Raw genomic sequence first — 72,089 nt, forward strand, 5'->3', positions numbered from 1 at the left:
GTTCGTAAGACTTAAAACTAACTGATCTACTGCAATAAGCAGCTGGAATGACCAGTTGGATCAAGGTGAATGATTCAGCAAATTTCCAAGAATTGTGCAGCTTTACAACAGAGGACAGAGACTGAGAGAAAATCGAGGACATTTAACACTAACACCCCTCCTCCAGCCGTGTGTGAGTCAGTGTTTAAGCGCTGAGCCACACTGCCCATCCCATGAGGAGGAGTCCATGCAAACTCAGAGGGCTTCCTGCTTCATTTATCTCACTGCACTGAAGGAGACACAGTGAATGTGCAGACTGCCTAGACTGAAGTATCATTACTGCAACTTCAACCTCAAACAATGGCCAGTCTAACTGCAATTATTATAGCGGCCACATGTTTAACAGGTGAGTATTGTCAGCAGTGACTGAATCACTGTGAGAGATTGGACTGTGCTTGAGATTGTGAGTGTTGAACTTGTTTTCTTCCCACAGGTGTTCAGTCCCAGATCGTGCTGACTGGGTCTGAGGCAGCAGTTAAGAAGCCTGGAGAATCCCACACATTTTCCTGTACAGCCTCAGGATTCACTTTCAGCAGCTATGCAATGTACTGGGTTAGACAGGCTCCTGGGAAGGGGCTGGAATGGGTGGCTTACATTTACACTGATGGCAGTAACCAGTATTATGCCCAGTCAGTTCAAGGCAGATTCACCATCTCCAGAGACAACTCCAAAAGCACACTGTATTTACAAATGAACAGCCTGAAGACTGAAGACAGTGCTGTGTATTACTGTGCCAGAGCCACACACAGTGAGAGAAGTGAAGACTGAGCCCTGACAAAAACCCACAACTATAAAAAAAAACTCAGAGCCCAAGAGAAATCTGTCATCTGCATGTTGGCCTTTCACTGCATGAAAATTCCCTTCTATACTGATAGGTCTAAAATACACAAAATAAATCAACAGAATACAATTTTATTTAAAAGAATAACCTTGACCACTTGATAGTAATTTTTGTAGTCTCCTTGCCCCAAGGAAAAAAAAACACAATGCAGCTGTTGGAGGAATAAAGAGGGAGCTCCTCTCCTTTAACTGTCAAACTGTCATTGCAAGAAACTGTCCCTGAGCTGCTTCTCTAGACACACATGGGGAGACTTCAGCCCTGATTAGACAATGAAATGACAGAATATGGCCTGATGCATTGCCTATTGAGTTAGAAGTTTAGGAAAATGACAGATGAGACATAAAGTTATTGCTATCAGAACCATTACTCATGTAACTTTCCTGCCTGATTACACCTCAACATCAGCCAAGTCGATCTTTAAATCTCAGCCAAAAAGAGTATCTTGATTCTTGATCTTGAGAAGTAGCTTGATTCATAACCAACACCAAGCCTTGAAGCTACACCACATCTGCAACCCAATACATTTTATTGTATGTTTTAGAAACACACCAATAACCCAATAAACACATGTAAGATTCCTGGGAAGTGTAGCCATAACCCTAGCCAGCCCCTTAGTTTAACCCTAGACTGGACCGTGGTTAACACCAACAGGATGGTCAGATGGCAAGAGCAAGTCTATTACAGGTTTCCAATAAAGGAAGTTTCCATGAGTTTAATAAAAGGTTAGCCTACATCTAGAGCTCCATTCAATACACAATGACAGCAATTCCTGAAGATTCATGGACCATCCTGGAGAGCTGAAAACCCTCAGCAATGACTCCATATTAAATATGGAGACTAAATACTAAATACTAAAATAATGATAATGATCACAATTTAAAATGTTTCAGATATTAAAAATATTACTTAAGTACATATGTTTTTACTCATATAATGTGTGTGTGTTGAAGTTGTCTACTGATGTTTTTCCATCCATCCATTTTCAAAATTGCTTATCCTGGTGAGGGTTGTTGGGATCCCAGCAGACATAGGGCAAAACGCAGGAATACACCCAGGACAGGATGCCAGGCCAATGGGCAACACACACACACACGGCAATGAACCTAACCTGCATGTCTTTGGATGGTGGGAGGAAACCATAGTGTCTGGAGGAATCCCACACAGATATAGGGAGAACATGGAAACTCCACACAGACAGGCACCCTGAGCCAAGACTTGAACCAAGGACCCCAGGAGCTGTGATTAATCAGTGCTAACCACCACACCACCATGGTACCCTACTGATGCTCTTAAGAATTAAAATGAACTGATCTACTGCAATAAGAAGCTGTAATGACCATCTGGATCAATGTGAATGTTTCAGCAAATATCCAATAATTGTGCAGCTGTTGTCAATATTCTGCTGGACTGACCAATTGGATCAAAGCTGAATAATTTAGCATACGGATGAAAAAATATTTCCTATAATTCTGCAACTTTACATCTGAGGACAGAGACTGAGAACAAACTAAGGACATTTAACACTAACACCCCTCCTCCAACCATGTGTGAATCAGTATTTAAGCACTGAGCCACACTGCCCATCCCATGAGGAGGAGTCCATGCAAACTCAGAGGGCTTCTTGCTTCATTTATCTCACTGCACTGAAGGAGACACAGTGAATGTGCAGACTGCCTAGACTGAAGTCTCATTACTGCAACCTCAACCTCAAACAATGGCCAGTCTAACTGCAATTATTATAGCGGCCACATGTTTAACAGGTGAGTATTGTCAGCAGTGACTGATTCACTGTGAGAGATTGGACTGTGCTTGAGATTGTGAGTGTTGAACTTGTTTTCTTCCCACAGGTGTTCAGTCCCAGATCGTGCTGACTGAGTCTGAGGCAGCAGTTAAAAAGCCCGGAGAATCCCACACACTGTCCTGTACAGCCTCAGGATTTACATTCAGCAGCTACTGGATGGGCTGGGTTAGACAGGCTCCTGGGAAGGGGCTGGAATGGGTGGCTTCTACTGATTTTGGTGGTAGTACCAAACGTTATGCTCAGTCATTTCAAGGCAGATTCATTATCTCCAGAGACAACTCAAAAAGCAAACTGTATTTACAAATTAACAGCCTGAAGACTGAAGACAGCGCTGTGTATTACTGTGCAAAGGACTCACAGTGAGAGAAGTGAAGGCTGAGCCCTGACAAAAACCCACAAAAAAACCTCAGAACCCAAGAGAAATCTGTCATCTGAATGTTGACGTTTCACTGCATGTAATTTAACTTCTATACTGACAGGTCTAAAATGCACTAAATAAAGCAACAGAATACAATTTTATTGAGAAGAATAACCTTGACCAATGATAATATTTTTCATAGTCTCCATGCACTCTGACTGTTTCCCTCTAAAAGTCATATTTACATATTATGTAGCAGCTGTCCTGAAACACTGTGAAAACTAAAGACATCCAGGCCTGGTCAGGGAATTTGATAAGAAAGTGGATGGACATTATGATTTAATCAGGGCCCAGTCAATTTTGATATGCTTTTGTTTACGGTCACATCTGTCTTTCAGGGAATAATAAGCCGTATAATGATTGTTATAAATTATTTTAGATTCAGAGTTGTTCCATTTCTAAGGTAAATTTCAAAGCAACATCTCTCTAGAATCACAGTAGGAAAATATAAAGATAAAATCAACCTGTATCAGATATTTCCCCGGCACATAATGGCTAGAACATCTCTATTACCTTTGGAAGCCCAAAATCCATAAATATGCTGCTTTGGGCTCCAGGAGGGGGCAGTCATTGAATTAAAGATGGTAGGAGGCCAGGAGCCCCAAGGAAAAAAATGCAGCTCTGGGAAGAATAAAGAGGGAGCTCCTCTCCTTTAACTGTCAAACTGCCATTGCAAGAAACTGTCCCTGAGCTGCTTCTCTAGACACACATGCAGAGACTTCAGCCCTGATTAGACAATGAAATGACAGAATATGGCCTGATGCATTGCCTATTGAGTTAGAAGTTTAGGAAAATGACAGATGAGACATAAAGTTATTGCTATCAGAACCATTACTCATGTAACTTTCCTGCCTGATTACACCTCAACATCAGCCAAGTTGATCATTAAATCTCAGCCAAAAATTAATCTCTTGATCTTGAGAAGTAGGTTGATTCATAAGCAACACCAAGCCTTGAAGCTACACCACATCTGCAACCCAATATATTTTATGTTATGTATTAGAAACACACCAATAACCCAATAAACACATGTAAGATTCCTGGGAAGTGTAGCCATAACCCTAGCCAGCCCCTTAGTTTAACCCTAGACTGGACCGTGGTTAACACCAACAGGATGGTCAGATGGCAAGAACAAGTCTATTACAGGTTTCCAATAAAGGAAGTTTCCATGAGTTTAATAAAAGGTTAGCCTACATCTAGAGCTCCATTCAATACACAATGACAGCAATTCCTGAAGATTCATGGACCATCCTGGAGAGCTGGAAACCCTCAGCAATGACTCCATATTAAATATGGAGACTAAGTACTAAATACTAAAATAATGATAATGATCACAATTTAAAATGTTTCAGATACTAAAAATATTACTTAAGTACATATGTTTTTACTCATATAATGTGTGTGTCTACTGATGTTCTTCCATCCATCCATTTTCAAATTTGCTTATCCTGGTGAGGGTTGTTGGGATCCCAGCAGACATAGGGCACAAGGCAGGAATACACCCAGGACAGGATGCCAGGCCAATGGGCAACACACACACTTACAGGCCAATTTAGCATGGCCAATTAACCTAATCTGCATTTCTTTGGATGGTGGGAGGAAACCAGAGTGCCTGGAGGAAACACACAGACATAGGGAGAATATGCAAACTCCACACAGAAAGGTACTGTGAGCTGAGACTTGAACATGGGACCCCTAGATTTGTGATCAACCAGTGCTAAGCACCACACCACCATGCCAACCTACAGATGTTCTTATGACTTAATAATAACTGATCTACTGCAATAAGCAGCTGGAATGACCAGTTAGATCAAGGTGAATGATTCAGCAAATGTATAATAACTGTGCAGCTTTACAACAGAGGACATTGACTAAGAGAACATTTAGGACATTTAACACTAACACCCCTCCTCCTCCAGTGAAGCCTGAACCCTGACAGAAACCCACAAGCATATGAAACACAACAAGCCTCACTCACAATCTCAAGAGGATTCTGTCATCTGCTAATTCACTATGTACAGTTGCATTTTATAAGAACATAAGAAAGTTTATAAATGACAGGCCATTCACCCCATCGTGCTCGTTTGCTGTTCATTAATAACTTAGTGATCCAAGGATCCTATCCAGTCTATTTTTAAATGTTCCCAAACTTTCAGCTTCTATCACATTGCTGAGGAGTTTGTTCCAGATTGTGACTACTCTCTGTGTATAATAAGGTCAATTTAAATCTTTTACAAAGCCTCAACCGATGACAAAGAACACATTCATTGAGAATGAGAATAATGCCATTAGTTCTAGATTTTAAAGTGCATTACTTTTAATTATCACTATATAACCATTAATACATGTTGTTGTTGATATTACTGAAGCCATTTATACAAAGTCTTATCAGGGAACAAATGCAAATATGGAGCAGTTATTATACAAGCAAGTCACCACTGTCATAATGTATTATCTCTTTCTTTTCCTATTAATAGATGAACAATTCATTTTTATTTCACTATTGCTGTAGGCAGTGCATTTCAAACCAGTGCTGAAATGATCCTCCATTGGATGAATTCATATAGACATGGCTTGGTGAGGTCACCAAAGTGCATTGACCTCATTGGCATGAAGTCAGTAGGAAGAGTCCAAACAAGTCAAACAATGAAGGTGTGATATGTACAGATATTAATCAAGCATAAAGTGAAGCAGTGACCAGAAAATTGGAAATTAAAGATGTTAGGTCAATCTGTAAATCTCAGGCAAAAGAGTATGCTTAACATCGAACCTTCACCACATCTGCAACTTAATCAATTTTAGTCAACAGGTCTATTACTGCTCAAATGTTCAGGAATTGGGGAATTAGACTTTCAGATGAGCTATTTCAGATGTCTTTGGAGACACATTTTGGTAGTACCCTCTTGGGGAAAATTTCAACCGTTAATAGAAATAATACTGATATATGTACAAAAAATATATATACAATTGAGCCTCTGGGGCTCTGGAGCATCTGTGTAAAATTTTTGACTGTTTGACAAGCAAACAGAGGCACAAAACACAATGGACTAAAGGGAAATTGAGCTTGGATATGGCTTTGTACATTACTATTATTATTATTATTATTATTATTATTATTATTATTATTATTAGTAGTAGTAGTAGTAGTAGTAGTAGTAGTAGTAGTAGTAGTATTGCTATATGCAGTAGTAACCCTATAAAACAATGTAAGATCCCTGGGAAATGTACTCAGAGCCATTGCCAAACTCTTAGTCTAAACATCAACTGTATCCAGTTGATCAGCAACAGGATGGTTTGAGAAAAATTATACTGTCTGTGAAGACTGACCAGTAACAGTCAGCTGGGCTTCATATAAAACATGTAATGGTTTTCATTGTATGCAAATAGGAATGAAGTGCTTCCTGTATATAACTGGCAGCGTCTTCACTCTCCATCAGTCAAGCTGAGGCTTCTCCAGAAGAGACAACATGAATCCCCTTGATGTTGTGCTTCTTCTTCTGCTGGGACTTGCAGGTAAAATGCCCTCAGTCCACTAACACTACTGGGATGACATTAATGTATTGTTCTGAGCTGACTGGGATGTGATTGTCTTTGTGTTCTTTCCACAGTTGTTCCAGTGCAGTCCAGCATCACACTGACCCAGCCTGATACAGCAGATATTAAGAAGCCAGGAGAGTCTCTGAAACTGTCCTGCAAGGTTACAGGGTTCACAATAGGCGACTATTACAAAGGCTGGATCCGAAAGGCTCCTGGAAAGGTGTTAGAATGGCTGGCACTGTATTGGAAGGAAGGCCAAACAAATTATTATGCATCCACAATCCAAGAACATTTTACTGCCTCCATGGACACCTCCTCCAGCACCTTTATCTTACAACTGAACAACCTGAGAGCTGAAGACACGGCTGTGTATTACTGTGCGAGAGACACAATGAGAGGACTGAACCTCACAGCCTTACAAAAATCTCTTCTCAACTCTGAGCCTCTCTCACAAGGCAATGTGGACATGCAGCATGAACATGCAACTGCAGCTGTAGATCAGGTGAAAGCATATGATATGATATACTTAGATTTCCAAAAAGCTTTTGATAAGGTTCCACACCAAAGACTGATCCTCAAATTGGAAGCTGTAGGCATTCAGGGTAATGTAAGTAGATGGATTATGAACTGGTTGCTGTATAGGAAGCAGAGGGTGTCGATTAGAGGAGTTGCTTCTAACTGGAGTGAGGTTGTTAGTGGAGTTCCACAGGGATCAGTACTAGGGCCTTTGCTTTTTCTAATCTATATTAATGATCTGGACTCTGGGATAGTTAGCAAACTTGTCAAATTTGCAGATGATACTAAAATAGGTGGCTCAACAGATACAATCTCGGCAGCACAGGCTATTCAAAGGGACTTAGATAATATTCAGTTGTGGGCCGACACCTGGCAGATGAAATTCAATGTGGACAAGTGCAAGGTAATGCATGCAGGTAACAAAAATGTCCACTATAATTACACTATGTGAGGAATAGAACTAGATGAACTAAAGCAATAAAAAAGGCACACAGGATGTTAGGGTATATTGTCAAAAGTGTAGAATTGAGTACAAGGGCAGTGCTGTTCAGACTGTACAATGCACTAGTTAGAGCTCATCTGGATACTGTGTGCAGTTCTGGGCTCCACACTTCAAGAAAGATATCGCTGCTCTAGAGGCAGTTCAGAGGAGAATAACCAGACTTATTCCAGGTCTGAAGGGAGAGTCCTACTCAGAGAGACTGAGGGAACTGAACCTTTTCACCCTGGAACAGAGGAGACTACATGGGGACTTGATCCAAGTCTTCAAAATCATGAAGGCATCGACCACATCAAACCAGAGGGGCTTTTCCAGATCAGCAGGGACACATGCACCCGGGGACACAAATGGAAATTGGGCTTCAAGACATTCAAGATGGAAAACAGGAGACACTTCTTCACACAGAGAGGTGTCACAATCTGGAAAAAACTCCCCAGTGATGTGGTTGAAGCTGAAAGTTTGGGAACTATTACAAATAGACTGGATAGAAAGCCTTGGATCACTAAGTTATTAATAAACACCAAACAAGCATGATGGGTCGAATGGCCTCCTCTCATTTGTAAACTTTCTTATGTTCTTATGTTCTTAACTGTATGTGTTTTATATATATCACTATTATTTCTTTTATCGTTTGAAACCCCAATGCCAGCTAAAACTTTCCCCAAGAGGGTACTGACAAAATGTGTATCCAAAGACATCTGAAACATCCCATCTGAAAGTGTAATTCCCCAATTCCTAAACATTTGAGAAAAACAGATCATTTGTTTGCCATTTTTTCAGCTGTCTTGTAGAGCATTAACAGGAAATGCAGTGGAAAACTGTGTTCAGCACATTCTTAGGGAGACACTATATAATATTTGGATGGGAACTACAAATTAGTCCTATGATTTATCTGTAATTAAATGTGTGATATATTGTAACAATTGTGTACTTAATGTTTCGAATGTGTTTATTAGTAGTATTAGAGAGTAAATAAACAATTATGTAATTAATAGACCATTAATAGGCTAGTAATAACTGATATCTACTACTATTATTTTTTTTTTTTTTATTTCTTGGCAGACACCCTTATCCAGGGTGACTTACAACATAAGTGCAAAAATACAGAGAAATACAAGGTATCAATCATAACAAATTCAACTTAGCTAAAATACAGCAATTCAAAAAACATTTTACAAATTCCAATTACACTTTACGCAAATACAGTAAAAGATTTCCTACATCCTGGACGGTGAAAGCTAAGTGCTGTCAATATGTAGGGTTAGAGACAAGGGCTATGGGAAAGGGAGCAAGAGGAGAACAATCAAGAACGCGAGGAGGATAATAAGCTGAAGTGCAATCTAGCAGGGATAGAGGACTAATATTACAAGTGCTGTCGGAAGACATGTTTTGACTTCAGTGGGCAGGTCGTTCCACCACTTAGGGTCCAGGGATGAGAAGGAGTGGGCTCTGGAGGAAGGAGAGTGGAGAGGAGGCAGAGTTAGCCTTCTGGCACTGGAGGAGCGCAGTGGTCTGGAGGGGATGTATGGAGAGACGAGTGTCTGAAGGTAGCTTGGTGCAGTGTGGTGAGACAGCGGTAGGTGAGGGTCAAAGTCTTGAATTGGATGCGTGCCGCTATCGGGAGCCAGTGGAGGGAGCGGAGCAGTGGAGTAGCGTGTGAATCGGGGCAGAGAGACACCAGACGAGCCGCAGAGTCCTGATGAGCTGGAGTGGCGGGTAGTGGACGCGGGCAGGCCGGCCAGGAGGGAGTTGCAGTATCCAGGCGGGAGAGGACCAGTGACTGGACGAGTAGCTGAGTTGAGTAGTCAGTGAGGAAGGGACGGATCCAGTGTATGTTGCTCAGGAAGAATCTACACGTGCATGTCAGTGTAGTGATGTGCTGGGTGTAGGAGAGCGCAGGATCGAGGGTGACTCCTAGGTTTTTAGTGGAAGAAGAAGGAGAGAGTGTGGTGGATACCAGGGGGATCGAGATGGGGAGGTCAGCAGAAGGTGAGGAAGAGGTGGGGAAAAAGAGATCTGATTTGGAGAGGTTGAGCTTGAGGTGGTGCGAGTGCATCCAGGCAGAAATGGCAGACAAGCAGGAAGAGATTTGTGAGGGGATGAGAGGGTCGGAAGAGGGAAAAGACAGCAAGATCTGAGCATCATCAGCATAGAAGTGCTAGGAGAAGCCGTGGGAAGCGATGAGGGGGCCCAGGGAGCGAGTGTAGAGAGAGAACAGGAGGGGTCCCAGGACAGAGCCTTGGGGAACACCTGTGAGGAGAGGTTGGGGGGTGGATGAGGAGCCACGCCATGTCACTTGGTAGGACTGTTTGCTGAGGTAGGAGGAGAACCAGGTGAGAGAACTAATGACTGAATGTATGTTATTACCAAATGTACACAGAGGAGCAGGGGGACCTTGCGGACGCAAATCAATTTATAACTTTTTTGAAATGCGTTTTTCAGGATTTTTTTGTTGTTATTCTGTCTCTCACTGTTAAAATACACCTACCATTAAAATTATAGACTAATAATTTCTTTGTCAGTGGGCAAACGTATAAAATCAGCAGGGGATCAAATACTTTTTTCCCTCACTGTAGATGCTGCATTAAACTACAGTGCAAAAATAAAAGCACCTCAAATTGCACCTGGGGTCATGCAGGCTGGGACTTCAACCTTTTTGGTCCTCTTTAATTTACAATGAAGATTCTACCTCACCATCAGCCTCATCCCTCCTTACAGCTCAGTCCTTTCAATATCCCTCACTTCATTTACAATAATAATCATCATCATCATCATAATTATACTCATAATACCAATAATATATTGATTTTCATTGCATTTTGAAACACATAATTTAAAATGTTGAATTGACTGTTTACAATGGAAAAAAGGGAAGTAGTTTTTGTATTGCTCCTCTATCAGTCTGTGCCACTGTGACTGTCGTGCACAGTAATACACAGCCATGTCTTCCAGCTTCAAGCTCTTGATGTCCAAGATCACAGTGCTGGACGAGTCAGTTTTTCTAATGGTCATCTGCCCTTTGACAGAATCTGCATATGTTGGATCATAGCCATGGTAATAAAATCCCAGCCATTGCAGCCCTTTCCCAGGGGCCTGACGAATCCAATGTGTATCATAGCTGGTGTCAGTCAGCGAATACCCAGACACTACACAGGAGATTGACAATGACTGTCCTGGCTTTCCAAGCACAGAGGTTGGCTGGGTCAGTTCAACACTGCAGTGAACACCTGTTATTAAGACAAACATATCACAATTACAATGAATTAGAAATAAAGAAGTAATAAGCGCTACGACAAGTAATAATAACGATAATGTATATAACAATAATATTAATACTTACACAGCAAGCCTGAGAGCAGCAGAAGCAGATCTGTGAGGAATGTCATTGTCGCTACAGGAGACAGTCTGTGGTGCGTCTCTTTAGGCTCCTTCTCCACTGACGGACACACTGGGGGACGCTGGGCTTTTAACCCCAGATGGGAGTGTCACACACTTTGCATGAATGAGCCTCCAATCAGAGGGCCCTGCCTAATGCATGGCAGTCTTGCCCCAGATGTCACTGCTGTTTAGTTCAGTTAATGCAAATCCACCTGTTGCTCCTCTTATATAACCCCCTCTCTCAGCACAGAGGGACAGTGAGACAGTGACCATCTATCTCCTTCTTCATGGCTGCTGTTCAAACATCACAAAACTGGTGATAGTTTTGGTGTTATTTTCTATTTGAAATATAAACAAACATTGTGGAAACTTGGGCAAAAAGGCAGAAGTGTTTATTTTACTACAGGAATGCCTTCTGATATCGCCCGAGAGGCATGGTGAGAGGACTGAAACACACAGACTTACAGAAACCTCTAAACTTCCCAACATGATCTTACAGTGGGAGAAAAAAGTATTTGATCCCCTGCTGATTTTGTAAGTTTGCCCACTGACAAATAAATTATCAGTTTATAATTTGAATGGTAGGTGTAGTTTAACAGTGAGAGACAGAAAAACAAAACAAAAATCCTGAAAAATGCATTTAAAAAAACTTATACATTGATTTGCATGTTAATGAGTGAAATAAGTATTTGACCCCTTCGACTTAGTACTTGGTGGCAAAACCCTTGTTGGCAATCACAGAGGTCAGACGTTTGTTGTAGTTGGCCACCAGGTTTGCACACATCTCAGGAGGGATTTTGTCCCACTCCTCTTTGCAGATCCTATCCAAGTCATTAAGGTTTCAAGGCTGACGTTTGGCAACTCGAACCTTCAGCTCCCTCCACAGATTTTCTATGGGATTAAGGTCTGGAGACTGGCTAGGCCACTCCAGGACCTTAATGTGCTTCTTCTGGAGCCACTCCTTTGTTGCCTTGGCTGTGTGTTTTGGGTCATTGTCATGCTGGAATACCCATCCACGACCCATTTTCAATGCCCTGGCTGAGGGAAGGAGGTTCTCACCCTAGATTTGATGGTACATGGCCCCGTCCATCGTCCCTTTGATGCGGTGCAGTTGTCTGTCCCCTTAGCAGAAAAACACCCCCAAAGCATAAAGTTTCCACCTCCATGTTTGATGGTGGGGATGGTGTTCTTGGGGTCATTCCTCCTCCTCCAAACACGGCGAGTTGAGTTGATGCCAAAGAGCTTGATTTTTCACCCTTTCACCCAGTTCTCCTCTGAATCATTCAGATGTTCATTAGCAAACTTCAGATGGGTCTGTACATGTACTTTCTTGAGCAGGGGGACCTTGCGGACGCAAATCAATTTATAACTTTTTTGAAATGCGTTTTTCAGGATTTTTTTGTTGTTATTCTGTCTCTCACTGTTAAAATACACCTACCATTAAAATTATAGACTAATAATTTCTTTGTCAGTGGGCAAACGTATAAAATCAGCAGGGGATCAAATACTTTTTTCCCTCACTGTAGATGCTGCATTAAACTACAGTGCAAAAATAAAAGCACCTCAAATTGCACCTGGGGTCATGCAGGCTGGAACTTCAACCTTTTTGGTCCTCTTTAATTTACAATGAAGATTCTACCTCACCATCAGCCTCATCCCTCCTTACAGCTCAGTCCTTTCAATATCCCTCACTTCATTTATAACAAGCTGCAAAATTTAAGGCTGCTCTAAATCTGCAGCTCAAGCCATTTCAGTCAATAGAAATGTGAAAATGAAATACAAGGTGAAATAATACAGAAAGACAGATTTAGACAGGGAGAAACAGAGTAGTAATATTAGTGTTCTGTTCTCATTTAATATACTCCCAGTGAGTGTGTATCAAATTTAACAGTCAGCTAAACTCTCCTCTACCTCAAAGTCCTCCAAGGAACAGGCAGGTGTTGTCTTTTAGCAGGATTGAATGTAGAAAAGTGTGAAACTGTAAAGTAATAATAAACTGTATGACTATACTGCAAATAACCAATAACATTTACAAATACAAAAGCTTTCCTTTACAACAACAAGGTAGATATGTAGGGTAGCTGTACACAAGAATCAACAGAAATTAAACAACAGGATTTTAATGGTCATTCATTCAACTTTATGCAGATATTTAATGTAATACAGCAAAACGCAAATAACGTTGCATATGATTACATTTCTCTAAAATATCAATATATAACAAAAGATATAATGTTTACTAAATGCTTTACTTACTGATAATGCCGCGATAAGGGTTATAAACAAAGGATGTGTGTTGATTCAACTGGCCTGAAAGCATGTACAAACTATGCATGGATGTAAATAACTAAACAGTATTTCCAGGTAAACTGAACTATGACGTATCACAGGAAGTTACTCTAATACTGGATACTAACATCCACCTCTAGATGGAGACAAATCCTTGAGCATAAAAGCAGGCCAACTCAAGTAGTGTATTGGAATAAGGCATTCAGAAGCATGGTCTTACAATTACAGAGACACACAGATTGGAATACAGCAAGTCTAAACTCTAACTATAGCATTCATTATAACTACACTCACCTAAAGGATTATTAGGAACACCATACTAATACTGTGTTTGACCCCCTTTCGCCTTCAGAACTGCCTTAATTGTACGTGGCATTGATTCAACAAGGTGCTGAAAGCATTCTTTAGAAATGTTGGCCCATATTGATAGGATAGCATCTTGCAGTTGATGGAGATTCGTGGGATGCACATCCAGGGCACGAAGCTCCTGTTCCACCACATCCCAAAGATGCTCTATTGGGTTGAGATCTGGTGACTGTGGGGGCCAGTTTAGTACAGTTTAGAACTCATTGTCATGTTCAAGAAACCAATTTGAAATGATTCGACCTTTGTGACATGGTGCATTATCCTGCTGGAAGTAGCCATCAGAGGATGGGTACATGGTGGTCATAAAGGGATGGATATGGTCAGAAACAATGCTCAGGTAGGCCGTGGCATTTAAACGATGCCCAATTGGCACTAAGGGGCCTAAAGCGTGCCAAGAAAACATCCCCCACACCATTACACCACCACCACCAGCCTGCACAGTGGTAACAAGGCATGATGGATCCATGTTCTCATTCTGTTTACGCCAAATTTTGACTCTACCATCTGAATGTCTCAACAGAAATCGAGACTCATCAGACCAGGCAACATTTTTCCAGTCTTCAACTGTCCAATTTTGGTGAGCTTGTGCAAATTGTAGCCTCTTTTTCCTATTTGTAGTGGAGATGAGTGGTACCCGAAGCAACTGCCATGTGATTGGTTGGTTAGTTAATTGCATTAATGAGAAATTGAACAGGTGTTCCTAATAATCCTTTAGGTGAGTGTATATACACCGGTCAACCATAACATTATGACCACCCTGACCCGTCAAGGCATGGACTCCACTAGACCTCTGAAGGTGTGCTGTGGTATCTGGCACCAAGACGTTAGCAGCAGATCCTTTATGTCCTGTAAGTTGAGAGGTGGGGCCTCCATGGATCGGACTTGTTTGTCCAGCACATCCCACAGATGCGCGATTGGACTGAGATCTGGGGAATTTGGAGGCCAAGTCAACACCTTGAACTCGTGATCCATCAGACCAGGCCACCTTCTTCCATTGCTCCGTGGTCCAATTCTGATGCTCACATGCCCATTGTAGGCACTTTCAGCAGTGGACATGGGTCAGCATGGGCACCCTGACTGGTCTGCGGCTACGCAACCCGAGTTCTGACACCTTTCTATAAGAACCAGCATTCACTTTTTCAGCAATTTGAGCTACAGTAGCTAGTCTGTTGGATCGGACCACACGGGCCAGCCTTCGCTCCCCACATGCATCAATGAGCCTTGGCTGCCCATGACCCAGTCGCCGGTTCACCGCTTTTCCTTCCTTGGACCACTTTTGATAGGTACTGACCACTGCAGACCGGGAACACCCCACAAGAGCTGCAGTTTTGTAGATGCTCTGACCCAGTCATCTAGCCATCACAATTTGGCCCTTGTCAAAGTCGCTCAGATCCTTATGCTTCCCCATTTGTCCTGCTTCTAACACATCAACTCTGAGGACAAAATGTTCACTTGCTATTAATATATCCCACCCACTGACATCTGCCATGATAACAAGATTATCAGTGTTATTCACTTCACCTGTCAGTGGTCATAATGTTATGGCTGATTGCTGTATATTTGCATAGCCACAGCAACAAGTGTAACTTTAACTATAATATGGGGGTTATATGCAGTGCATTATTGAGAACTTGTCATCAATACAGAGATTGTGGAAGAAGCAACTGGACTGACCTATCCGATCAAAGTGAGTGATTGTTTCATTTTCAATAATGATGGAATTTTACAAATGAGGACAGAGACAGAAAAAAAAACATATATTTAACACTAACACCTCTCCTCCAGCCGTGTGTGAATCAGTATTTAAGCGCTGAGCCACACTGCCCATCCCATGAGGAGGAGTCCATGCAAACTCAGAGGGCTTCCTGCTTCATTTATCTCACTGCACTGAAGGAGACACAGTGAATGTTCAGACTGCCTAGACTGAAGTCTCATTACTGCAACCTCAACCTCAAACAATGGCCAGTCTAACTGCAATTATTATAGCGGCCACATGTTTAACAGGTGAGTATTGTCAGCAGTGACTGATTCACTGTGAGAGATTGGACTGTGCTTGAGATTGTGAGTGTTGAACTTGTTTTCTTCCCACAGGTGTTCAGTCCCAGATCGTGCTGACTGAGTCTGAGGCAGCAGTTAAAAAGCCTGGAGAATCCCACACACTGTCCTGTACAGCCTCAGGATTCACTTTCAGCAGCAACTGGATGGGCTGGGTTAGACAGGCTCCTGGGAAGGGAATGGAATGGGTTGGTCTTATTAATCCTGATAGCAGTAGCAAGTATTATGCCCAGTCAGTTCAAGGCAGATTCACCATCTCCAGAGACAACTCCAAAAGCACAGTGTATTTACACATGAGCAGCCTGAAGACTGAAGACAGCGCTGTGTATTACTGTGCAAAGGACTCACAGTGAGAGAAGTGAAGGCTGAGCCCTGACAAAAACCCACCATCATATGAAACACAGCAAGCCTCACTCACAACCTAATGAGGATTCTGTCATCTGCTAATTCACCATGTACAGTTGCACTTAATAATAAGGTCATAATCTAAATCCTTTCTAAAGCCTTAACTGATGACAATGAACACATTAATAGAGAATGAGCATAACGTCATTAGTTCTAGTTTTTAAAGTGCATTACTTAGGCTTTAATTATCACTTGATAACCATTAATACATGTTGCTGTCGATATTACTGAAGGCATTTATACAAAGTCTCATGAGGGAACAAATGCAAAGATGGAGCTGCTATTATACAAGCACGTCAGCACTGTCATAATTAACACTCTGTAAATGTAAGCTAAACATAATGTATTAAGTCTTTATTTTCCTATTAAGAGATGATTGATCAAATCATTTTTATTTCACTATTGCTATAGGCAGTGTATATCAAACCAGTGCTGAAATCATCCTCCATCGGATAAATTCATATAGACATGGCTTGGTGAGGTCACCGAAGTGCATTGACCTCATTGGTATGAAGTCAATAGGAAGAGTCCAAACAGGGACATAAACACAAACAATGGAGGTGTGATATGTATTGTTCAAGTTGTCAACATGCAACAGATATTAATCAAGCATAAAGTGAAGCAGTGACCAGGAACACTCTAAAACTGAAGAGGGAAATTGTGCACATCAATTGGAAAAACAACCAAAACAGCAAAGCCACTACATAAAGAGATGCTACTTCTTTGACTCATCAATATCAAAGAAAATTAAGTGCAATGAAAGATTGAACTCATAACAGTTAAACACTAGTTCTTGTTCTATAGCATCCCCACCCTTGAATGACTGAAGCAGAGTCTTTCATACCCAGAGACTAGGGCTTAAGGAAAAAACATCTCATTATACAAGCTAGTGCTCGGGCCTAAAGCAACAGGGCCTGAGGCCTGAGGCCTGAAAATGCTCCTTGAAAAAGAAAGTAGGAAGAATATTGAAGCTCATTTAGTTCAATTACATAAAGAAGAGAGATATTCCCCTGTCACACGGTGGCTACAAAATCACTATTCTGGGCTCCAGAAGGGGGCAGTCATTGAATCAAAGATGGTAGGAGGGCAGGAGCTTCAAGAAAAGCAACAACGCAGCCGTGGAAGGAATAAGGAAGGAACTCCATTAACTGTCAAACTGTCATTGCAAGAAACTGTCCCTGAGCCGCTTCTCTAGGCACACATGCTGAGACTTCAGCCTGAACTAGACACTGATATTACAGAGTATGGTCTGAGGTATTGCCTATTGGGTTTGAAGTGAAGAGTTGCAGAAAACAGCACGATACTCGCTGTGTGGTAGAATGTTGATTCTTTATTCCGACAACTGCAGCCTGACAGGAGAAGTTCCTTAGATAGTCTCAACATTTCTGAGTTAGATTTTGTATTTTATGTATTGTGTACAAGATAGAGAAGACAGTTTTTTTTTTCATTTTTGATTGGTGCAACAAGCTTACTAAGTAACTCATTAAGAGGAGACATTTCAATTACTTACTACATAGACTTTATGAATGAATGAATGAATGAATCTTGGTCAAGGATGCCAACACAGCAAGTTTTGTTAAACAACAAGATGTAGTGAAACAACAGAATGCAAAGCCTTAGAGATAAGAAAGCTATATTTGAAATGATAGAAAGGATCTATACTGTTGAGAAAGGCTGTGTCAGCCTTAACCAGGTCCAAAGAGTAACAGAGAAGCAGAGTCAGCTTTAAAACTCTAGGAATGTGAAATGTATCCAGAAATATTATATTAAATATAAAGTTCTTCATTTAGTTCAAAATTTAGTTCTTCAGTAGGTTTACAAAATGACAGACAAGACCTTAACCATTACTACCTTAACTTGCCTGCCTGATTATACCTCAACATCAACCAAGTCACTCTGTAAATCTCAGGCAAGAGAGTGTGCATAATGTCAAACCTACACCACATCTGCAACTTAATCCATTTCAGTCAACAGATCTATTATTGCTCAAATGTTCAGGAACGTGGGAATTACACTTTCAGATAAGCTATTTCAGATGTCTTTGGAGACACATTTTGACAGTAACCTCCTGAGGATAGTTTTAGCTGGCATTGGGGTTTCAACCGTTAATAGAAATAAAAGTGACATATGTAAAAAAAAACATACAGTTGAGCCTCTGGGGCTCTGGAGCATCTGTGTGTAATGAGTGACTGTTTGACAAGCAAACAGAGACACAAAACACAAAGGACTAAAGGGAAATTGAGCTTAGTCTTGGATACTGCTTTGTTCATTATTATTATTATTGTATTATTGCTATATGCAGTAGTAACCCTTTAAAACAATATAAGATCCCTGGGAAATGTACCCATAGTCATTGCCAACCTCTTAGTCTAAACATCAACTGTATCCAGTTTATCAGCAACAGGAGGGTTTGAGAAAAATTACACTGTCTGTGAAGATTGACCAGTAACAATCAGCTGGGCTTCATATAAAATGGTTTGCATTTTATGCAAATAGGAATGAACTGCTTCCTGTATATAACTGGCAGCATCTTCACTCTCCATCAGTCAAGCTGAGGCTTCTCCAGAAGAGACAACATGAATCCCCTTGATGTTGTGCTTCTTCTTCTGCTGGGACTTGCAGGTAAAATGCCCTCAGTCCACTAACACTACTGAGATGGCATTAATGTATTGTTCTGAGCTGACTGGGATGTGATTGTCTTTGTGTTCTTTCCACAGTTGTTCCAGTGCAGTCCAGCATCACACTGACCCAGCCTGATACAGCAGATATTAAGAAGCCAGGAGAGTCTCTGAAACTGTCCTGCCGGGTTTCAGGGTTCACAATAGACAGCTATTGGAAAGGCTGGATCCGACAGGCTCCTGGAAAGGGGTTAGAATGGCTGGCACTGTATTGGAAGGAAGGCCAAACAAATTATTACGCATCCACAATCCAAGGACGTTTTACTGCCTCCATGGACACCTCCTCCAGCACCTTCTTCTTACAACTGAACAACCTGAGAGCTGAAGACACGGCTGTGTATTACTGTGCGAGAGACACAGTGAGAGAAGTGAAGCCTGAGCCCTGACAAAAACCCACTTGAGAGCGCTCAGTCGTGAGGCACAGGGAAGTCTGTATCACACAAACAACCCCATCAACATACAAACATACCAATTCTCAGCTGTTGTTATGGGAATCCTCCCCCACAAAATGACAACTTAACGTCTCTTGACTCAGCTCTGTCACACAGCCAGTTGGCTCCGTACCGGTGCCAACAGGTGGCCAAACATTATGGTAAAGCAATAGGACATGACAATAACACAACTGACTGACAGTTCACCTATATATGTACTACCTGATTGATATCAATAAACATATGCTCTTAAAATTAAGTATGATTAAAAATACATATATATATATACATACATACATACATATTGTTATTTATTGATCTAATAATTCATTTATTTTTTAATATGATCATAAGGATCATTTAAGAAATAATTAAAATCATCTTCTATCAACACAAGTTTCTCAAATCCACCAGAGTGTCATTGAAGTTCACTGCCAAATAACGTTTAAGAGGGTGTAGTAACACAGTATATAACTCTGAAATGTACATTGTTTTTCAGCTCTTGGTAACCTAAACTTTTTTTAACCTCTGTCAGTTTACCGCTTACCTTTGTACCATTTCAGGTTATTCACTGGACTTGAACTGCTTAAATGTCAATTAAAACTGGAAAAATCAGGGTGTTTTAAAACTTTTGACTGGTAGAGTACATGTATGGATTATGACATCTTCCGCCATATCACTCTCTTTTAATGTCAGCACCAAAAATATTATTCTCAGAAACACAATGTGATCCAGATGCTCATGGCAACATTTATTTATTGGTATGTAAATTGAAATAATAATAATAAAAATACATTAAGGAAAAGGGAAACATATATATTTTTTCCATTAATCTACACATCCTAATCCACAACTTTAAAGTGATTTTTTTTTTTTTTTGAGATTTGTAAAAAATGTATTAAAGATTTAAACTGAAGTAGCTTGGTTGGATACGTGTCCACCCACCTCATTATAGTAATCCTAAATTAGCTCAGGTGTCAGCAATCACATTCAAAACTACACCAATTTAAGTGGCCTCCAAGCTGTGCTCAACTGTAGTGATTTCACATGATTTTGGGATCAATTCAATTCCCTCTGCCTAACCTTAACCTTATTGAAACCCAACCCTAAACCTCAATCGTCAAAACAACCTTTACATTAAAATGTAGCCACATTACTGACAAAATAATGCTGAATCACAGGCTAAATCCAGACCAATTCAACCTTTTTATTTATATGTTACAAAATCTAACCACCCTTCACTGAGCCCAGTCACACACTAACCATGAACATCAGCAGTAATTTAGGTTTAGGATTCATGTTTGCAATGAGTGTAATGCCCATGTGTGTGAATTGTGAATTCTGGACTGACTGCACCAGTCTGGATCCTTCCTATTTGAGCCCCTGAAGATCTTCCATGCAAAGCAGCCCCCCGGCCTTCCTGTTTAAATACAGTCAGCTGTCTGTGGACCGAGACTAACTGGGGAGGGGAACTGGCTCCTGCAGCAGCATCTGTGCATCCGTCCGTTAATATTTCAACAATACGGCCAACATGATTCTGATCCACATCCTTCTGCTGACCTTCCTGCCATGTGAGTTGATGGATTGTCATATTTATTCTGTCACTCATGTTTTTGCTCTTTATTAATGTGGTGGGACTCTTCCTATGTGTGGTCTTTTACCTAGTGCTGTCATTATGTTTCCAGTTTACTGTTGGACATGTAGTGACCACATAAAGAAATGTCTTCATCTAATTTGAAAAGAAAACAATTGAGCGGTTCTGCCTTTCGATGAGCTGTGTGTCTATCTGTTTCACAGATGGTCACTGTGCTGCACTGACCTCATCAGAAGACCAGGTGAAGAAGCCTGGAGACTCTGTGAAGCTGTCCTGTCAGATCTCTGGATTCTCCATGAGCAGCTACTGGATGCACTGGGTTCGACAGAGTCCAGGGAAGGGACTGGAGTGGATTGGGTTCATTGACACTGGCACAAGCACTACTTACTCACAGTCCTTCCAGGGCAGGTCCACCATCACCAAAGACAGCAACACTCTGTCTTTACAAGTGAGCAGCCTGAGGACTGAAGACACAGCTGTTTATTACTGTGCTCGAGACTCACAGTGCAGTGGAGCAATGACAAGCCTGTACAAAAACCCCAATGCTGAAAAAAACACTTCTACAAGAGAAGCCTGATTTGTCCTTGGGAACAGATAAATGAACTCCCTCATGAGTGTGTCACGGGCATAGTGATCCTTTAATAACCTGACTATACAACTCCTTTGATATTGGTGGGGAACCTCGACCCTCGCAGCTCTGACCCCCCACACAAGTTCTTGAACTCCCACAATGGACACACGTAAATGTAATTGTTTTTACTTGTTCTATGTCTTTTCAGGTGGTCCAGGAAAAATACAGCACAGAAGACATCAAATCCTGAGCAGGGCACGGAGTCTGAGAAATTTCACTAAAACCTATTAAATGACTAAAAACACCTTCATTAAACACTGGTCAAATACACTCTAAAACCTATACTAGAGTATACAGAGGAAAAAAAGAGTAAGGCCTGAAACTCTAACACACAATTATACTCGTTCTGTAATTATCATCACCATTACACTGAATAAAGGGAGGGAAAAAGCAGCGTTTCTACACGCCATAGTCCCCGTCCCTTTCATGTCTTTGTGCATCCAGATGCCGGCTCCTCTCTCTCTCCAGACATGTCCAGCAATACAGTGTATTTACAGGGGAGAAGCCTGATGACTGAATACAAGCTGTGTAACACGGTTCATGAGAGACACAAATATAAAAAGCAATGAGAAGCCTGTACTAATCCCCCCCATCCAGAAAACCAGAGAACTGGCTAAGAAAATTATTATTATTATTATTATTATTATTATTATTATTATTATTATTATTATTACTATTACTATGCTAAATGACTATTGAAATTAATTGCTCACCACTTTTGTTTGGATAAAATTTGCATTATTATTTGTATGATTATTATTATTATTGGTTGTTGTTGTTGCTTTTATATAATTCAAATTATTATTATTTATAATAAACTTTCCCTTGACTGTAGTTCTCTATCTGTCAGCTCTGTCTGGTTTACTGCTCTGTGGCTTTTTGTACAGGTCTGCCGATGCTTTACTACACTGTGAGTGTCGAGCACAGTAATACACAGCTGTGTCTTCAGTGCTCAGGCTGCTCCCCTGTAAATACACTGTGCTGCTGGAAGTGTCTCTGGTGGCGGTGAACCGGCTCTTAAGTGACTCTCTGTAATCTGTGCTTCCACCACTCCAGATAGCCCCAATCCACTCCAGTCCTTTCCCAGGAGCCTGTCGAGTCCAGTGTGTACCATAGCTAGTTATGGAGTACCCATCTATCTTACAGGAGATCTGGACCGACTCCCCGGGCTTCTTCACTTGGGACTCAGACGAGGTCAAGGAAATGCTGCGCACATCTGTAAAGACAACGACACACGCCTTCAATGAACCTCATCAAGCAGGAACTGTTTCAGAGCTGGGAGGCACTGCGCTGAAGCTGGCTGAACACCCAGTTTGTGCTATTTCAGTACTTACGTGGTAAAAGCACAAGCAAGACAATATGCTGAATGATCATTTTGGAGGAGCGCTTGAATGCCAATCAGACAAATGACAAAATGCCAGCAGTAAATCCACTACCCCTCCCCAGTGTGTCTCGGCCCACAGACAGCAGGCTGTATTTAAACAGCAAGGCTGGGGGGCTGCTTTGCATACACATCTCCAGAGACTTTAATAGCAGCTGCTGATGTCCAAACAGAATGAGGGACCAGGTTTGATCTCAGTCTTATGGAGACACGTGCTGACAAAACTGAACTGAATAGTGTGGGCTTCCACTGTGAGCTTTATAAACTTTACTCTGGAGTTCGAGGTGCAGAAAAGCAGACTGACAGGAGATTTCACAGCACTGGAGATTTCTCTACTGCCGTGAAATACACTCAGTGTTAAGATTAAGCTGCTCACCTTGTGTTTGGTGTTAATGGGAACAATAAGTCATCTTCAGCATACAGAGCTATGTGCTAGACCACATGTATGCCTGTGTCTGGAAGCACAATAGGATCCCACAGAGAGGTTCAGTGGATCCGCACAGAAAGCTTTGCAAACTTGTATCACATTTTGAATGAGGATTCTAGAATCTACCACAGAGAACATTCTACAGTCTTCTACTTCAGTCACACATTCATGAACACATTTGCACTGCTCTGTTGAAATATAGTCTGCAGTGTATTCATAATACACACTGTTTTATTTAGGGGTAAGGGGAGGGAACAGGGTGAATCTACCAATACACTTCCACAGTCTACAGAAGGTGGCAGCCTTGTGCCATAGTTAGCGTCAAATCCACAAACACCTCACTGTATCCACAGTATATCGCAACCAGAGGGACTCAACACTCTGGAGAGGGGTGTGCTAATAGTGTGCTGATCTAGAGCAGTCTCTTCTGGCAGATACCAGTATCTTGAGCAGTATCTTGAGGGTGGATCTCACAATCTCAGAACAATCTCAGAGGTTTCTGAATTTGTTGCCAGGGACTGTTTGTAATCATCTTTTGCAAATCATAGAATTCAATTAGATGAATATTTCACCTCCTGACCAGTAGGGGGTGCATTATGACCAACATACATCAGTCTCCTCCTTATTAATTATTGTTTTCCTTTCTTCTGTCTTTTCAGATTTGCAGTGTGTTTCGTTGATGTTGGCATCTCAAGATAAGATGCCCGGAGAAAGTGTGCACCTGTCCTGTGTAATCTCTGGATTCTCCATGACTAGTAACCACATGTTCTGGATTCGACAACCTCCTGGAAAAGGAGTGAATAGGAGCTACTTAGAATAGTGTTAGCACTGCTTATGGAGAATTCTTTAAGAGCTGGTTCCCCATCTCCAGAGACACTTCCAGCAGCACCGTGTATTTGCAGGGTAGCAGCCTGAGGCCTGAAGACACAGCTGTTCACAACTGTGTGAAAGCCACAGTGAAGAGAAGCCATGCTGAGGCTGTTCAATAACTGCCCACGGTGAACACCAGAGAGCTGACAGTGAAGAACAGATGGTTGTCTTTTAAAATATATTGAAAAACTGTTAAAAACAGGAATTCAACACTTTGCAAAGTAATGTATCATGATGATGATGATACATTATTATTCAACACTGTGTTACTGTTTAATTAATATCTCGAGAGACAACATAAGCCTTATGTGGAAACAAGTAATAGCTTGGTAATAATACCTTTATAAACTGCCATTGATAAAGTATTTTCTTTAATACATTAATTCAATGCACCAGTCATGTCCGATGAAAAGTGACAGACAGTAACCTAAAGCAATCCTTGCATGTTCACTTCAATCAATCGCACAGCACTGACCACTACCCTCAACTTCTCCTGAACAAATATGGACACTTGTTTGTCACAGGCGTTGAAATGGCTCCAATAGAGGCCTACATTTATTGAACGGGATTCAGTTCCCAGAATAATAAGATGATGTCTCCTCTCAATGTTTATTCATTTCTGTTTGATAAAATAACTTGGATCAGATATAATTAAGACTGTATTTGAATGGCCCGCCTCCTTAGGAAATGTATGCAAACTATTGGCCCACACTGTGCTTATCTCCTTGTGTTGATCAGAGAGTCATCACTGTCCATTTGCCCATTGAGTTTCTCCACTCAGAGAATCATTATTGCCATCTTCTGTTAAACAGTTCACAATGTGGAGTCCAGTTCTGTTTCTCTCACTTTTCTTCTTAAAATGTAAGTTTGTAGAATGGCATTGTAGACATACACTTTGATCTTATTGTTTATGTATCTGTCATTTAATTTTGGTGTGGGGGGCATTTGTTTGTGCATATTTGTTTATTTGTGTATTTGTTACAGATGTACTTTCTGATGTGCAGTTGGCCCAGCCTGAGGCAATGGTAACGAAGCCTGGAGAATCATTTAAAGTGTCCTGCAAAGCCTCAGGATTCCCTTTCAATGATTATAGCATCCACTGGATCCGACAGACACCTGGGAAAGGGTTTGAGTGGCTGGGGTACATCAATAGCAACTCTAAAACAGGGTATGCAGATTCTGTAAAAGGGAAAATCAAATTTACCAGAGACAATTCCAACAGCATGGTGGATATGCAAATGGACAACCTGAGGCCTGAAGACAGCGCTGTGTATTACTGTGCCAGAGAGTCACAATGAGAGAAGTGACGCCTGAGCCCTGACAAAAACCCCAGACCACAGTGTCACAGCTGGTCCTGCTTCATGCCTTCTGTACTGTTATGTTGATGTAAGGAATAATTTATATCTGGTAAGAACCATATAAAGAGCAAGTTTGTGTTCCTATATGACTAAGACCAGGTTCCCAAGTCTGGTCCTGTAGTGCTACAGGGTTTTGTGTTTTTTAATTGAACCAACTGTTTACTAAATTTTTCAGGATCTTGACCCACTGAATAAATACACCTTTACAAATGGATGGAGATGGTGGCCCCAAGCCATTGACAGAGATTTTTAGAGTCCCAACTGCAGCTCACTGAGTGGAATCACAATTAAAACAATTGGGATTATTTTCCAATTATATAATGCTGACATGAGCACAAATAACAAGCGATTAGCTTTGAAAGACAATTGCTTGTGCAGTCAGAAGACTTTCTTGTGAAATGATGTCGATGAAGAAGAAGAAGAAGAAGAAGAAAGAGAAGGTGAATCTATTGGAGGGTAATTTTTATAATCCCATTCAGTAAAAAAGAGAGACAGAAGAAAGAGTATGGTGCCTAATGGAGCATTAATTTAAGCCAGGACTCTTTATAACTTGACTCCACCAGTCTGGATCCTTCCTATTTGAGCCCCTGAAGATCTTCCATGCAAAGCAGCCCCCCGGCCTTCCTGTTTAAATACAGCCTGCTGTCTGTGGGCCGAGACACACTGGGGAGGGGTTGACATCCATTTGCTGTGCAGTTACTCGTTAAAATCAAACTTGCAATGATCTCCGTAACATTTATTCTGCTGGCCTTACTGCCATGTAAGAAAGGATAAATACATTAATAAATTAATTAATTGTGGAAAGTGAACAGTGAAATGGAGGGAGGGTGATTGTGGATGGTTTACTGCATTCATTGTGCTGCGTATAACTAATTGGATGTTGTAACTTCACTTCACTGTCTTCACAGATGCCCGCTGTTATACATTGACCTCTTCAGAGCCTCAAGCCAAGAAGCCTGGAGAAACGGTGATGGTGTCCTGCAAGATATCAGGGTACACTGTAACAGACTGGATCACAGACTGGATCTGCCACACTCCCGGGAAGCCCATGCAGTGGATGGGGGTTATCTGGGGTGGTGGCAGCACGGACATCTTAGACTCATTTAAGAGTCGGGTCACCCTCACCAGAGACACTGCCGCCAACACAGTGTTTCTGCAAATAAGCAGCCTGAAGACTGAGGACATGGCTGTTTACTACTGTGCACGACGCACACAGTGAAGAGAGCAGTGTGTAAATCATACACAATTCTAACATTTTTCTGGAGAACTCCCGATTCCCAGCAACCCAAAAACTGCAGAATAGTTCACTCCTCTGCCACAGATCAAAGTGGTTACAGGCAGACAGGACACATGTTTACAGAGGTGCTGACCTGGACCATCACATCTCAGCAGGAGCCAGCCCGACAAATCAACGATGATCTTGTAAACATTTGTCCCTTGGACAGATGGTTCAACAACAAAGCACCCCTCTCCAGACACCTTTGGAATGCAAGAAGCACAGCCATCAAGGGGACAGAGAGTGAGATGAGGCTCACCAGACAAGCCATTTGACACCCAGCACAACCCTGTCCCATCTGCAAGCATACCAACAAAAACATCAGAAATGAACCTCAGAGGATGTTTTCATATTTAGTAGCTAAAATGATCAGTTTAATACAGGTTCTCCCCCATAAAATTAATGTCAAATGGGACAAGGGACCATGACCAACTCCATTCAAAACTAAAGTAACAGTGTCAACAATATCCAAACACCTCCACATATGGCATGTTTAGTCTTGATTGAAAAGGCATTCAACAAAACGAACAACTAAGTAAAAGAAGACTAGCTCTCACATTTTTACTTACATCTATCTGTTAAATAATGGAGTTAACAAACCCTAATCACTATCGCTGCCACAATGTAACAGAGGCTCTCCCTCTTAGGAGGACAAGAGGACCCTTAGTGCCCAAGAGAAGGAGGACACTGCGACAGCCCTTAAATGGACACAAACGGACATTCTTTTTAAATTCACCAATTACAATTTACTAAGATTGAAACCCTGTCTAACACGTATATGTCTGAGGTCCAAAAGGGGGATTCTAAAAGAGAACACAATCTAAATCAGTTAAACAACTACAGCAGCTGGAAACTAAAAGCTAAACCTTTAAATAGGATAATTTAGGATCTCAAGAATGTGAATACTAACCCCACCATACTTATACTCAGAAAATTATCCATAAAAAACTATTTAGGGACAATATCTAAAACTCATGAAGGCTGCAACCTTCCAATACACACTTTGGCAAGAGGCAGAGCAGACAGCCCAGCAACAGAGCATCTGAAATTTATGACACCCAAACCAACCAATCAGAAATTGGAGGGGCAAAGATTAGAATCTTTGTCTAAAACATATAAAAACCATGGTTAGAAACTAACAATTTGGAGAAGAACCCAGGAAGATTGGAAGACACTGAAGTGGAAACCCAGGAAGGAATCTGGACCAGAACTCTACCAACAAGCTTGGCAACAAAGTCCTCAAGTCGACGCCATTTACCAAGCCCTCCCTGCTATATGAACTGAACCTCAGTAAACCACACAGGTAGTAAACTTTGTGTAATATTCAGGAATTAGGTAAATCACAGTTACATAAAACCTAATTGTGTATGGGCTCTAAGTGTAGGAACAGGTAGCATTAAAATGTTTTATATTTTATTTCATATGCTTTGTGCCTCGAGTCAAACTTGAGTAATAGATAGATCTATCTCTCTCTCAAATTCAAATTCAAATTCAAAGGAGTTTTATTGGCATGACTAACATAATAGTATTGCCAAAGCAGGTACAATATAACCAATTAACATCAGTAGTGTAATTAATTAATTGAAAAGAATACACAAGAAATGCGGAAATGCGGGCAGGGGGGTACAGATTAATCTAATGATTTTGTCCTGCTGGTTGAGATGGTGATGATAATCCTGTCTTTCTCTTTTAATCCTATCCACCCTGCCTTTCTCCCTCCTACCTTTACCATTACATGTTGTCCATTTACATTTTATTAATAAACATATATTGTATTTGAACGAAACAGCCTCAAGGTCAGTTCATGCAGATCAACCTCAGCGCTAATCTGAATTCGTATTAGTAAAGTATTGTGGTAACTTGTGCATCAACCCGGTCTTGTTTTCAGAGGATTTGACTGCTGTGGGCTGTATGTGTGAGGGTCACTAGATAACAGGACTTTATTCAGCAATTATTATTTCTTCTGATATTGATACCAGATAAAACGAAAACTTCAGTTTAAAGTCCTAGGCTAATCGAAAATACTCACTAATAAAACAATAACTGTAATGATAAATTAAAACAATTTGACTATTGCAACATGTTGGCTGCATCTTATCATTTCATTAAACTATTTACATCAGCCAAGTCGATCTGTACATTTAAACCAATAAACGATCTTGATTCTTTATCTTTAGAAGTCACTTGATTCATAACCAACACCAAGCCTCAAAGGTAACATCTGCAACCCAATCCATGAAAGTCAATCCATTAGAAACACTAACGTAACATTTTGGAATTATCAGATTTCTGGGAAATTTTACCCTAACCCTTAATTAACCCTAGACTGAATTATGTTTAACACCAACAGGATGGTCAAAGAGCAAGTGCAAGACAATTGCAAGTGCACATTTCCAATGAATGAAGGTATCAAGAGGTTAATAACAGGACAGCCTACATCTAGAACTCTATTCAATAGACACTGACAGCAATTCCTGGAGACTCATGGAGCATCCTAGAGTGCTGCCTACCCTCTGCAAAGACTCTGACCAATTGTGTAACCATTATGTCTTGGTTTGCATTATATGCAAACAGGAATGAACTGCTTCCTGCATATAAGTGGTATTCTCTCTGCCACGATTCGCACACGCTACTCCACTGCTCTGCTCCCTCCACTGGCTCCTGATATCGGCATGCATCCAGTTCAAAACTTTGACCCTCACCTACCACTGTCTTGACCACACTGCACCAAGCTACCTTCAGTCACTTGTCTCTCCATACATCTCTTCCAGACCACTGCGCTCCTCCAGTGCCAGAAGACTAACTCTGCCTCCTCTCCACTCTCCTTCCTCCAGAGCCGCTCCTTCTCATCCCTGGCCCCTAAGTGGTGAAATGACCTGCCCACCGAAGTCAAAATAGCAGAGTCCTTGACCTCCTTCCGACGCTTACTCAAGATTCATCTTTTCAGACAGTACTTGTAATATTAGTCCTTTTAATCCCCTGTAAGATTGCACTTTTTTATGCTCCTCGCGTTCTTGATTGTTTTCCTCCTTGCTCCCTTTCCCATAGCCCTTGCCTGTAACCCTACATCTTGACAGCACTTAGCTTTCACCGTCCAGGATGTAGGAAGTCTCTTACTGTACTTGTGTAAATTGTAAATTTGAATTTTTAAAATGTATTATCTTGAATTGCTATATTTTAGCTAAGTCGAATTTGTAATGATTGATGCCTTGTACTTCTGTATTTTTGCACTTTGTTTGCACTTATATTGTATGTCGCCCTGGATAAGGGCGTCTGCCAAGAAAAAAAAATAATAATAAATAAAATAAAAAAAAAAAAAAATAATAATAATAATAATAATAATAAAGTGGCAGCATCTTCACTCTCCATCAGTAAATCTGAGGCTTCTCCAGAAGAGACAACATTAATCCCTTGATGTTGTGCTTCTTCTTCTACTGGGGCTGGCTTAAACTACAGTAACACTACTGGAATGGTCAGCTCATAGTTGAAGAAGTGTTATGAGCTGACTGAGATGTTCTTTCCACAGTTAGAATGGCTCTATGATGATGCTCTACGATGATGAAGGTAGCTTTAAGTACTATGCAGACTCAATTAGAGGACATTTTACTGCCTCCATTGACAAGTGTCATGGTTAAGCTGGGCCGATGTGTGAGATGAACAATGTATCCCAGAAGGAATGTTTACACAGAAACAGAACACTTCATCTGTCCCCAAACTGAAGTGTAACCCTAATCTAAACCCACAGAAGACTCCATGGGACACCCCTATTGAAGTCTTAACTTTTCTTACTGATTAGATCTATGATACACACAAATATTTGCGTGATGCTTTTACACCAGTGAGCAAATCGAAACATCTGAAATGAACATGTCCTTTATATATAGGCTCTCAGGGGAGTGAGAGCAGAGAGAATAGAGTGAAGAGTAAGAAGTGCATTGCCTGGCCTCCAGTTGGAGCTGTTTAACAGGCACAATGAAAGACAAGTCTGTAAAATCAAACGACAGGGATGAACAGAAAGAGAAAGTTGAAAATGAAATACAGTAGAAGCTCCACTAATCCAGAAACAGAAATTCAAATACATAGTTACTGCAACCCGTCTCCCACAAGCAGACACAAAACAATAATAGTCTTCTAGTGGAAGAAGGCATTTACAAGCAGTTTCTTTCAGTTACAAACACACACAGAAAAAACAACTCTATACTATAGCAATGAATAAAACAATAATGACAGTTTAAAATGTCCAGTTATTAATAATAGTAACATTTACAAAATGTTGGGACTCATATACAGTATGTTGTTAAGAATTTGTCTACTGAAACAATTGCTCCTCATATATTCTGTTGGACTGACCAATTGGATCAAAGCTGAATAATTTAGCAAGCAGATGAAAATCAATCATGTCCTATAATTGTGCAACTTTACAACAGAGGACAGAGACTGCAATTCAAAGCAATAACATTTTTGGGGACTCATATGGAATGTTATTGAGAACTCGTCTTCCTGACTCGGTTACTGATCTACTGAGATTGTGTTAGAAGTGGCTGGACTGACCCACTAGATTGAGGTGAAGATTTAGCAGAGCAATAAGAACAGGTAATTTTCACTCATGATGGAGCTTTACAACTGAGGACAGAGGCTGAAATCAAACCAAAGATATTTAACACTAACACCCCTCCTCCAGCAGTGTGTGAGTCAGTATTTAAGCGCTGAGCCACACTGCCCATCCCATGAGGAGGAGTCCATGCAAACTCAGAGGGCTTCCTGCTTCATTTATCTCACTGCACTGAAGGAGACACAGTGAATGTGCAGACTGCCTAGACTGAAGTCTCATTACTGCCATCTCAACCTCAAACAATGGCCAGTCTAACTGCAATTATTATAGCGGCCACATGTTTAACAGGTGAGTATTGTCAGCAGTGACTGATTCACTGTGAGAGATTGGACTGTGCTTGAGATTGTGAGTGTTGAACTTGTTTTCTTCCCACAGGTGTTCAGTCCCAGATCGTGCTGACTGAGTCTGAGGCAGCAGTTAAAAAGCCTGGAGAATCCCACACATTGTCCTGTACAGCCTCAGGATTCACATTCAGCAGCTATAACATGCACTGGGTTAGACAGGCTCCTGGGAAGGGGCTGGAATGGGTGGCTGAAATTAACAGTGGTGGTGGTAGTACATGGTATGCCCAGTCAGTTCAAGGCAGATTCACCATCTCCAGAGACAACTCCAAAAGCAAACTGTATTTACAAATGAACAGCCTGAAGACTGAAGACAGCGCTTTGTATTACTGTGCAAAGGACTCACAGTGAGAGAAGTGAAGCCTGAGCCCTGACAAAAACCCACAAGTGTGAAAGCGCTCATGCACAGCATCATATAAACATGTTTTAACTGTTCTGGATCTCACATTTTCCACCACATCATTCCCTTTTAATGTCTAAACCAGCAATATTACTCCCCTGACATTCAGCAGATGTCATGATCTATATCTTAAGGTATTCATAGCAACATTTATTTATTAGTATCTTAATGGGAAAAGCACATTATAGAATTATATTATCTACACATCCTACCCCACAACTTCCAAGTGAAACAAATATGATAGGAATATATTTAAAAATTTAAACTGAAATAGCTTGGTTGGATAAGTGTCCACCCACCTCAATACCAATAGCAATTAGCTCAGGTGTCAGAAATCACCTTCTAAAATCTATAATCATCACTTACAGACATTAAACTGAATAAATCAAGGGAAAAAAGTCTGTGTTTTTTGTGTCTATCCAAAAGATCTAAGGCAACTCTACTCCACCACCCAGGAGAGTTTCTACATGCCGTAGTCCCTGTCCCATTGATCTCGGTGGATCCCGATGCTGGTTCTTCTCTCCCTCCAGCAATATCCTGGGAGTAGACACGAATCTCAGGGAGACAAGCAAGTTCACACACATATGGATTTATTAACAAACTTCTGTACAAGAGCCACTTCTGTGGATACTCCATAACCAGGTATGATGTAAGCTGGGCTCGCCAGGCTCCTGGGAAAAACCTGGAGTGGATTGGAGATATATGGAGTGGTGGAAACAATGCTTACACAGAGTTGCTTAAGAGTCAGTTCACCATCTCCAGAGACATGTCACAGGGTGAAAGTTCACATGCCACCCAGACTTAAACTCTGCACTGTAAGCACTACTATGCCACCCAGCAGTTGGCCACAGGCCCTAGGACCTGGTGGGAAGTTGTTAATCTCCCTAAATTAGCAATTTTTACACAGGCACTACCTGTCAGTTCTCCCTTCAATTCACGTTTTTTGGTTGGGGTTCACAAGCCCGGAGCACACCACAGGGCACACAGGACAGTAGTATAATTAACTTGTTTATTATAATCACAAAATACATTGTATCTGTAGGCCAGACTTCCTAAAGACAATTAAAAGTGTACAACAAGCAAAACACACACAAACAATCGAGAACTGTTGGTCTTCCAAGGCAGCACCAACAACTGGGATAGGGCAGATAATTGTCCATAGTTTCCTAAAGAAAGAAAAAGAGGGGTGGTGACAGACAAATCCAGCTGCTACTTCCAGTCGTGTGTTGGCAATCCCCCAATAAATGGTCATGTCAGTTGTACAGAACAATAATAAAAAGCATAAAAATTGCTTAAAAAGTGTTTAAAGATTGGAATGATGACTAATGCCTTTGAAGTAGTACTGAAAACTGTCTGTAACCCTACCTTGACCACTCTCCCTGCAGAGTACCTCCACCCTGTTCCTAGGATAACTGGAGGTTGTGGGTCTGCTGTAAATAAAGGAAGGTTATCATTGGATAAACAATGGAGAATTAAAAACAACCAAGAAGAATCCTGGGTCTCAGCAGTAGATGGTGAATTGACTGATCTGTTTTGTTTTGTTTTTCTTCCATTATTTTAAAAATTGGTGTGGTGCCTCCACCCCGGTAATGCCAACACAAAGAAGTGCCACTATATAGTTAACCGGGGAAAAAATGTACAACACTCCCAACCATTCAGCAAGTACATAACAACAACACAAATAATACCTGTAGTAATAACAAAATACTTTAAAGCAACTAGTACGTTTTAAAAGTTACAAAAAAAAAAATAAGCGGCACACTGAGTTATTATTGTTATTAATAGTGTCACGGGTGGGGCATGACTGTCCATTAACATTAGCATGATCACTTATTTATTTTTATTTTTTTGTTCATTTTTCGCAATGGTTTTATTTATGAAGTATGTTCTTTTGTCTTCCTTATTTTTTCTTTTTTTTATAGTTAATTTGTTATGTGGGTTAATTATTTGGTTAATTTATTAATTGCTTTTGTTGCCCAGCGCAAGCTGCTGGATCATATTCCCACACGGACTAACCTGCACATTTTCTCATTGGTCGCTTTTTCCTGTGCCCCTATCCCTCTATTTAGTATTTAAGCCCAGGGAAATGGTCATTTGGCAGAGAGCAATGGACTACTGAGCAGGGCAGCTGGTGGAGAGGGGAACCAAGCAGTAGTGCTGGAGTGAAGCAACTGGCAGAGTGAGTGAAGACTGGGAAAGCAGTGAACAGAGAAGATTTCTCCAGCACGGATTATAAAGGGAAGCTTTGGAAACGACTGACCCTGGATTGCTGGAGATGACAGCGCAGGCCACGGAGCGTTAAGTACCCGGTTGTAATTCTTTAGAAGGGAATAATTAGAAAAGAGAAGCCACACGTTGCAGAGGTTGAACTTTCTTTTTTAAGACTTTGTTGATCTCCTCTGCCGGTGTACTTTGTGGAGAGCGTTCCCTGTCCTGGGGTTAGAGACTTGCCTGCTGTGATTTATATTTCGGTCTTTGTGATGCAAGGGGTGACTGCGGGATAGAAGACATTCATTAATTACATTTGATTTTGTGCAATCTGAGACATCATTATACGTTCCTACCTGCAGTTTTTGGGGTTCCAACCCAGCCGCAAAGAGACTTGTTTTCTCGGAGAAGGGGGATTCTTCCGTGTGTGTCACCTATTGTGAACAGAAGAGACTGTGAAACTTTGACATTGCTTTCTGTGTTTTATATTAGTAAATTGGGTTTTATTCTACTTAGTCTTTTCTTTTGTTATTCTGGGTAGGGTTTTTAGTGTTTTGTGCCCATTTTTATTAAAGGCATTTTAATAGGTTTTAGAATTTTAGGGATGCCAACTTCCTAAGGTTCTGAGCTAGTACAGTCTTCATGCCCTCTTCTAGCTATATATAATAATTGTTACTTTTTGTGAACTTGCCTTCCATGTGGTGGTGTTCGGGGGTCCGGTCGAGCCGCCCAGGGAGAGAATTGACAGGGTGAACGAGGTCCTCTCTCTCAAACGAGGTGGCGTGGTCGTGAGCATGTCACCCCTACGCACCACATAGCCGGTGACAATAACACCAGAAAATTAAAACCAAGGCCTGTAGTGCATTTCACATTTACCCCACCTTAACAATAATAGCAATACACAAATTTAGTTAAATCACAATGATTGTTTTTTATTATTATTTAAACACATATGAGGATATAAATAACGTGCAATCAAGTATTCAATTTGGTAAGGAATCAAGAAAATAAAAACCACAGTATCCGTATCTCACAGTATCAAAATAAAAACACAATTCACTGTGAAACAAATAAAAATGTACCCACAAGCTCAAATTGTCATGAAAAGTAAATAAATGGCCAAATGTCCCGATAGGTTGAATCCCTTGTTTTTATCGTTGGTGCACTTTTTTATCAAATTTGGTGGAGATTTCAAATAATAAGAACAGGGAAAAAACAAAAAAAAAACATTCCAAACTGTCCTCTTAGCCCTCGCTGCTGAGGGCTTAATCAAACTCCCCAGAGAGACTGTGACAGTCTCATTCGTGTTGTGAATTGTAACTTTATTTTGTGTTCTGTCTCATGTCAAGCATCACGCTCGCTCAAACTGATTGAGAATCTCAGATGACTGGGATTGATGTGAACATCCACTGGATCCTTTGTGATCGGCAGACTGCACCAGGGAGAAGCTTGGAATGGCTGGCCAGCATTGGTGGTAGATCTGATATAGAAGACCATGCTGACTCAATCAAAGGCCGTTTCAGAGCTTCCAAAGACTTCAACCACATTTTCTACTTAAAAATGAACGCCTTGAGAGCCGACAACATAGCTGTCTATTATTATTATTTATTTATTTATTTATTAGCAGACACCCTTGTCCAGAGCGACAAAACATATGAACGTTATTAAAGTGCAATACAGTCTAGAATTACAAATCAAACACACTACAACACAAGTGCAAGAAATATACACTTATTACAAGTCCTACATCCTAGATTTGTGAGCTAATAATTGCAGACAAGGTGTGAAGTCATAGTTAAGAGTTCAGGGGAAGGGACATGGGGGCAATCAATATAAACAACACGAGTACTAGCGAGTAAAAGCAAGCAAGTTGTACAATGAAAACTAGATGAAGTGCAATTTAACCGGAGAGCTAAGCCCCGCAGAGGAATAACAGCTAAATTACAAGTTCAGTCTGAATAGGTGTGAGTTTAGTAATCGCTGGAAGGAGGTCAGAGACTCTGCTGTCCTGATTTCAGTGGGATGGTCATTCCACCACTTATGTGCCAGGGATGAGAAGGAGCAGCTCTCGAAGAAGAGGAGTGGAGAGGAGGCAGAGTTAGTCTTCTAACTTTATTACTGTGCCAGAGACCCACAGTGAGAGGAGCCGAGACCGGAGCAATGCTGTGACCTCAGCACCTGCAGTCAGTCATAGAGCTGTAGAAACACAGATCAGCTCGATCGCACGTCTGCATGTCCATTTTAAAGAAATCCATCCCTGACTAGGATCTAATGGATTCTCCAGTTAAATAACCTTGAAGAATATCTAACCACATGTAACCGCTGTCATTGAGTCTTTGTTACACATCGCATGTTCTGTCACACTCAACCTGCCCCTCTGTGATGACGTAACCAGATCAGAACTGGAATTAACATGATGTTATTGCAGTTGGTCCTGATATTGTGGTGGCAGGCAAAGAGTTTCATTCAGGCTGGTTGCAATTGTGTGATCGGGTTTTCTCCTCTAGTGCGGCCACTTGAGGGTAGCATTCTTCTCCAGTTTAAGTCAAGTAGATATTAATACATGGACAGAAGAGGTGACCAGTTGCAAGGGTCAAGCTGTTGTAAGAACCGTGATTTGAAAATTGAATCAGGAGGTGATCGGCATTAAAGAGATTTAGCAATATTTTAAATTCACAATCAAGGAACAGTTTCCTTTGTTAAATCCAAGCTATATATGTCTATTTATTTTGGTATATTTATATTGATACCTAGATGTGCAATTTACTAAGTTTACTGTGCAATTTACTGTGAAAGTTCTTAATGCCAAAGCAAGTGATTCAGGGATTGTCAACTGTCCTTCTCTTCTTGTATCCTGTTGAGGACAGGTTTAGGTCGCCCAGTGAATGCTGCTCTTGAGGATCTACCACAGACAGATACAGGGCAGCAGGCAACATGGAGAAGCTCATGCAAATTGTGTTTTACCAGGATGACTATTTATGTTGTGCCTCAGATGACTGTGATGTGAAAACTCCCACCTGCACACATGATGGACAGAGAGGACCTGCTTGTGATCGTACTGTGGCTTCCTTGTAAGTGCCTTAAACATATCCTCTGTCCCCTTCTTCAGTGATGTTGGGAATGATTGAAACATTATTTTGATTTTAAATGGAGATACATACAGTGAGGGAAAAAGTATTTGATCCCCTGCTGATTTTGTATGTTTGCCCACTGACAAAGAAATGATCAGTCTATAATTTTAATGGTAGGTGTATTTTAACAGTGACAGACAGAATAACAACACAAAAATCCAGAAAAATGCATTTCAAAAAAGTTATACATTGATTTGGATGTTAATGAGGGAAATAAGTATTTGACCCCTTCGACTTAGTACTTGGTGGCAAAACCCTTGTTGGCAATCACAGAGGTCAGACGTTTGTTGTAGTTGGCCACCAGGTTTGCACACATCTCAGGAGGGATTTTGTCCCACTCCTCTTTGCAGATCCTCTCCAAGTCATTAAGGTTTCGAGGCTGACGTTTGGCAACTCGAACCTTCAGCTCCCTCCACAGATTTTCTATGGGATTAAGGTCTGGAGACTGGCTAGGCCACTCCAGGACCTTAATGTGCTTCTTCTTGAGCCACTCCTTTGTTGCCTTGGCTGTGTGTTTTGGGTCATTGTCATGCTGGAATACCCATCCACGACCCAATTTCAATGCCCTGGCTGAGGGAAGGAGGTTCTCATTTGACGGTACATGGCCCTGTCCATCGTCCCATTGATGCAGTGCAGTTGTCCTGTCCCCTTAGCAGAAAAAACACCCCCAAAGCATAATGTTTCCACCTCCATGTTTGATGGTGGGGATGGTGTTCTTGAGGTCATTCCTCCTCCTCCAAACACGGCGAGTTGAGTTGATGCCAAAGAGCTCGATTTTGGTCTCATCTGACCACAACACTTTCACCCAGTCCTCTTCTGAATCATTCAGATGTTCATTGGCAAACTTCAGACGGGCCTTTACATGTGCTTTCTTGAGCAGGGGGACCTTGCAGGATTTCAGTCCTTCACGGCGTAGTGTGTTACCAATTGTTTTCTTGGTGACTATGGTCCCAGCTGCCTTGAGATCATTAACAAGATCCTCCCGTGTAGTTCTGGGCTGATTCCTCACCGTTCTCATGATCATTGAAACTACACGAGGTGAGATCTTGCATGGAGCCCCAGACCGAGGGCTCAGTTATTTTGTGTTTCTTCCATTTGCGAATAATCGCACCAACTGTTGTCACCTTCTCACCAAGCTGCTTGGCGATGGTCTTGTAGCCCATTCCAGCCTTGTGTAGGTCTACAATCTTGTCCCTGACATCCTTGGACAGCTCTTTGGTCTTGGAAATGGTGGAGAGTTTGAAATCTGACTGATTGATTGCTTCTGTGGACAGGTGTCTTTTATACAGGTAACGAGCTGAGATTAGGAGCACTCCCTTTAAGAGAGTGCTCCTAATCTCAGCTCGTTACCTGTATAAAAGACACCTGGGAGCCAGAAATCTTGCTGATTGATAGGGGATCAAATACTTATTTCCCTCATTAACATTCAAATCAATGTATAACTTTTTTGAAATGCGTTATTCTGGATTTCTTCTCACTTCTCACTGTTAAAATACACCTACCATTAAAATTATAGACTGACCATTTATTTGTCAGTGGGCAAACGTACAAAATCGGCAGGGGATCAAATACTTTTTTCCCTCACTGTAAATGGAGGAAAATAGTCACTGTGCCATTTGGTATCATTGTGTGCACCACACTGAACATGGACAAGAGAAAGCAAAGGAGAGAGTTGTCTGAGGAGATCTGAAAGAAAGTAATTGACAAGCATGGTAAAGGTAAAGGCTACAAGACCATCTCCAAGCAGCTTGATGCTCCTGTGAAAACAGTTGCAAATATTATTAAGACATTCAAGGTGCATGGAACTGTAGCCAACCTCCCTGGGCGCGGCCGCAAGAGGAAAATCGACACCAGATTGAAAAGAAGGATAGTGAGAATGGCAGAAAAAGATCAAGGATAACTGCCAAAGAGAAACAAGCTTAACTCCAAGGTGAAGCCATGTCAGTTTCTGATCACATCATCCATCGCTTTTTGGGCGAAAGTGGCCTCCATACAAGAAGACACAGGAGGACTCCACTTTTGAAAGAAAAACACAAAAAAGCCAGACTGGAATTTGCTAAAATGCATATTGACAAGCCACAATCCTTCTGGGAGAATGTCCTTTGGACAGATGAGTAAAAACTGGAGCTTTTTGTCAAGTCACGACAGCTCTATTTTTGCAGAATAGAAAATGAAGCTTTCAAAGAAAAGAACACCATACCTGCAGTGAAACATGGAGGAGGCTCGGTTATGTTTTGGGGCTGCTTTGCTGCAACTGGCACAGGGTGCCTTGAATCTGTGCAGGGCACAATGAAATCTCAAGACTATCATGGCATTCTGGAGTGAATTGTACTGCCCAGTGACACAACGCTCTGTCGCAGGTCATGGGTCTTTCAACAGGATAATGATCCAACGTACAGCTAAATGCACCCAAGAATGGATAGGAACAAAACATTGGGCTGTTCTGAAATGGCCTTCTATGAGTCCTGATCTGAATCCTATCGGACATCTATGGAAAGAGCTGAAACTTGTCTGAAATCTCAGACATATACATTTTGTGCATCTCCTTTGATCCATATGCTATATGTTGACACGATGGTGGGGAGCGCACAGCACTCTTATGAATGTGCCATGTAGCTGACAGTTTCACAGTGTGAAATAGAAGTTGTGCCCCTACAGGGATCAAGTGCAGTAAAAGGGATAGTCTGAGGAGCTCTCCATGGTCCTGAGTCTCTGATCACATTACCTGTGAGTGTATTCACTTGCACGTTGTCTGAAGTCACAGCTAATACTGCATCAGTCCAACCAATCTCTTCTAATTGCATCAATATCTCAAAACTCAATGATTAATATCAAATATGTGTGTGAACATACAAGCTGACTGTTGGTGGTGCTGTCCTCCAATAAAGTTAGTTTAAATTTGCAAAACCAGGATGACAACAGGACTAATTTTTTTTAGACTAGAATGTATATCTTAAACCGTTGATGATGAACCAGCATGGATACTGTATTCTCTCTCTTTGTGTCCTCTAGTCTGCATTCTCCTCAGTTTCAGATCTGATGCAATGAACACATTTCCATTTGTAAAGATGAGATTCACACTGGGATATAGACAGAGCTGTGCATTTGGACACACAGATATCTACAGTAGGAGTCTCAGGAGTGTAGTTGACAGAGAAATGGTAATGAACTACAACTGAGGAGCTCTTGAGGATGTAATCCTGTCCAGTTCTCAGGTAAATTGTACAAAGATCAAGTGTCTTCTAGGGGCCAGATTAACACAGGGTAATCAACAGACATTTTAAAGCATAGCCACCATAGGATGCATTGGGTTAGACAGGCTCCTGGGAAGGGACTGGAATGGGTTTCTACTGATGCTGGTGGTAGTAGCAAGTATTATGCCCAGTCAGTTCAAGGCAGATTCACCATCTCCAGAGACAACTCCAAAAGCACACTGTATTTACAAATGAACAGCCTGAAGACTGAAGACAGCGCTGTGTATTACTGTGCAAAGGACACACAGTGAGAGAAGTGAAGCCTGAGCCCTGACAAAAACCCACTGCACAGCATCACATGAACATGTTTGAACTGATGTGGATCTTTAATTTTCCACCATATCATTCCCTTTTAATGTCTAAACCAGCAATATTACTCCCCTGACATTGAGCAGATGTCATGATCCAGATCTTAAGGTGTTCATAGCAACATGTGTTTATTACTATCTTAATGGGAAAAAGCACATAATAGAAAAATGATATAATTCTTATTTATTTGTTTCCATTCATCTACACATCCTACCCCACAACATCCAAGTGATACAAATATGATAGGAATGTATTCACAATGTATTAAAAATGAAAACTGAAATAGCTTGGTTGGATAAGTGTCCACCCACCTCAAAAGCAATAGCAATTAGCTCAGGTGTCAGAAATCACCTTCAAAAATAGAAAGCCCTAAAACTCTAAAACAGAATTAAACCACATCTATAATCATCACTTACAGACATTAAACTGAATAAATCAAAGGAAGAAAAGTCTGTGCTTAATGTTTCCTTCAAAAGATCTGAGGCAACAGAAGTATTTACTTAGTAGTTGCCACAGAGAGAGACAGGAGAGTACAGGTGAGAGGCAGCCATCTTCTTGTTGGACTAGTTTCAGACCAGTCTTAGCATTGCTCTTTTTGTCTTAAGTTTGCCTTAACTGAAGTTAGCATTGTCTGTAGTTTGCCAAAATTGAAGTCAATTCAGTTCAGCTGCTGAGTTGGTGAAAGTAAACAGGTTGTAGAAGGGAGATTTTGTCAAGGACTAGCACAAATTCTTTTGCAGGAGGAGCCAGGTGGGGCCAGTTAGATGTCAATTGGGGTTAGGTTGACAAAAGCTACTTAAAGCAGGTCAACAAAGTGAAGCAGTTGACTAGGCAGCAGGAACCAAGAGACATTAAAAAAACAAAAACATTTAGAAGCATGTGGCCACTACAGCATCAGGTTTGCAGAATGATTGTCTTCCTGGATGAACTCATCCAAGAAGGTTTAATTTGTGAACGTTGTCGGCATGTTGAAATCCTAGAGATCAAGGTTTGTGATCTTGAGGCTCGGCTTGTCGATCTGCACTGTATTGGTGATATAGAAGAATTGGTCAATCAGCCCATGAGAGAGATGGTGTGTAACCCAAACCTTGGAGAGTTGAGACCTCAGAGCAGGACAGTGTAGAGAACTGCTGGGTTACAGTAGGTCGTAACCGCAGAAAAGGGGCGCGCACAACCTCTAGAGACACCCCAAGAGCTAGAATTGCCCAACAGGTTCCAACTACTGGACACCGAGTTGGACAGTGAAAGCTCAGAGGGTGATGGGGGGCAGCTGAACATCAGAGCACCATGGTGCCCACTCCCCACCAGAAGAAGGAGGTAGTTATAGTAGGAGATTCAATTCATAGAGGTGTAGATCACACAGTGTGTTCTAGTGACAAGGAGACCCGCATGATATCTTGCGTGCCTAGTGCTCAGTTTGCAGATCTCCCTTAACTAGTAGATGGGCTACTGGCCAAAGCCGGGGGGAATCCACTGGTCATGGTCCACATTGGAACCAATGACATAGGAAAAGGTAGGACAGAGGTTCTGCAAGACAAATTTAAAGAGTTAGGAACAAAACTAAAGAGCAGAACCTCCATGGTAGTTTTCTTTGAAATACTTCCGGTACCGCATGCATGGCCAGGGAGACAGGCAGAGATTAGAAAGTTTAACACGTGGTTGAAATCTTGGTGTAGGGAAGAGGGGTTTAGGTTTATGGAGCATTGGTCTTTCTTCTGGGATAGATGGGACCTGTAAAAATCACACAGTCTACATCTAAACAGAAGGGGGGTTAATGCATTGGGAGAGCGTATGTGCAGAGAAATTGAGAATCATTTAAACTAGGAACCAGGGGGGCAGGGAGCTCTGACAATGGGAGATGTTCCTCTAAAGAACGAAAACAAAGGGAACCCGCTAGTAGGAAAGTCCTGAAATGTTTGTACCTCAATGCCAGGAGTATAAGAAACAAGATGTTAGACTTAGAAGCCACAGTGCTGGCATGTGACTATGATGTTATAGGAGTGATGGAAATATCGCTTACAGAAAATGATGGGGATGAATAGGAGCCAATGCCACGCGCGCCCCTGCGTGTGCACAAGAACAAGAAGGAAGAGCAGTGGAGCGATGCCCCCGGGCTCCCTCCCCCTCTTCTGAGTCCCCCTCCTGCTACCACGGGACAGGACAGGGAGTTCTGGGCAGTCATGCAGAGAGCTGTGGAGTCTCTCCAGCTCCCCTGGCCCTCTGATTCTGCCCTACTGCGCTCCAGGTTTGAGAGTAGTCAGGGCCCTGCCGCTGCTGCCTGACTTCCTCGATGAGCTGAGGGCTACCTGGGACCATCTGGAAACAGCCCCCGCACTAACCAGGAGAGGGAAGGCTTATGCCAGGACCCAGGACGTGGCAACAGCGGGCTTGGTGGATTATTCCCAGCGTGAATTCCACTATAGCCGCGCTCGTCTCCCTAACTCCGCTGTCCGCAGAGCCACGCGACCTTACCTGCCCCAAAAGGCAGTGTTGCGTCACAGAGACACTGCTCTGGAGGGCATATGAGGCTGGAGCCCAAGCGGCTCGCCTCTGAAATACTGAAAGCCTGCTGGTCTTGTACTTGGCTCAGCTGGCGGAGCCCTCGGAGCAACATGGCGCATCACCCACCCCTCCCCCTATCTCTGAGATAGCGGCAGCGGTTGATCAGCTGGTCACGGTGATGTGCCAGGGGGTGAGGGTGATGGGGCAATCCTTGGCAGCCATTGTGGCGGCGCGCCACCAGCTTTGGCTGACCCAGGCATGGCGAGGATTTACAGGATTTACAGGATTTACCTCATGGACACCCCTCTCTCACTGGGCTTTACTTTTGGCCCCTCTGTGGAGGAGATGCTCTCATGCACTCCAGGAGAAGGAGCAGTCCCTGCAGCAGCTGGCCAGAGTGTACCCAGTGGCACCTCAGGTCCAGCAACGCCGGCCGTCTGCGTCAGCTCGCCGGCAGGGAGGCCCCCCAACCACGTCTCCCAAACCACAGCCCAGGTCACAGCCCCGCCCACCTACCTATCTCTGTCAGCGTCACACTGGCAGGCAGGTGTGTATATGCTGATAGCAGACAGTTCCCGGTAGATCGTGACTATGGTCCTCGCTCTTGGATGGCTCAGGTGCGGCCCTACAGGACCCCAGAGGTTACTGTATGGAGTTGTGTTACGAGACCCCCTAGAGGTGCATCTTGGAGCAGGCTCCCTTATCAGCTCGCTGCCTCCCACCTTGCAACGGTTTTGTTATACAGTAGCCCCTCCCCCTGCCCAAGGGTTGCAAGGTCGCGCGGGAGTCCTGGCTCCTGACAAAAGACGACAAACCTGTGCTGATGTCATGTTTTATAGAACAGGAAGTGGGAAGGGACCTGTTCTGAGTGACGAGCGCAGGGGCCAATGGCAGCTTTAATATAGTGATGTTTCGATTGGGTTCCTATGGAAGTGCACAGAAACCCCTCCCCCTTGGGCAGTGCTTCCTTTTTCAGATAACCTATCGATACACACAGTTTAGGAGAGACAGGCAAAATCAAAGAGGGGGTGGGGTAGCATTATATATGAAAAATGACATTGAGGCAGAAGAACACATATTAGATCCCAGTAACGGAACAGAATCTTTGTGGGTGAAACTTTTGGACGAGATCTGGAGGATTAGTGGTAGGAGTGTGTTACAGACCACCTAACTCCGCAAGATATTCAGCAAGATGCTGCATTGTACAGTGTAATCAGGATGGCATGTAGCAAGAATGTGGCTGTTATAATGGGGGATTTCAATTTCCCAAACATTGACATAAACATAGATTGTCAGGGAACCAACCAGGGAGAGTGCATGCATTGACATGATATTTTCAAATGACCAAGATAGAGTCAGAGGGTCTATGCTTACAAAGCTGTTACAGTTTAAAAATCTGCACCACTTTAGTTTAGGAGCAAAATGATGTATAAATGATCAACAACAGCTTATCAACAGATTTTTTTTTTTGAGAAAGCCTTGTATTTTAGGCATAGGTCTATATAGTTCGGTTAGAGTTTACATTTGTGTTTACTATTATAAATTAAAGTAACGTACTGCCAGTTGGCAGCAGACTTTCCCTTTGAAGAGCTGCAGGTTTCAGAGGTGAGTTTTCAAGTAGGTTATGTTCTTTAATGTCATTGTGCAGAGAAGGTTTAGCTGTGGTGTATTCGCCACACCCAAAATAGTAAAAAGATGCAGGATGTGATAAAGATCCAACAATGTAAAACATAAAGCAATAGCAGTTGAAAAGGGTGTCTTTTGTTAAATAATTATGATGGTGACCTACCTAGGTTATGTATTACCTCTCAAAACACGGTGTTGTAGGATGTAGAAGAAACTACACTCAATAACAATGTAATGCATGTGGTTATCAAGTATCCACAGGTCTGGATGGAAGGTATGGACATCATCTGTAATGTTTTTATCCGAGTTGCATGTTTAGCAGGATATAAAAAGTGAAGATGAAAGTTGCTGACCCTATTTATTTTCTTTTGTAATCTGTCAGAATACCTGGCAATGTAATGAGAAATATACAAATAGAACACGATGATATACTATATCATAGAATAGACTTAGAGCCAAAACATATCACAATTCAGAGATACATCAGTAAAATTGATTTATAAAGGTACTTATAAGCTTACCTTATAGGTAGAGCTATAACATATAATGCCGTCTTCTTATAGTATATGTAATTAAATAGCATTATAAGATGTTTAATAGCAGCTAATAAATGGCATGGCAGATTATGATAATAGATTGATGTCAGCGTGAAAATGTCATGTTATAATACCTTTTATTAAGTATGTTATTAAATATAGTATAATGTGTTATAGCAACAACAGTTTAATTAAAATGTATAATAATATATTTATAATTAATGTAATAACAATCACATAACAATTAATAACATAATTAATAACGTGTTGATAGATGTTGATCATGGACACTTAAAATAAAGTGTTACCAAATTATGTATAGGCCACTAACTCAAATATTTCAAATTACACTTAGAACAGAGGATGAGCCAACTGACTGGAAGACAGCAAATGTCATACCAATCCACAAGAAAGAGGACAAAACTGAGCCAGGAAATTACAGGCCAATCAGTCTCACCTGCATCACTTGTAAAATGTTGGAAAAATTATTAGACAGAAAATAGAGGAGCATCTTAATGAAAACCATATTCTTGGAGATAGTCAACATGGGTTTAGATGAGGCAGATCATGTCTTACTAATATTTTAGATTTTTTTGATCATGCAACTGCAGCTGTAGATCATGTGAAAGCATATGATATGATATACTTAGATTTTCAAAAAGCTTTTGATAAGGTTCCACACCAAAGACTGATCCTCAGATTGGAAGCTGTCAGCATTCAGGGTAATGTAAGTAGATGGATTATGAACTGGCTGATGTATAGGAAACAGAGGGTGTCGATTAGAGGAGTCACTTCTAACTGGAGTGAGGTTGTTAGTGGAGATCCACAGGGATCAGTACTAGGGCCTTTGCTTTTTCTAATCTATATTAATGATCTGGACTCTGGGATAGTTAGCAAACTTGTCAAATTTGCAGATGATACTAAAATAGGTGGCTCAGCAGATACAATTTCGGCAGCACAGGCTATTCAGAGGGACTTAGATAATATTCAGTTGTGGGCCGACACCTGGCAGATGAAATTCAATGTGGACAAGTGCAAGGTAATACATGCAGGTTACAAAAATGTCCACTATAATTACACTATGGGAGGAATAGAACTAGATGGAGTATCACATGAGAAAGCCTTGGAGTCAAAATCATGAAGGGCATTGACCCGATCAGCAGGGACACACGCACCTGGGAACACAAATGAAAATTGGGCTTCAAGGCATTCAAAACGGAAAACAAGAGACACTTCTTCACACACAGAGTAGTCACAGTCCCTGTCCTTTTCATCTCGGTGTGCATCCTGATGCCGTCTCCTCTCTCCCTCCAGCGATATCCTGGCTGCTCCATCCACCGCAGAGTAGACACGAATCTCAGGGAGACAAGCAAGTTCACACACACAGGGATTTATTAACAAACTCCTGTACAAGAGCCACCATCTCCACCATGTCATGGGGTGAAAGTTCAGATGCCAGCCAGACTTAAACTCTGCAGCTACTTCTGTGGATACTCCATAACCAGGGATGATGTAAGCTGGGCTCGTCGAGCTCCTGGGAAAACCTGGAGTGGATTGGATATATATGGAGTGGTGGAAACACTGCTCACACAGAGTTGCTCAAGAGTCAGTTCACCATCTCCAGAGACATGTCACGAGGGTGAAAGTTCACACGCCACCCAAACTTAAACTCTGCACTGGAAGCATGACTACACCACCCGGCGGTTGGCCACAGGTGCTAGGACCTGGTGGGAGGTTGTTAATCTCCCTAAATTAGCCATTTATACACAGGCACTACCTCTTAGTCTTCCCTTCAATTCACATTTTTAGTTGGGGGTTCTCAAGCCCGGAGCACACCACAGAGGACATAGGACAGTAGTACAATTAACTTGTTTATTATAATCACAAAATACAATGTATCTGTAGGGTAGACTTCCTAAAGACAATAAAAAGTGTAAAACAAGCAAAACACACACAAACAAATCGAGAACTGTTGGTCTTACAAGACAGCACCAGCAACTGGGATGGGGCAGATAATTGTCTATATTTTCATAAAGAATGAAAAAGAGCTGCTACTTCCAGTCGTGTGTTGGTAATCCCCCCAATAAATCGCTGTGTCAGTTGTATAGACCAATAATAAAAAGCATAAAAATGGCCAAATGTTAAAAATAGATTACAAGTTTTTAAAGATTGGAATGAAAACCAATGCATTTGAAGTAGTATTAAAAACTGTCCATTTGTATATAAAATCACTGTTAAGAGATACATTAATTAATCTGACAGTTCTTACTCCATCCACCTAGGTTAAAAGGTTAAAAAGTCCCAAAAGAGGATCTATAAAATATCTATTCAAACTCAGAAACATGCTAAAAACAAGAGATGCAAGAGGGAGCAACAGAGTATAAAAACAACAACAATCTCCACAGGTTCTCACAGTTCTTATTTAAAAAAGTGAGCTTTCATTTTCTCTTGATAGAGCGGTTTTCTCTGCTTTCCTCTGGGTCTCTCATAGCCCTTTCTTTCTCTTTTATCTACTGATTTCTTTCTCCTTTGGCAACAGGTTTCCTTGCCCCTTGCCCCTTTCTCTGCACTCTCTGTGATCTCTCCCCTCTCAAGCTAAACCTGAGAACTTTTTAAACTCAAGCCTAACAGGTAACATGATTGTCAAGTTACTTTTACCATTTAATGGGGGTTAAAATGTGCTTTTAATAGGATTAAATATGTGATGAGAATAGAAATATATAAAGTGAATAAGTGAAAAAGACAACAAAAAAAACCCTTAAAAATACAAAACTGAAACACATATGTTAAATTTCCCGCTGGTGACAGACTCTTCCAGCAATACAGCATATTAACAGGGGAGCAGCCTGAGGACAGAGAGAGACACAGCTGTGTTTTACTGTTCATGAGAGACACAAAAACAGAATGACAATGACAAGCCTGTACAAACCCCCCAGTCCAGAAAGCCAGAGAGCGGGCATTAGAAAACCATCACCTATTCATAAAACTGCTTACCTCCTCTTTTGAAAAATAAGCATTAGTATTATTATCATTGGTATTATTAGTTGTTGTATTATTCACATTTAATTCATTTATAATTAAGTATCCCCTGACTGTAGTTCTGGTTTACTGCTCTGTGGGTTTTTGTACAGGTCTGCCATTGCTTTACTGCACTGTGAGTGTCGAGCACAGTAATACACAGCTGTGTCTTCAGTCCTCAGGCTGCTCCCCTGTAAATACACTGTGCTGCTGGAAGTGTCTCTGGTGATGGTGAACCGGCTCTTAAGTGACTCTGAGTAAGCAGTGCCTCCATTATACCAGATAACCCCAATCCACTCCAGTCCTTTCCCAGGAGCCTGTCGAGTCCAATGTGTGTTATAGCTAGTTATGGAGTACCCATCTATCTTATAGGAGATCTGCACTGACTCCCCGGGCTTCTTCACTTGGGGCTCCGACGAGGTCAAGGAAATGCTGCGCACATCTGTAAAGACAACGACACATGCCTTCAATGAACTTCATCAAGCAGGAACTGTTTCACTGTCACTGTGGCACTGTGCTGAAGCTAGATGAACACCCAGTTTGTGATATTCCAGCTCACCTTGTGTTTGGTACTGATGGGAGCAATTTGTTGTCTTCAAAATAAGGTGCTAGACAGTGGATCCGCACAGAGAGCTTTGCAAATTTGTATCACTTTTCTCATGAAGATTCCAGAATCTGCCACAGAGAACCATCCACAGCTTTCTACTTTATTCACACGTTCATGAATACATTTCCACTGCTCTGTTCCACAGTCTGCAGTGTATTCATAATACACACTGTTTTAGTTAGATGTAAGGGGAGAGAACAGGGTAGATTCACCAATACACTTCCACAGTCTCCTGTGGCAGATGTCAGTATCTCACTTGAGAAGGGGGAAGGTTGTCATGGAGTTGAATCACAGAAGGACCTGAGATTTCTGACCATAGTACTCCTTTCTTTGAATATTTGACCTGGTGACCAGTAGGGGGTGCATTATGACCAACATATTATTATTATTATTTTTATTTCTTGGCAGACGCCCTTATCCAGGGCGACTTACAACATATGCAAACTAAGTGCAAAAATACAGAGAAGTATCAATTACAAATTCAATTTGGCTAAAACAGCAATTCAAAATACATTTTACAAATTCCAATTTCCAATTTACACAAGTAGAGTAAGAGAGTTCCTACATCCTGGATGGTGAAGCTAAGTGCTGTCAAGATGTAGGGTTACAGACGAAGCCAAGAGACAAACACTAACCTCAAACACTCTTTAAGAGAGTGCTCCTAATCTCAGCTCATTACCTGTATAAAAGACACCTGGGAGCGAGAAATCTTGCTGATTGATAAGGGATCAAATACTTATTTCCCTCATTAATATGCAAATCAATTTATAACTCTTTTGAAATGCGTTTTTCAGGATTTTTTTGTTGTTATTCTGTCTCTCACTGTTAAAATACACCTACCATTAAACTTATAGACTGATCATTTCTTTGTCAGTGGGCAAACGTACAAAATCAGCAGGGGATCAAATACTTTTTTCCCTCACTATATATATATATATATATATATATATATATATATATATATATATATATATATATATATATATATATATATATATATATATATGTTGCTAAATCTTCTGCTACAGAGTTCTATACATATTAATCTCAGCTGTCAATCATGATCCTAACTGTGATACTCACAGCAGCGAGCTTACAATGTGAGTACCATGATCGTGTCTCTGTCTTTTTTTAATTTTTTTGTGGATTTACATTGAATTATGCTTTATTTTTCCAGATGTTCAGTCCCAGATCGTGCTGACTGAGTCTGAGGCAGCAGTTAAAAAGCCTGGAGAATCCCACACACTGTCCTGTACAGCCTCAGGATTCACATTCAGCAGCTACTGGATGGGCTGGGTTAGAAAGGCTCCTGGGAAGGGGCTGGAATGGGTGGCTTCTACTGATTTTGGTGGTAGTACCAAACATTATGCCCAGTCATTTCAAGGCAGATTCACCATCTCCAGAGACAACTCCAAAAGCAAACTGTATTTACAAATGAACAGCCTGAAGACTGAAGACAGCGCTGTGTATTACTGTGCAAAGGACTCACAGTGAGAGAAGTGAAGCCTGAGCCCTGACAAAAACCCACAACTATAAAAAAAAACTCAGAGCCCAAAAGGAATCTGTCATCTGCATGTTGGCTTTTCACTGCATGTAAATTCCCATCTATACTGACAGGTCTAAAATACACAAAATAAAGCAACAGAATACAATTTTATTTAAAAGAATAACCTGGACCATTGATCATATTTTTCATTGTCTCCTTGCACTCTGACTGTTTCCCTCTAAGAGTCATATTTACATATTATGTAGCAGTTGTCCTGAAACAGTGTGAAAGCTGAAAGTTTGGGAACATTTAAAAACAGACTGGATAGGATCCTTGGATCACCAAACGAGCACAATGGGTCAAATTGCCTCCTCTCGTTTGTAAACTTTCTTATGTTCTTATGTTCTTAATTAAATGACAGACTACGACCTGATGCATTGTCTATTGAGTTAGACGGACTATCTTGGAGAGCTGGAAACTCTCAGCAAAGACACAATTTAAAATGTTCCAGTTATTAAAAATAACATTTAAGTACATATATTTTTACTCATAAAATGTGTGTGTTGAACTTGTCTACTGATGTTCTTCCATCCATCTATTTTCAAAATTGCTTATTCTGGTGAGGGTTGTGGGGATCCCAGCAGACATAGGGCACAAGGCAGGAATACACCCAGGACAGGATGCCAGGCCAATGGGCAACACACACACACAACTACAAGCCAATTTAGCATGGCCAATTAACCTAGCCTGCATGTATTTGGATGGTGGGAGGAAACCAGAGTGCCTTGAGGAAACCCACACAGACATAGGGAAAATATGTGAACTCCACACAGACAGGCACCCTGAGCCAAGACTTGAAAATGGGACCCCTGAAGCTGTGATCAAGCAGTGCTAAACACCACACCACCATGCCACCCTACTGATGTTCGTAAGACTTAAAACTAACTGATCTACTGCAATAAGCAGCTGGAATGACCAGTTGGATCAAGGTGAATGATTCAGCAAATTTCCAAGAATTGTGCAGCTTTACAACAGAGGACAGAGACTGAGAGAAAATCGAGGACATTTAACACTAACACCCCTCCTCCAGCCGTGTGTGAGTCAGTGTTTAAGCGCTGAGCCACACTGCCCATCCCATGAGGAGGAGTCCATGCAAACTCAGAGGGCTTCCTGCTTCATTTATCTCACTGCACTGAAGGAGACACAGTGAATGTGCAGACTGCCTAGACTGAAGTATCATTACTGCAACTTCAACCTCAAACAATGGCCAGTCTAACTGCAATTATTATAGCGGCCACATGTTTAACAGGTGAGTATTGTCAGCAGTGACTGAATCACTGTGAGAGATTGGACTGTGCTTGAGATTGTGAGTGTTGAACTTGTTTTCTTCCCACAGGTGTTCAGTCCCAGATCGTGCTGACTGGGTCTGAGGCAGCAGTTAAGAAGCCTGGAGAATCCCACACATTTTCCTGTACAGCCTCAGGATTCACTTTCAGCAGCTATGCAATGTACTGGGTTAGACAGGCTCCTGGGAAGGGGCTGGAATGGGTGGCTTACATTTACACTGATGGCAGTAACCAGTATTATGCCCAGTCAGTTCAAGGCAGATTCACCATCTCCAGAGACAACTCCAAAAGCACACTGTATTTACAAATGAACAGCCTGAAGACTGAAGACAGTGCTGTGTATTACTGTGCCAGAGCCACACACAGTGAGAGAAGTGAAGACTGAGCCCTGACAAAAACCCACAACTATAAAAAAAAACTCAGAGCCCAAGAGAAATCTGTCATCTGCATGTTGGCCTTTCACTGCATGAAAATTCCCTTCTATACTGATAGGTCTAAAATACACAAAATAAATCAACAGAATACAATTTTATTTAAAAGAATAACCTTGACCACTTGATAGTAATTTTTGTAGTCTCCTTGCCCCAAGGAAAAAAAAACACAATGCAGCTGTTGGAGGAATAAAGAGGGAGCTCCTCTCCTTTAACTGTCAAACTGTCATTGCAAGAAACTGTCCCTGAGCTGCTTCTCTAGACACACATGGGGAGACTTCAGCCCTGATTAGACAATGAAATGACAGAATATGGCCTGATGCATTGCCTATTGAGTTAGAAGTTTAGGAAAATGACAGATGAGACATAAAGTTATTGCTATCAGAACCATTACTCATGTAACTTTCCTGCCTGATTACACCTCAACATCAGCCAAGTCGATCTTTAAATCTCAGCCAAAAAGAGTATCTTGATTCTTGATCTTGAGAAGTAGCTTGATTCATAACCAACACCAAGCCTTGAAGCTACACCACATCTGCAACCCAATACATTTTATTGTATGTATTAGAAACACACCAATAACCCAATAAACACATGTAAGATTCCTGGGAAGTGTAGCCATAACCCTAGCCAGCCCCTTAGTTTAACCCTAGACTGGACCGTGGTTAACACCAACAGGATGGTCAGATGGCAAGAGCAAGTCTATTACAGGTTTCCAATAAAGGAAGTTTCCATGAGTTTAATAAAAGGTTAGCCTACATCTAGAGCTCCATTCAATACACAATGACAGCAATTCCTGAAGATTCATGGACCATCCTGGAGAGCTGAAAACCCTCAGCAATGACTCCATATTAAATATGGAGACTAAATACTAAATACTAAAATAATGATAATGATCACAATTTAAAATGTTTCAGATATTAAAAATATTACTTAAGTACATATGTTTTTACTCATATAATGTGTGTGTCTACTGATGTTCTTCCATCCATCCATTTTCAAATTTGCTTATCCTGGTGAGGGTTGTTGGGATCCCAGCAGACATAGGGCACAAGGCAGGAATACACCCAGGACAGGATGCCAGGCCAATGGGCAACACACACACTTACAGGGCAATTTAGCATGGCCAATTAACCTAACCTGCATTTCTTTGGATGGTGGGAGGAAACCAGAGTGCCTGGAGGAAACACACAGACATAGGGAGAATATGCAAACTCCACACAGAAAGGTACTGTGAGCTGAGACTTGAACATGGGACCCCTAGATTTGTGATCAACCAGTGCTAAGCACCACACCACCATGCCAACCTACAGATGTTCTTATGACTTAATAATAACTGATCTACTGCAATAAGCAGCTGGAATGACCAGTTAGATCAAGGTGAATGATTCAGCAAATGTATAATAACTGTGCAGCTTTACAACAGAGGACATTGACTAAGAGAACATTTAGGACATTTAACACTAACACCCCTCCTCCTCCAGTGAAGCCTGAACCCTGACAGAAACCCACAAGCATATGAAACACAACAAGCCTCACTCACAATCTCAAGAGGATTCTGTCATCTGCTAATTCACTATGTACAGTTGCATTTTATAAGAACATAAGAAAGTTTATAAATGACAGGCCATTCACCCCATCGTGCTCGTTTGCTGTTCATTAATAACTTAGTGATCCAAGGATCCTATCCAGTCTATTTTTAAATGTTCCCAAACTTTCAGCTTCTATCACATTGCTGAGGAGTTTGTTCCAGATTGTGACTACTCTCTGTGTATAATAAGGTCAATTTAAATCTTTTACAAAGCCTCAACCGATGACAAAGAACACATTCATTGAGAATGAGAATAATGCCATTAGTTCTAGATTTTAAAGTGCATTACTTTTAATTATCACTATATAACCATTAATACATGTTGTTGTTGATATTACTGAAGCCATTTATACAAAGTCTTATCAGGGAACAAATGCAAATATGGAGCAGTTATTATACAAGCAAGTCACCACTGTCATAATGTATTATCTCTGTCTTTTCCTATTAATAGATGAACAATTCATTTTTATTTCACTATTGCTGTAGGCAGTGCATTTCAAACCAGTGCTGAAATGATCCTCCATTGGATGAATTCATATAGACATGGCTTGGTGAGGTCACCAAAGTGCATTGACCTCATTGGCATGAAGTCAGTAGGAAGAGTCCAAACAAGTCAAACAATGAAGGTGTGATATGTACAGATATTAATCAAGCATAAAGTGAAGCAGTGACCAGAAAATTGGAAATTAAAGATGTTAGGTCAATCTGTAAATCTCAGGCAAAAGAGTATGCTTAACATCGAACCTTCACCACATCTGCAACTTAATCAATTTTAGTCAACAGGTCTATTACTGCTCAAATGTTCAGGAATTGGGGAATTAGACTTTCAGATGAGCTATTTCAGATGTCTTTGGAGACACATTTTGGTAGTACCCTCTTGGGGAAAATTTCAACCGTTAATAGAAATAATACTGATATATGTACAAAAAAAATATATACAATTGAGCCTCTGGGGCTCTGGAGCATCTGTGTAAAAGCAAGCAAACAGAGGCACAAAACACAATGGACTAAAGGGAAATTGAGCTTGGATATGGCTTTGTACATTACTATTATTATTATTATTATTATTATTATTATTATTATTATTATTAGTAGTAGTAGTAGTAGTAGTAGTAGTAGTAGTAGTAGTAGTAGTAGTAGTATTGCTATATGCAGTAGTAACCCTATAAAACAATGTAAGATCCCTGGGAAATGTACTCAGAGCCATTGCCAAACTCTTAGTCTAAACATCAACTGTATCCAGTTGATCAGCAACAGGATGGTTTAAGAAAAATTATACTGTCTGTGAAGACTGACCAGTAACAGTCAGCTGGGCTTCATATAAAACATGTAATGGTTTTCATTGTATGCAAATAGGAATGAAGTGCTTCCTGTATATAACTGGCAGCGTCTTCACTCTCCATCAGTCAAGCTGAGGCTTCTCCAGAAGAGACAACATGAATCCCCTTGATGTTGTGCTTCTTCTTCTGCTGGGACTTGCAGGTAAAATGCCCTCAGTCCACTAACACTACTGGGATGACATTAATGTATTGTTCTGAGCTGACTGGGATGTGATTGTCTTTGTGTTCTTTCCACAGTTGTTCCAGTGCAGTCCAGCATCACACTGACCCAACCTGATACAGCAGATATTAAGAAGCCAGGAGAGTCTCTGAAACTGTCCTGCAAGGTTACAGGGTTCACAATAGGCGACTATTACAAAGGCTGGATCCGAAAGGCTCCTGGAAAGGGGTTAGAATGGCTGGCACTGTATTGGAAGGAAGGCCAAACAAATTATTATGCATCCACAATCCAAGAACATTTTACTGCCTCCATGGACACCTCCTCCAGCACCTTTATCTTACAACTGAACAACCTGAGAGCTGAAGACACGGCTGTGTATTACTGTGCGAGAGACACAATGAGAGGACTGAACCTCACAGCCTTACAAAAATCTCTTCTCAACTCTGAGCCTCTCTCACAAGGCAATGTGGACATGCAGCATGAACATGCAACTGCAGCTGTAGATCAGGTGAAAGCATATGATATGATATACTTAGATTTCCAAAAAGCTTTTGATAAGGTTCCACACCAAAGACTGATCCTCAAATTGGAAGCTGTAGGCATTCAGGGTAATGTAAGTAGATGGATTATGAACTGGTTGCTGTATAGGAAGCAGAGGGTGTCGATTAGAGGAGTTGCTTCTAACTGGAGTGAGGTTGTTAGTGGAGTTCCACAGGGATCAGTACTAGGGCCTTTGCTTTTTCTAATCTATATTAATGATCTGGACTCTGGGATAGTTAGCAAACTTGTCAAATTTGCAGATGATACTAAAATAGGTGGCTCAACAGATACAATCTCGGCAGCACAGGCTATTCAAAGGGACTTAGATAATATTCAGTTGTGGGCCGACACCTGGCAGATGAAATTCAATGTGGACAAGTGCAAGGTAATGCATGCAGGTAACAAAAATGTCCACTATAATTACACTATGTGAGGAATAGAACTAGATGAACTAAAGCAATAAAAAAGGCACACAGGATGTTAGGGTATATTGTCAAAAGTGTAGAATTGAGAACAAGGGCAGTGATGTTCAGACTGTACAATGCACTAGTTAGAGCTCATCTGGATACTGTGTGCAGTTCTGGGCTCCACACTTCAAGAAAGATATCGCTGCTCTAGAGGCAGTTCAGAGGAGAATAACCAGACTTATTCCAGGTCTGAAGGGAGAGTCCTACTCAGAGAGACTGAGGGAACTGAACCTTTTCACCCTGGAACAGAGGAGACTACATGGGGACTTGATCCAAGTCTTCAAAATCATGAAGGCATCGACCACATCAAACCAGAGGGGCTTTTCCAGATCAGCAGGGACACATGCACCCGGGGACACAAATGGAAATTGGGCTTCAAGACATTCAAGATGGAAAACAGGAGACACTTCTTCACACAGAGAGGTGTCACAATCTGGAAAAAACTCCCCAGTGATGTGGTTGAAGCTGAAAGTTTGGGAACTATTACAAATAGACTGGATAGAAAGCCTTGGATCACTAAGTTATTAATAAACACCAAACAAGCATGATGGGTCGAATGGCCTCCTCTCATTTGTAAACTTTCTTATGTTCTTATGTTCTTAACTGTATGTGTTTTATACATATCACTATTATTTCTTTTATCGTTTGAAACCCCAATGCCAGCTAAAACTTTCCCCAAGAGGGTACTGACAAAATGTGTATCCAAAGACATCTGAAACATCCCATCTGAAAGTGTAATTCCCCAATTCCTAAACATTTGAGAAAAACAGATCATTTGTTTGCCATTTTTTCAGCTGTCTTGTAGAGCATTAACAGGAAATGCAGTGGAAAACTGTGTTCAGCACATTCTTAGGGAGACACTATATAATATTTGGATGGGAACTACAAATTAGTCCTATGATTTATCTGTAATTAAATGTGTGATATATTGTAACAATTGTGTACTTAATGTTTCGAATGTGTTTATTAGTAGTATTAGAGAGTAAATAAACAATTATGTAATTAATAGACCATTAATAGGCTAGTAATAACTGATATCTACTACTACTATTATTATTTTTTTATTTATTTCTTGGCAGACACCCTTATCCAGGGTGACTTACAACATAAGTGCAAAAATACAGAGAAATACAAGGTATCAATCATAACAAATTCAACTTAGCTAAAATACAGCAATTCAAAAAACATTTTACAAATTCCAATTACACTTTACGCAAATACAGTAAAAGATTTCCTACATCCTGGACGGTGAAAGCTAAGTGCTGTCAATATGTAGGGTTAGAGGCAAGGGCTATGGGAAAGGGAGCAAGAGGAGAACAATCAAGAACGCGAGGAGGATAATAAGCTGAAGTGCAATCTAGCAGGGATAGAGGACTAATATTACAAGTGCTGTCGGAAGACATGTTTTGACTTCAGTGGGCAGGTCGTTCCACCACTTAGGGTCCAGGGATGAGAAGGAGTGGGCTCTGGAGGAAGGAGAGTGGAGAGGAGGCAGAGTTAGCCTTCTGGCACTGGAGGAGCGCAGTGGTCTGGAGGGGATGTATGGAGAGACGAGTGTCTGAAGGTAGCTTGGTGCAGTGTGGTGAGACAGCGGTAGGTGAGGGTCAAAGTCTTGAATTGGATGCGTGCCGCTATCGGGAGCCAGTGGAGGGAGCGGAGCAGTGGAGTAGCGTGTGAATCGGGGCAGAGAGACACCAGACGAGCCGCAGAGTCCTGATGAGCTGGAGTGGCGGGTAGTGGACGCGGGCAGGCCGGCCAGGAGGGAGTTGCAGTATCCAGGCGGGAGAGGACCAGTGACTGGACGAGTAGCTGAGTTGAGTAGTCAGTGAGGAAGGGACGGATCCAGTGTATGTTGCTCAGGAAGAATCTACACGTGCATGTCAGTGTAGTGATGTGCTGGGTGTAGGAGAGCGCAGGATCGAGGGTGACTCCTAGGTTTTTAGTGGAAGAAGATGGAGAGCGTGTGGTGGATTCCAGGGGGATCGAGATGGGGAGGTCAGCAGAAGGTGAGGAAGAGGTGGGGAAAAAGAGATCTGATTTGGAGAGGTTGAGCTTGAGGTGGTGCGAGTGCATCCAGGCAGAAATGGCAGACAAGCAGGAAGAGATTTGTGAGGGGATGAGAGGGTCGGAAGAGGGAAAAGACAGGAAGATCTGAGCATCATCAGCATAGAAGTGCTAGGAGAAGCCGTGGGAAGCGATGAGGGGGCCCAGGGAGCGAGTGTAGAGAGAGAACAGGAGGGGTCCCAGGACAGAGCCTTGGGGAACACCTGTGAGGAGAGGTTGGGGGGTGGATGAGGAGCCACGCCATGTCACTTGGTAGGACTGTTTGCTGAGGTAGGAGGAGAACCAGGTGAGAGAACTAATGACTGAATGTATGTTATTACCAAATGTACACAGAGGAGTCCTCTGTTTATTGAGGAAGTCTTGGCGTGTGAGACCATATGTAAAGCAGGCTTGAGCACTCCTTATTTAGGGAGCAGCACCCAGAAGCAAGCACTCAGTCCCAAGCTGAGCCAGTGGACAACCCTGTCTTTCTGACACAGATATGGAGGTCATTGTGTGCGTTTGGCTTTTACTGTGATGCTTAAAAGGTATGTGCACATGCATTCATAATATATGTGTCTGTTATATTTGTGAATTACACAATTAACCTCACAGTAACTATATGTTTCTTGTATGTTTATTCTTAAGTGTCTCTCTGTGTCCTTAACTGCATTGATATTGTCTACAGTGAAGATCCCAGGCCAGTTTCTAAGTATCACTTGTGATGATTACAGATTTTCAAGCTACTGGATAAGCTGGGTGCATCAGGCTCCTGGAAAAGCCTTTGAATGGCTGGGATATGATGGCAGTACTTCATACACACAGTGTCCAAGGACGACTTTCTCTGAACAGGGACGCCTCTAACAGCAGGTCTTCACTGATGATGAGCAACCTGAGAGCTGAAGACACTGCTAAACATAAAAGAAAATGTAAAACTTTAAAATACTTTTAAGAAAAAATATATCAACTTTTCAATAATCAAGAGGGAATCAATTTTGGAATAAAGGTATATAGTTTTCAGGAATATATTTTGATAATATATTAATAATATCAAAATATATTAATAATGATTATAATTACAATAATAATCATCATCATCATCATCATAATTATACTCATAATACCAATAATATATTGATTTTCATTGCATTTTGAAACACATAATTTAAAATGTTGAATTGACTGTTTACAATGGAAAAAAGGGAAGTAGTTTTTGTATTGCTCCTCTATCAGTCTGTGCCACTGTGACTGTCGTGCACAGTAATACACAGCCATGTCTTCCAGCTTCAAGCTCTTGATGTCCAAGATCACAGTGCTGGACGAGTCAGTTTTTCTAATGGTCATCTGCCCTTTGACAGAATCTGCATATGTTGGATCATAGCCATGATAATAAAATCCCAGCCATTGCAGCCCTTTCCCAGGGGCCTGACGAATCCAATGTGTAGCATAGCTGGTGTCAGTCAGCGAATACCCAGACACTACACAGGAGATTGACAATGACTGTCCTGGCTTTCCAAGCACAGAGGTTGGCTGGGTCAGTTCAACACTGCAGTGAACACCTGTTATTAAGACAAACATATCACAATTACAATGAATTAGAAATAAAGAAGTAATAAGCGCTACGACAAGTAATAATAACGATAATGTATATAACAATAATATTAATACTTACACAGCAAGCCTGAGAGCAGCAGAAGCAGATCTGTGAGGAATGTCATTGTCGCTACAGGAGACAGTCTGTGGTGCGTCTCTTTAGGCTCCTTCTCCACTGACTGACACACTGGGGGACGCTGGGCTTTTAACCCCAGATGGGAGTGTCACACACTTTGCATGAATGAGCCTCCAATCAGAGGGCCCTGCCTAATGCATGGCAGTCTTGCCCCAGATGTCACTGCTGTTTAGTTCAGTTAATGCAAATCCACCTGTTGCTCCTCTTATATAACCCCCTCTCTCAGCACAGAGGGACAGTGAGACAGTGACCATCTATCTCCTTCTTCATGGCTGCTGTTCAAACATCACAAAACTGGTGATAGTTTTGGTGTTATTTTCTATTTGAAATATAAACAAACATTGTGGAAACTTGGGCAAAAAGGCAGAAGTGTTTATTTTACTACAGGAATGCCTTCTGATATCGCCCGAGAGGCATGGTGAGAGGACTGAAACACACAGACTTACAGAAACCTCTAAACTTCCCAACATGATCTTACAGTGGGAGAAAAAAGTATTTGATCCCCTGCTGATTTTGTAAGTTTTCCCACTGACAAATAAATTATCAGTTTATAATTTGAATGGTAGGTGTAGTTTAACAGTGAGAGACAGAAAAACAAAACAAAAATCCTGAAAAATGCATTTAAAAAAACTTATACATTGATTTGCATGTTAATGAGTGAAATAAGTATTTGACCCCTTCGACTTAGTACTTGGTGGCAAAACCCTTGTTGGCAATCACAGAGGTCAGACATTTCTTGTAGTTGGCCACCAGGTTTGCACACATCTTAGGAGGCATTTTGTCCCACTCCTCTTTGCAGATCTTCTCCAAGTCATTAAGGTTTCGAGGCTGATGTATGGCAACTCGAACCTTCAGCTCCCTCCACAGATTTTCTATGGGATTACGGTCTGGAGACTGGCTAGGCCACTCCAGGACCTTAATGTGCTTCTTCTTGAGCCACTCCTTTGTTGCCTTGGCCTTAGCAAACTTCAGGGCCTGTACATGTACTTTCTTGAGCAGGGGGACCTTGCGGACGCTGCAGGATTTCAGTCCTTCACAGCGTAGTGTGTTACCAATTGTTTTCTTGGTGACTATGGTCCCAGCTGCCTTGAGATCATTAACAAGATCCTCCTGTGTAGTTCTGGGCTGATTCCTCACCGTTCTCATGATCATTGAAACTCCACAAGGTGAGATCTTGCATTGAACCCCAGACTGAGGGAGACTGACAATTATTTTGTGTTTCTTCCATTTGCAAATAATCACACCAACTGTTGTCACCTTCTCACCAAGCTGCTTGGCGATGGTCTTGTAGCCCATTCCAGCCTTGTGTAGGTCTACAATCTTGTCCCTGACATCCTTGGACAGCTCTTTGGTCTTGGCCATGGTGGAGAGTTTGTAATCTGATTGATTGATTGATTCTGTGGACAGGTGTCTTTTATACAGGTAACGAGCTGAGATTAGAAGCACTCCCTTTAAGAGAGTGCTCCTAATCTCAGCTCATTACCTGTATAAAAGACACCTGGGAGCCAGAAACCTTGCTGATTGATAGGGGATCAAATACTTATTTCCCTCATTAACATGCAAATCAATTTATAACTTTTTTGAAATGTGTTTTTCTGGATTTTTTTGCTGTTATTCTGTCACTCACTGTTAAAATACACCTACCATTAAAATTATAGACTGATAATTTCTTTGTCAGTGGGCAAACGTACAAAATCAGCAGGGGATCAAATACTTTTTTCCCTCACTGTAGATGCTGCATTAAACTACAGTGCAAAAATAAAAGCACCTCAAATTGCACCTGGGGTCATGCAGGCTGGGACTTCAACCTTTTTGGTCCTCTTTAATTTACAATGAAGATTCTACCTCACCATCAGCCTCATCCCTCCTTACAGCTCAGTCCTTTCAATATCCCTCACTTCATTTATAACAAGCTGCAAAATTTAAGGCTGCTCTAAATCTGCAGCTCAAGCCATTTCAGTCAATAGAAATGTGAAAATGAAATACAAGGTGAAATAATACAGAAAGACAGATTTAGACAGGGAGAAACAGAGTAGTAATATTAGTGTTCTGTTCTCATTTAATATACTCCCAGTGAGTGTGTATCAAATTTAACAGTCAGCTAAACTCTCCTCTACCTCAAAGTCCTCCAAGGAACAGGCAGGTGTTGTCTTTTAGCAGGATTGAATGTAGAAAAGTGTGAAACTGTAAAGTAATAATAAACTGTATGACTATACTGCAAATAACCAATAACATTTACAAATACAAAAGCTTTCCTTTACAACAACAAGGTAGATATGTAGGGTAGCTGTACACAAGAATCAACAGAAATTAAACAACAGGATTTTAATGGTCATTCATTCAACTTTATGCAGATATTTAATGTAATACAGCAAAATGCAAATAACGTTGCATATGATTACATTTCTCTAAAATATCAATATATAACAAAAGATATAATGTTTACTAAATGCTTTACTTACTGATAATGCCGCGATAAGGGTTATAAACAAAGGATGTGTGTTGATTCAACTGGCCTGAAAGCATGTACAAACTATGCATGGATGTAAATAACTAAACAGTATTTCCAGGTAAACTGAACTATGACCTATCACAGGAAGTTACTCTAATACTGGATACTAACATCCACCTCTAGATGGAGACAAATCCTTGAACAGAAAAGCAGGCCAACACAAGTAGTGTATAGGAATAAGGCATTCAGAAGCATGGTCTTACAATTACAGAGACACACAGATTGGAATACAGCAAGTCTAAACTCTAACTATAGCATTCATTATAACTATATACACCAGTCAACCATAACATTATGACCACCCTGACCCGTCGAGGCATGGACTCCACTAGACCTCTGAAGGTGTGCTGTGGTATCTGGCACCAAGACATTAGCAGCAGATCCTTTATGTCCTGTAAGTTGAGAGGTGGGGCCTCCATGGATCGGACTTGTTTGTCCAGCACATCCCACAGATGCGCGATTGGACTGAGATCTGGGGAATTTGGAGGCCAAGTCAACACCTTGAACTCGTGATCCATCAGACCAGGCCACCTTCTTCCATTGCTCCGTGGTCCAGTTCTAATGCTCACGTGCCCATTGTAGGCACTTTCAGCAGTGGACATGGGTCAGCATGGGCACCCTGACTGGTCTGCGGCTACGCAACCCGAGTTCTGACACCTTTCTATAAGAACCAGCATTCAATTTTTCAGCAATTTGAGCTACAGTAGCTCGTCTGTTGGATCGGACCACACGGGCCAGCCGTCGCTCCCCACATGCATCAATGAGCCTTGGCTGCCCATGACCCAGTCGCCGGTTCATCGCTTTTCCTTCCTTGGACCACTTTTGATAGGTACTGACCACTGCAGACCGGGAACACCCCACAAGAGCTGCAGTTTTGTAGATGCTCTGACCCAGTCGTCTAGCCATCACAATTTGGCCCTTGTCAAAGTCGCTCAGATCCTTATGCTTCCCCATTTGTCCTGCTTCTAACACATCAAATCTGAGGACAAAATGTTCACTTGCTATTAATATATCCCACCCACTGACATCTGCCATGATAACAAGATTATCAGTGTTATTCACTTCACCTGTCAGTGGTCATAATGTTATGGCTGATTGCTGTATATTTGCATAGCCACAGCAACAAGTGTAACTTTAACTATAATATGGGGGTTATATGCAGTGCATTATTGAGAACTTGTCATCAATACAGAAATTGTGGAAGAAGCAACTGGACTGACCTATCCGATCAAAGTGAGTGATTGAACAGATTGTTTCATTTTCAATAATGATGGAATTTTACAAATGAGGACAGAAACAGAAAAAAAAACATATATTTAACACTAACACCCCTCCTCCAGCCGTGTGTGAGTCAGTATTTAAGCGCTGAGCCACACTGCCCATCCCATGAGGAGGAGTCCATGCAAACTCAGAGGGCTTCCTGCTTCATTTATCTCACTGCACTGAAGGAGACACAGTGAATGTGCAGACTGCCTAGACTGAAGTCTCATTACTGCAACCTCAACCTCAAACAATGGCCAGTCTAACTGCAATTATTATAGCGGCCACATGTTTAACAGGTGAGTATTGTCAGCAGTGACTGATTCACTGTGAGAGATTGGACTGTGCTTGAGATTGTGAGTGTTGAACTTGTTTTCTTCCCACAGGTGTTCAGTCCCAGATCGTGCTGACTGAGTCTGAGGCAGCAGTTAAAAAGCCTGGAGAATCCCACACACTGTCCTGTACAGCCTCAGGATTCACTTTCAGCAGCAACTGGATGGGCTGGGTTAGACAGGCACCTGGGAAGGGAGTGGAATGGGTTGGTCTTATTAATCCTGATAGCAGTAGCAAGTATTATGCCCAGTCAGTTCAAGGCAGATTCACCATCTCCAGAGACAACTCCAAAAGCACAGTGTATTTACACATGAACAGCCTGAAGACTGAAGACAGCGCTGTGTATTACTGTGCAAAGGACTCACAGTGAGAGAAGTGAAGGCTGAGCCCTGACAAAAACCCACCATCATATGAAACACAGCAAGCCTCACTCACAACCTAAAGAGAATTCTGTCATCTGCTAATTCACCATGTACAGTTGCACTTAATAATAAGGTCATAATCTAAATCCTTTCTAAAGCCTTAACTGATGACAATGAACACATTAATAGAGAATGAGCATAACGTCATTAGTTCTAGTTTTTAAAGTGCATTACTTAGGCTTTAATTATCACTTGATAACCATTAATACATGTTGCTGTCGATATTACTGAAGGCATTTATACAAAGTCTCATGAGGGAACAAATGCAAAGATGGAGCTGCTATTATACAAGCACGTCAGCACTGTCATAATTAACACTCTGTAAATGTAAGCTAAACATAATGTATTAAGTCTTTATTTTCCTATTAAGAGATGATTGATCAAATCATTTTTATTTCACTATTGCTATAGGCAGTGTATATCAAACCAGTGCTGAAATCATCCTCCATTGGATAAATTCATATAGACATGGCTTGGTGAGGTCACCGAAGTGCATTGACCTCATTGGTATGAAGTCAGTAGGAAGAGTCCAAACAGGGACATAAACACAAACAATGGAGGTGTGATATGTATTGTTCAAGTTGTCAACATGCAACAGATATTAATCAAGCATAAAGTGAAGCAGTGACCAGGAACACTCTAAAACTGAAGAGGGAAATTGTGCACATCAATTGGAAAAACAACCAAAACAGCAAAGGCACTACATAAAGAGATGCTACTTCTTTGACTCATCAATATCAAAGAAAATTAAGTGCAATGAAAGATTGAACTCATAACAGTTAAACACTAGTTCTTGTTCTATAGCATCCCCACCCTTGAATGACTGAAGCAGAGTCTTTCATACCCAGAGACTAGGGCTTAAGGAAAAAACATCTCATTATACAAGCTAGTGCTCGGGCCTAAAGCAACAGGGCCTGAGGCCTGAGGCCTGAAAATGCTCCTTGAAAAAGAAAGTAGGAAGAATATTGAAGCTCATTTAGTTCAATTACATACAGAAGAGAGATATTCCCCTGTCACACGGTGGCTACAAAAATCACTATTCTGGGCTCCAGAAGGGGGCAGTCATTGAATCAAAGATGGTAGGAGGGCAGGAGCTTCAAGAAAAGCAACAACGCAGCCGTGGAAGGAATAAGGAAGGAACTCCATTAACTGTCAAACTGTCATTGCAAGAAACTGTCCCTGAGCCGCTTCTCTAGGCACACATGCTGAGACTTCAGCCTGAACTAGACACTGATATTACAGAGTATGGTCTGAGGTATTGCCTATTGGGTTTGAAGTGAAGAGTTGCAGAAAACAGCACGATACTCGCTGTGTGGTAGAATGTTGATTCTTTATTCCGACAACTGCAGCCTGACAGGAGAAGTTCCTTAGATAGTCTCAACATTTCTGAGTTAGATTTTGTATTTTATGTATTGTGTACAAGACAGAGAAGACAGTTTTTTTTTTCATTTTTGATTGGTGCAACAAGCTTACTAAGTAACTCATTAAGAGGAGACATTTCAATTACTTACTACATAGACTTTATGAATGAATGAATGAATGAATCTTGGTCAAGGATGCCAACACAGCAAGTTTTGTTAAACAACAAGATGTAGTGAAACAACAGAATGCAAAGCCTTAGAGATAAGAAAGCTATATTTGAAATGATAGAAAGGATCTATACTGTTGAGAAAGGCTGTGTCAGCCTTAACCAGGTCCAAAGAGTAACAGAGAAGCAGAGTCAGCTTTAAAACTCTAGGAATGTGAAATGTATCCAGAAATATTATATTAAATATAAAATTTAGTTCTTCAGTAGGTTTACAAAATGACAGACAAGACCTTAACCATTACTACCTTAACTTGCCTGCCTGATTATACCTCAACATCAACCAAGTCACTCTGTAAATCTCAGGCAAGAGAGTGTGCATAATGTCAAACCTACACCACATCTGCAACTTAATCCATTTCAGTCAACAGATCTATTATTGCTCAAATGTTCAGGAACGTGGGAATTACAGTTTCAGATAAGCTATTTCAGGTGTCTTTGGAGACACATTTTGACAGTAACCTCCTGAGGATAGTTTTAGCTGGCATTGGGGTTTCAACCGTTAATAGAAATAAAAGTGACATATGTAAAAAAAAACATACAGTTGAGCCTCTGGGGCTCTGGAGCATCTGTGTGTAATGAGTGACTGTTTGACAAGCAAACAGAGACACAAAACACAAAGGACTAAAGGGAAATTGAGCTTAGTCTTGGATACTGCTTTGTTCATTATTATTATTATTGTATTATTGCTATATGCAGTAGTAACCCTTTAAAACAATATAAGATCCCTGGGAAATGTACCCATAGTCATTGCCAACCTCTTAGTCTAAACATCAACTGTATCCAGTTTATCAGCAACAGGAGGGTTTGAGAAAAATTACACTGTCTGTGAAGATTGACCAGTAACAATCAGCTGGGCTTCATATAAAATGGTTTGCATTTTATGCAAATAGGAATGAACTGCTTCCTGTATATAACTGGCAGCATCTTCACTCTCCATCAGTCAAGCTGAGGCTTCTCCAGAAGAGACAACATGAATCCCCTTGATGTTGTGCTTCTTCTCCTGCTGGGACTTGCAGGTAAAATGCCCTCAGTCCACTAACACTACTGGGATGACATTAATGTATTGTTCTGAGCTGACTGGGATGTGATTGTCTTTGTGTTATTTCCACAGTTGTTCCAGTGCAGTCCAGCATCACACTGACCCAGCCTGATACAGCAGATATTAAGAAGCCAGGAGAGTCTCTGAAACTGTCCTGCCGGGTTTCAGGGTTCACAATAGACAGCGATTATAAAGGCTGGATCCGACAGGCTCCTGGAAAGGGGTTAGAATGGCTGGCACTGTATTGGAAGGAAGGCCAAACAAATTATTACGCATCCACAATCCAAGGACGTTTTACTGCCTCCATGGACACCTCCTCCAGCACCTTCTTCTTACAACTGAACAACCTGAGAGCTGAAGACACGGCTGTGTATTACTGTGCGAGAGACACAGTGAGAGAAGTGAAGCCTGAGCCCTGACAAAAACCCACTTGAGAGCGCTCAGTCGTGAGGCACAGGGAAGTCTGTATCACACAAACAACTCCATCAACATACAAACATACCAATTCTCAGCTGTTGTTATGGGAATCCTCCCCCACAAAATGACAACTTAACGTCTCTTGACTCAGCTCTGTCACACAGCCAGTTGGCTCCGTACCGGTGCCTACAGGTGGCCAAACATTATGGTAAAGCAATAGGACATGACAATAACACAACTGACTGACAGTTCACCTATATATGTACTACCTGATTGATATCAATAAACATATGCTCTTAAAATTAAGTATGATTAAAAATACATATATACATACATACATACATACATATTGTTATTTATTGATCTAATAATTCATTTATTTTTTAATATGATCATAAGGATCATTTATGAAATAATTAAAATCATCTTCTATCAACACAAGTTTCTCAAATCCACCAGAGTGTCATTGAAGCTCACTGCCAAATAACGTTTAAGAGGGTGTAGTAACACAGTATATAACTCTGAAATGTACATTATTTTTCAGCTCTTGGTAACCTAAACTTTTTTTAACCTCTGTCAGTTTACCGCTTACCTTTGTACCATTTCAGGTTATTCACTGGACTTGAACTGCTTAAATGTCAATTAAAACTGGAAAAATCAGGGTGTTTTAAAACTTTTGACTGGTAGAGTACATGTATGGATTATGACATCTTCCGCCATATCACTCTCTTTTAATGTCAGCACCAAAAATATTATTCTCAGAAACACAATGTGATCCAGATGCTCATGGCAACATTTATTTATTGGTATGTAAATTGAAATAATAATAATAAAAATACATTAAGGAAAAGGGAAACATATATTTTTTTTCCATTAATCTACACATCCTAATCCACAACTTTAAAGTGATTTTTTTTTTTTTTTGAGATTTGTAAAAAATGTATTAAAGATTTAAACTGAAGTAGCTTGGTTGGATACGTGTCCACCCACCTCATTATAGTAATCCTAAATTAGCTCAGGTGTCAGCAATCACATTCAAAACTACACCAATTTAAGTGGCCTCCAAGCTGTGCTCAACTGTAGTGATTTCACATGATTTTGGGATCAATTCAATTCCCTCTGCCTAACATTAACCTTATTGAAACCCAACCCTAAACCTCAATCGTCAAAACAACCTTTACATTAAAATGTAGCCACATTACTGACAAAATAATGCTGAATCACAGGCTAAATCCAGACCAATTCAACCTTTTTATTTATATGTTACAAAATCTAACCACCCTTCACTGAGCCCAGTCACACACTAACCATGAACATCAGCAGTAATTTAGGTTTAGGATTCATGTTTGCAATGAGTGTAATGCCCATGTGTGTGAATTGTGAATTCTGGACTGACTGCACCAGTCTGGATCCTTCCTATTTGAGCCCCTGAAGATCTTCCATGCAAAGCAGCCCCCCGGCCTTCCTGTTTAAATACAGTCAGCTGTCTGTGAACCGAGACTAACTGCGGAGGGGAACTGGCTCCTGCAGCAGCATCTGTGCATCCGTCCGTTAATATTTCAACAATACGGCCAACATGATTCTGATCCACATCCTTCTGCTGACCTTCCTGCCATGTGAGTTGATGGATTGTCATATTTATTCTGTCACTCATGTTTTTGCTCTTTATTAATGTGGTGGGACTCTTCCTATGTGTGGTCTTTTACCTAGTGCTGTCATTATGTTTCCAGTTTACTGTTGGACATGTAGTGACCACATAAAGAAATGTCTTCATCTAATTTGAAAAGAAAACAATTGAGCGGTTCTGCCTTTCGATGAGCTGTGTGTCTATCTGCTTCACAGAAGGTCACTGTGCTGCACTGACCTCATCAGAAGACCAGGTGAAGAAGCCTGGAGACTCTGTGAAGCTGTCCTGTCAGATCTCTGGATTCTCCATGAGCAGCTACTGGATGCACTGGGTTCGACAGAGTCCAGGGAAGGGACTGGAGTGGATTGGGTTCATTGACACTGGCACAAGCACTACTTACTCACAGTCCTTCCAGGGCAGGTCCACCATCACCAAAGACAGCAACACTCTGTCTTTACAAGTGAGCAGCCTGAGGACTGAAGAAACAGCTGTTTATTACTGTGCTCGAGACTCACAGTGCAGTTGAGCAATGACAAGCCTGTACAAAAACCCCAATGCTGAAAAAAACACTTCTACAAGAGAAGCCTGATTTGTCCTTGGGAACAGATAAATGAACTCCCTCATGAGTGTGTCACGGGCATAGTGATCCTTTAATAACCTGACTATACAACTCCTTTGATATTGGTGGGGAACCTCGACCCTCGCAGCTCTTACCCCCCACACAAGTTCTTGAACTCCCACAATGGACACACGTAAATGTAATTGTTTTTACTTGTTCTATGTCTTTTCAGGTGGTCCAGGAAAAATACAGCACAGAAGACATCAAATCCTGAGCAGGGCACGGAGTCTGAGAAATTTCACTAAAACCTATTAAATGACTAAAAACACCTTCATTAAACACTGGTCAAATACACTCTAAAACCTATACTAGAGTATACAGAGGAAAAAAAGAGTAAGGCCTGAAACTCTAACACACAATTATACTCGTTCTGTAATTATCATCACCATTACACTGAATAAAGGGAGGGAAAAAGCAGCGTTTCTACACGCCATAGTCCCCGTCCCTTTCATGTCTTTGTGCATCCAGATGCCGGCTCCTCTCTCTCTCCAGACATGTCCAGCAATACAGTGTATTTACAGGGGAGAAGCCTGATGACTGAATATAAGCTGTGTAACACGGTTCATGAGAGACACAAATATAAAAAGCAATGAGAAGCCTGTACTAATCCCCCCCATCCAGAAAACCAGAGAACTGGCTAAGAAAATTATTATTATTATTATTATTATTACTACTATTACTATGCTAAATGACTATTGAAATTAATGGCTCACCACTTTTGTTTGGATAAAATTTGCATTATTATTTGTATGATTATTATTATTATTATTGGTTGTTGTTGTTGCTTTTATATAATTCAAATTATTATTATTTATAATAAACTTTCCCTTGACTGTAGTTCTCTATCTGTCAGCTCTGTCTGGTTTACTGCTCTGTGGCTTTTTGTACAGGTCTGCCGATGCTTTACTACACTGTGAGTGTCGAGCACAGTAATACACAGCTGTGTCTTCAGGCCTCAGGCTGCTCCCCTGTAAATACACTGTGCTGCTGGAAGTGTCTCTGGTGATGGTGAACCGGCTCTTGAGTGACTCTGTGTAATCTGTGCTTCCACCACTCCAGATAGCCCCAATCCACTCCAGTCCTTTCCCAGGAGCCTGTCGAGTCCAGTGTGTACCATAGCTAGTTATGGAGTACCCATCTATCTTACAGGAGATCTGGACCGACTCCCCGGGCTTCTTCACTTGGGACTCAGACGAGGTCAAGGAAATGCTGCGCACATCTGTAAAGACAACGACACACGCCTTCAATGAACCTCATCAAGCAGGAACTGTTTCAGAGCTGGGAGGCACTGCGCTGAAGCTGGCTGAACACCCAGTTTGTGCTATTTCAGTACTTACGTGGTAATAGCACAAGCAAGACAATAGGCTGAATGATCATTTTGGAGGAGCGCTTGAATGCCAATCAGACAAATGACAAGATGCCAGCAGTAAATCCACTACCCCTCCCCAGTGTGTCTCGGCCCACAGACAGCAGGCAGTATTTAAACAGGAAGGCTGAGGGGCTGATTTTTTTCATTCTTTTAAATTTTAATTTACATGAGTGCCTTTAGAGGATTTACATTACATGCTTTATTTTTCCAGGTGTTCAGTCCCAGATCGAGGCAGCAGAGAATCCCACATACTGTCCTGTACAGCCTCAGGATTTACATTCAGCAGCTACTGGATGGGCTGGGTTAGACAGGCTCCTGGGAAGGGGCTGAAATGAGTGGCTTACATTGGCACAGCCAGTTATCCCATCTCCTACTCTAACTCTGTTAAGGGAAGGTTTACAATTTCAAGGGATTATTCCAGCAGTAAATTATATCT

At 41.3% G+C, this 72,089-nt stretch overlaps 2 gene segments (V, D, J or C); both read left to right on the plus strand.

Moving 5' to 3' along the window:
• Nucleotides 1-20,784: 20,784 nt before the first annotated feature.
• On the plus strand, nucleotides 20,785-21,668 carry LOC136767292 (immunoglobulin heavy variable 1-46-like). The segment is given in 3 exon segments: nucleotides 20,785-20,824; nucleotides 21,051-21,295; nucleotides 21,627-21,668. Coding segments are annotated over 3 exon segments (327 nt in total).
• A 4,247-nt stretch (nucleotides 21,669-25,915) lies between these two features.
• LOC136767293 (immunoglobulin heavy variable 1-46-like) lies at nucleotides 25,916-26,733 on the plus strand. The segment is given in 2 exon segments: nucleotides 25,916-25,970; nucleotides 26,423-26,733. Coding segments are annotated over 2 exon segments (366 nt in total).
• The last annotated feature ends 45,356 nt before the right edge of the window (nucleotides 26,734-72,089 follow it).

The sequence above is a fragment of the Amia ocellicauda genome, chromosome 14 (assembly GCF_036373705.1).
Source record: "Amia ocellicauda isolate fAmiCal2 chromosome 14, fAmiCal2.hap1, whole genome shotgun sequence".
NCBI classification, from domain to species: domain Eukaryota; kingdom Metazoa; phylum Chordata; class Actinopteri; order Amiiformes; family Amiidae; genus Amia; species Amia ocellicauda.